The sequence below is a fragment of the Euphorbia lathyris genome, chromosome 5 (genome assembly GCF_963576675.1).
Source record: "Euphorbia lathyris chromosome 5, ddEupLath1.1, whole genome shotgun sequence".
NCBI classification, from domain to species: domain Eukaryota; kingdom Viridiplantae; phylum Streptophyta; class Magnoliopsida; order Malpighiales; family Euphorbiaceae; genus Euphorbia; species Euphorbia lathyris.
Genome location: NC_088914.1, coordinates 3460421 through 3532509, shown reverse-complemented (window position 1 = coordinate 3532509; position 72089 = coordinate 3460421). Strand labels below are relative to the sequence as shown.

Below are 72089 nucleotides of genomic sequence, written 5' to 3'. Positions count from 1 at the left end.
GATATGAAAACAATGATGATGCAGTTCATGAAACAGACGCAGGCATCGATCAAGAATCTGGAAACACAAGTCCACCAGATCGCCGCGTCCACATCAAAAGGAAAGGGGATAATGCCGAGCAATACTGAGACAAATCCTAAAGGCGACGTCATGGCAATCACCTTGAGGTCTGGTAAGGAAACTCAACCAGTTGGTTTATCTAACAAGGATGCTGAGCGTGCAGGAACATCCAAAGAGGCTGAAGGGGAACTGGAACAAGCTGTTCCTGGTAATGAAGAAACGAGGAAAGCTAACCAAGCAAGTAAGCCAGATCAAGAGGAGGAAAGAGTATGTAAACCACCACAGCCGTATGACCCACCGGTGCCATATCCAACGCGGCTAATCAACAAAAAGTTGGAGGAGCAGAATTCTAAAGTGTTGGACACTTTGAGGAAATTGCACATCAACATACCTTTTGTGGAAGCACTGGCACAGATGCCAACATACGCAAAGTTCCTCAAAGATATCCTATCGAACAAGAAGAAACTGGAGAACATTTCCATGATACAACTCAACAAAGACTGTTCTTCCATACTCCAAAACAAGCAGCAGCTTCCAAAGAAGCTAAAAGATCCAGGGAGTTTTTCGATTCCTTGTTCAATTGGAAAGCTGACTATTGAAAATGCACTTTGCGACCTAGGAGCTAGCATAAACCTAATGCCATATTCTGTATATGCACAACTCGGGTTAGGAGAACCACAACCCACTCGTATGTCTATTCAATTAGCTGATCGTTCTGTATGCTATCCTAGGGGAGTAGTAGAAGACGTGTTAGTCCAAGTAGGAAAATTCATCTTGCCCGTTGATTTCATTATAATGGACATTGATGAAGATTTGCATGTCCCTATTATCCTAGGTAGACCATTTCTAGCGACAGGAAAAGCATTGATAGATGTAGGAGAGGGAAGGTTATTCTTAAGGATAAATGGTGAGGAAGTCATATTTAAAATGAATGAAGCAATGAGGCGTGCGAATAATAATGATGACACTTGCTGTTTCTTAGATGATTTTCAGAGTCTTACTACTTTGCAGGAACAGGACACATTAGAAACTTTATTGGGGAGAGAGGTGAACATATGCGAAGGAACAGGCTGTTCCATTGAAAGCAACTTTCCGACACCTCCGTTAGACCCTGCTATTCCAACTCATCAAGAACCACCAGAGGTACCAACTGTGCATGTGTCTAAGCTAGAATTGAAGCCGTTGCCTGAACATCTTGAGTATGCTTTCCTTGAACCACCCAGCGGAAGTCCTGTCATCATATCATCAAAATTAACTCCTGACCAAAAGGCGCAACTAATGGCGGTCTTGCGAAGAAACAAGGCTGCAATCGCATGGAAAATTGATGATATAAAAGGGATTAGCCCGGCAGTCTGTGTTCATAGAATCTTGATGGAAAAGGACCACAGACCAACTGTTCAGCCGCAATGTAGGCTAAATCCCCACATGAAGGAGGTTGTGAGAAAGGAGGTGATCAAGCTTCTCGATGTCGGCATTATCTACCCAATATCTGATAGTGTGTGGACAAGCCATGTCCACGTTGTGCCGAAGAAAGGAGGAACAACCGTAGTCCTAAATGAAAAGGATGAGCTAGTACCCACAAGAACAATAACAGGGTGGAGAGTTTGCGTCGACTACAGAAAGCTTAATGAAGCCACAAGGAAGGACCATTTCCCCTTACCCTTCATTGACCAGATGTTAGAACGACTAGCGGGCTACGCATTCTATTGTTTTCTTGATGGGTATTCAGGATATAACCAAATCGCAATTCATTGCAAGGACCAAGAGAAAACCACATTCACATGTCCATATGGGACTTATGCTTACAAAAGGATGCCTTTCGGACTGTGCAACGCTCCTGCCACTTTTCAGAGATGTATGATGTCGATTTTTCATGACATGGTGGAACGGACTGTGGAAATATTTATGGATGACTTCTCGGTCTATGGAAGTTCATTCGATAGTTGTCTAATCAACCTTGAAGCGGTGCTCGCGTGGTGCAGGGAGACTAACTTAGTCTTGAATTGGGAAAAGTGCCATTTCATGGTCAATGGAGGAATTGTGCTAGGGCATAAAATTTCTGAGAAAGGGATGGAAGTGGACAAGGCAAAAGTGGAAGTAATCGAGAAGCTGGCTGTGCCTGCGAACGTCAAAGATGTGAGAAGTTTTTTGGGGCACGCAGGGTTTTGTCGCCGGTTTATAAAAGATTTTTCAAAGATTGCACTCCCATTGTCAGCCCTACTCCATAAGGAAGCCGAGTTCTCTTTCAATGCAGACTGTTTGAAGGCCTTTGAGCTCTTAGAGACTAAGCTGATCAACTCACCTATACTAGCAGGACCAGATTAGGAGCAACCTTTTGAAATAATGTGCGACGCAAGCGACACTTGTGTGGGAGCTGTTCTTGGACAGAGGATTGAGAAGAGGTTTCGACCTATCTACTATGCCAGCAAAACATTGAACGTGGCCCAGCAAAACTATACAACCACCGAGAAGGAACTTCTGGCGGTCGTGTATGCGTTCGACAAATTCAGGCCCTACTTGATTTTATCCAGGGTGATTGTTCACACAGATCATGCAGCGTTGCGATACTTGTTCGCGAAAAAAGATGCTAAGCCAAGGTTGATCCGATGGTTGCTATTACTTCAGGAGTTCGATTTGGAAATTAAGGATAAAAAGGGAATGGAGAATGTTGTTGCAGATCATTTGTCAAGGATAGATCAGAAAGGCAGGTTTGAACAAACAGAAATCGTGGAAAGGTTTCCTGACGAGCATCTGTATGCGGCACAGTCTGCGCCATGGTTCGCCGATATAGCTAATTACCTTGCAACTTCGCTCAAACCACACAACCTATCCACGAATCAAAAAAGGAAGTTTTTCTCCAAAATCAAATATTATTTTTGGGATGACCCTTACCTTTTCAGGTTGTGCGCGGACCAAATCATTCGAACATGCATATCGCAAGAAGAAGGACATGATGTTCTCAGCCACTGTCATAACCGTGAAGCCGGAGGACACCATAGTGCAAGCCGTACCGCGGCAAAGGTTCTCCAATCAGGTTTTTTCTGGCCCACTCTTTTTAAGGATGCTAATGCATTCGTTGGAACTTGCAATGAGTGCCAACGAACTGGAAACATTTCAGCTCGAAATGCTATTCCCCTAAACAACATAGTTGTGTGCAAAATTTTTGACATCTGGGGGCATAGATTTTATGGGACCATTCCCAACTTCCCAAGGGAATAAATACATCCTAGTGGCTGTGGATTATGTGAGCAAATGGGTCGAAGCAATAGCTAGTCCCACCAATGACGCCCGTGTGGTAGTCAAATTTTTGAAAAGACTGTTCGCCAGATTCGGGGTCCCGCGAGCGATCATCAGTGATCAAGGGACCCACTTCTGTAATGAGAAATTTGAAAAATTAATGGGAAAACTTGGAGTCTCACATAGGGTTGCCACACCATACCATCCACAAACCAGTGGACAGGTGGAGATCTCAAATAGAGAAATAAAAAGAATCTTAGAGAAAACCGTTGGCAACTCTCGGAAGGATTGGGCAAATAAGCTCGATGATGCTCTATGGGCATATCGTACCGCTTATAAAACACCGATTGGAATGTCTCCTTTTCGTTTGTTATACAGGAAATCTTGTCACTTGCCGGTGGAAATGGAACACCGCGCATTTTGGGCGTTAACATTTTTAAATTTGGAGACGCAGGCTGTTGGTGAACAGAGAAGTTTACAACTGAGCGAAATGGAGGAATTCAGGTTGTTCTCATACGAAAATGCGGTGAATTACAAAGCCAGGACCAAGCAGTGGCACGACAAAAAGCTCATGAACAAGGTGTTTCATGAAGGACAAAATGTCCTTCTTTACAATTCACGATTGAGGCTCTTTCCAGGAAAGCTCAAGTCAAGATGGTCAGGACCATTCATTGTGAACCGTGTATTTGCACATGGAGCTGTTGAAATTTTCAAATACGGGGGTGATCCTTTTAAGGTGAACGGACAAAGATTAAAGCCATATTTAGAGAACGATCACACAAGGAAGATCGATACTGTTCATTTCCAGGATCCCCCAAGTCAGTAAAGGCTAGAGAACAGGGTGTCCGCTACAAACACCAATTGTAGCACAAGTAACTTTGCATTTTATTGATTTTTTCTTTTTATTTTTTTTCTTGTGTAAATTGTGTTTGAATTTGATTTCATTAAGAGTAATTTCTGCCTAGGCACAATTGTAAAACCTAAAAATCCTTCCAAGGGTGAGGTAGTACAATTGTACCTGTTTTGTAGGGAAGGGAATATCGTAGAAATTAGGGCGGTAGAAATTTGTTTATTAAAAGCTAGGTAAAGTGGAACGTCCACTCCTATGCCAAATAGGCAATCATACCGCCTGTTTTTCTCCTCGATAAGATTGAACGGTTGGGGGGATATCAATGCTAAAATCAAATCTTGACCGTTCATCAACCCTCATTCTGATTCGAAAATACGCGCCTTTCTGCCAATTTGTCCAAGTGGCCGACTTTGATTCAGCCTCATAATGACAGATTGGTGAGAAGACGCCTCGTTTCCCCTGCTTAAAGATGAGTTATCTCAGTTCTGTCCGTCTATCACCATATTTCTTTCTTTTCTTTGGGACTTCTTTTCACAAAGGCAATTCATGATCTGTGCCCTATACCACTGGAAAACCCTACTTAAACTTGAAAGCGAAATGAGAACCCGAGGCTCGGGCAAAAACGTGAAAATAGAGGGTTCTTCCAAGAAAGAAAAAGCAAAGGCAAAAATGGCGGACCCTAGCACTGTGGCGTTTGTCCCAGATGAGAAGCTGGTCAAGAAACTCTCCTAGTTTAAAGACGCCTCTGTTCAGGCGTACTATGATGAGTTAGTGAAACTTCAGTTCGGACCCATCCGAACAGTTTGCTGGGAATCCCTAAAAAGGCTAAAGCTCAAGGATCGTGTACGCAACCTCATGAAGTCCGGTCATTTTGAATCTTTCTTTGAAATGACGGAACCTGCCTATCGGGAACTAACACTCGAGTTCTTGGCCACCTTTAAGCACAACGCTGAGATAACCGAACCTGACGAAGAGGGAAAATTTAGCTTCAGGCTCATAGGTCACTCCCAAAGGCCTTCGCTTAACTTGTTCAACCAGATGCTTGGTGCTGCCGACGATGACGATCTAGAATCCGAGAGCTATAAAGAGGCATTCACCACAACGCCTGATGTTTTTGACCCTGTGGCCTTTTGGGAATCACTTTCAGGACAGAAACATTATGACGGCAGTTCGACCAAGGCGTCCAATATCGATGATTACGCTGTTCGGTATTTGCACAAGTTGATCTTCGGTACAATCTTCGCTCGGGAAAACCAAGCCACCATGCCACATGCAGATCTCACCGCGTTGTGGAGTATGGCAGTTGGACTGAGAATGAATTTGGGATTCTGGTTCGGTGAGTACATCGTCGCTTTTTCCAAGAAAAACTCGTCGATCATCTGTTGTGGAAGCATTGTCACCAGAATTGCGGAGTCAATCGGGGTTTTTAAACCTGAAGACCACTCTCGTCTCACGATTGTGAATCACCCTGACCCGATTGATCTCAAGAGCCTCCAAAAGATGTTATTGGGAAAAATTGTGAACGGGAAGTGGGTCTGGATGTCTGACTTTGTTACATCTCGGCAGACTAAGAGCCGGAAAAGGAAAAGCGAGCCTACTGTATCAGTCTCGTCAGATTCCGAGCAAGTCGAGAAGCCGAAAGACTTGAACTTTTATAAGAAATGTGCAAAGATGACCTGCGAGGATGTAATGGATCGAGTCAATGCCCTGTTTGCCCAGAATCTGGCAAACCGCGAAATGATATTCGCCATGGAGCAAAAGTACGCGTCGCAACAGGGCGAGATCGATATGCTCAAGAGCCTTTGCATTGAGGAGCATGCCAAAGAAAGTCCCTCTGGTTTCTCTGTAAAAAGTCCGGTAAGACAAGTGCCCGAAACACCTGCCAGTGCCAATGTTAAGGCTAACGTTGCTGCCTCCTCAAAGGAGGAGGGTATTCCTGCCCCTGTGGAAAAAGAGGTTAACTCCTCTCTTTCCCATCACGCCTGATCTGTCCCAATATTCGTTGTCCTAGCATCTGGTAACCTCTAACACCCTTACTCTATCATGTTTTGGTCCGCCTATTTTGTAGTCACCTTATTTACAATCTGCTGCCGTGATTGATAACATTGAGGACAATGTTTTGTTTTCTTTTGGGGGTGGGGATTATGTGCACCACAATTTATGCGGAAATAACATGATAAATGTTGTTAATCGGTTTGTTTAATTTAGTGATTTGATGTAGAACAAATACCCCTTGAGAATTGTTGTGCATATCCTTGGTAATTATTGTCTGCTTCCATTGTTTTCTTTCCGCTTATGTTTGTTCCATCTAGGGAATTGCTTGGTGTTATGTAGGAATCATAGAGCAGACTGTGCATGTTATGTGGTGTTAGGTTGTGTTAATTGCTTGTTTGCACTTCGTGTTCTTTAATTTAGGAAGTTCTAAAATTTTTGAAATGTGACACTCGACCCTAAATGACCTCAATCGGCATCGGGCATGAAATAGAAAGATAATAATCAATACTTAGGAGTCTCCAATTTATCCACATATCATTATATTACAATTGCAATACCAAAGTTCTAACCATAATTCTAACAATAAGCATCCAACTTCCAAACCTCGTCTAATCGGGTGGTAACCTTCTCTATATCCTGTACTTTCTCACCTAAAAACATTAAAACATTTAAAAACGTGAGACAAAAATCTCAGTAAGAAACTATCAGCTATTAAAACCAACTTTACTTAACATAGCTACATATATACATTTATAAAAGGATTTAATCAAAACCTTATAAAATATACTCAAAACTTAAGTTCATATATAGTCAAAGTAGTAAACCAAAACCATAAAAATATATAATCTTGTATCAATTCTTGAGTTCAAAACCTTATAAAATATTGTAATCAAATAAGTGTTTTATCAAACCAACTCGTATTTAATCAAACGTAAAACCTTATATGAAAATCAATCATAACCGAAAACATAATCCAAATGAACTTAAAACATTGTATCCATCCTCGAGTTTCTCCCCTTAAGTATCAATACATAACCACATATATAGTCGAGACGTCTCTTAATATTTCCTATCCCATATGGTCTTACCCGACACTTCTTTGCCATACCCAATAGGTCTTTCACACTGTGTACACAGGCCATGTCCCTCACTGAACATGGTCTTCAAATATAAAACCACCGATCCGGATAACTCTCGATGGATATAAAATCATAAAATCATAACGTGCTCAAATATCCTTTCACAATCAAATTCCAAACTATTTAATAACCAAAAACATTTGGCTTCAATTAGCCCTTTTGTATCATAAAAATCATATTTGGACTTAAATCCAAAATAATAACAACAATAACTGCAACCGATTTCTCAATCCAAAAACAATTCGTAATAAATCATCAAATTCATTTTGTTCAATATAGATATATATTGAAACCAAAAACATATATGTATATATATAAATCAACCAAATCAAGCCTTAAATCGACATAATCAAGTAAAATCTGAAATTCATATAGAAGCATAGTCAATAGCTTCATTTGAACTATAACTTCACAATAAAAAGCAAAATCGTGAAAAACCCCAATTTACAAAATTCCTGTATAACCCTAAAATATCAATTTCTGAAAATTCTTTGATTATATATATCTCTATACATAACACTCAAAATATAGTTGATAGTTACTTACCTTGGCTATTAATTGAAAACCACAAACCCGTTCAATTCGCCTCTAAATCCTGTCTAAGCCGTTTCCCTCCAAACACTGCCAAAACTCAAAAACTCTTCGGCTAGGACTTAGATCTATGTATAGGGATGCTATGGTTTCAATTTCGAGTGATTCGGACGGTCGAATCTCCGTAAATCAAAGAAACGGTGGAGAAACGGTTTAGGAACGGCGAAGAAGACGAAGAGGCGAGGAAGATAAGAAAAAGAAAAAAATAAAACTTTGATGATGATCATCATCTCGCAGATCATTTGGAATATATATCCAAATCTGTAAAAAAATCCAGTTTGATCCTCCATCTTTATATAATCTTTTAATAATTACCCTAAACTTTTAATTTACACCTAAACACATCGAATTAACTCCAAATTTTTCCTATAACACCAAATAAAAATCACATACCTAATAATTATCATATATATTACTATCAAGGTATAAATTCTAGAAATTTAGACACGGACGTGACATGAAATCTTTAATTCCTCTGTCAAAATTAGTAATCATGGCCTTACTGCATTTTTTCCCCGAAAATAGTGAGAACTTGAGCCTTACAATGCATCTATAGTATGCATTGATTTTTATGAGTGGGCCAGCACTCACTATCTTTAGGGAGAATTTGCCTTGGTGCCCTGTTGAAACGGTGATTGGTTCTGACTTTCATAGGAGGAAAAAGGCATTTAGTTATTCCCTCCGCTACACAAAAGGCACCTGTGCTATGCACCCCAATTATTAGGATAAGCAAGTCGAGCCGTGACCTGCTCTTTCTGAATAACCACGAATGATAGCCCTCTCCCTTCACTTATAACTCTAAAAAACCCTGAGTACTGTCTTATGCCTCGAATGGCCAATTGTTTAAAATAAGAAATCATGTGCTTAAATTATGCGAATATAAGCAATTGAGCAAACATCGCTTAAGGAAAAGATTGAATGAACTAGGGAATATAATGTGGGGAGGAAGGAACCTTTATTAATAGTCAAAAGAGTACTGGGTTATGAGGGAACAGGTTGTGTAGATAAAGTGTGTGTAAACAGCAATCATTATAGGCTGCGTATGTTAAATAAAGTGCAAAAAGACAGAATTCATACACTGAAATAGCTTTTCACTGTCAAACCAGAGCCCAAGCCTAACATTACAACCTTTATAAAGTCCTTTGGACTATGTCTGGAGGAACTTTGACCCATAGATTCGGGACCAATAGGCAAACTCGCACCCTAAGGGTGTGGTGTCTGAGCTGAGGAGTGAAATCGCATTTGTTTTCCTATGGCAAGAAGATGCCATGCGAGAGTGAGTGAATTATTCCATTCCTTAGTAAGGCATGTCTGGCTGTTGGTAACTCTTTGTGAAAGAGGAACTCTAAATTTTAAGATTTGAGGAATTTCTTGAGCAAAAAGGACACAATTTTTAAAAACAAGCTTTTACTCTTCGATGAAACCTTAGCATGCATCTGTTCATCTCCTAATTGTGCCAAGCGTTCTGTGTTTCTTTACTCGTCGTTCTCATTCATTAAACTAATTTCATTCCTAAACCTTTTTCTGATTCCTTCTTACAATTTGTTGCTTGAGGACAAGCAAAGGTTCGATTTGGGGGTATTTGTTAGGCATGAGATTGACTAAGTTTAACAGATAATTTATAAGGGAATTCGGGTATTTTTATATCATTTTGTAAGTATTAAGGGCTAATTAATGTCCTTGTGCAGATAAGCAAAGAAAAATGCTAAACTCGCTGGAAACAGCTTGTTTCGCTAATGCCAATGAGGAGTGGAGCCTTACTTGTGTCCAGCGGTTAAACGCCGGATTATCCAATGACGGACATCGACAGATCGTTGGTGGCAGTGAAAGGAAAGCGGCAGGACAGCAGGTGAAAGTGTGTGGCGATGGGATTGCCCAAAGAAGCATGATGATTTGAAGTCTCACCCCCTTGAGTGTTCAAGGGTTAATCTAAAAGTTAATCATTTTAGTTTATTTTAATTGTAGTAAGTAATTGACTTTGTTTTGTAAAAGGGTACGAAAGTTGTACCGATTTTGGGTAGTCTCTGTCTTTTCCCTTTAAATAGGAAAAGCAGAGAAGGTTTAGGCATCGGAATATATTTTCTTAGTTTTAGTCTTTTTTAGACAAGTAGACTAGAAGGAAGAAGAGAGCTCTCATGGAGTCTCAAGCTGTAACAAGAAACCTCTTCTGCTCACTGCTCGATATGAGTGAGTAGACATTTTGAACGGGCACGGCCTGGCCGGCCCGGTGATGTAAGTTTTACAACGTTTTTATGAATATTTAGTATTTTGCCAATGTTGTGATCAATGAGGATGTAACTTTCTTGCGTAAGCATGTATGTATGTGTTAGATGAATGTTAGGACACTGCTTTCATCTTCACCGATATCTCTATTGATCTCCCAACTTCGAAGCTGACAAGTTAGAAGGTTGTGTCGAGGGTTTTCTCATCTAGAAATGCAGTTTTGTTCTTAATGCTAGAAAGAACGTATCTTTAGGATGCTAAAGATGTTAGTAAATCTTAGGAGTTTGAGAACACACGACAGTTGACTCAAACTCACTTCAAAACTGATACTTTGGCTTCGTTGGCATTATCTTTTATTCATGGAATGTTGTAAGATGTAGCACACCGTGTTCGGTTATGTCGAGCCTGTTCTATTCCCTAAATCTTTGAAAAGTAACCTTATTTCCTTGGTTTATCATTCTGCCTGAGTCATTAAACAACCAATATCAAACAATCAACCATAAAGGAAGACACTGTTGTAACACACACTGTTTAGCAACGATTTCCGATATTTATTTGAATCACAATCCCTGTGGAGACGATACTCACTTATCACTTTATTACTTGTATCTAGTGCACTTGCTAGAGTCTCATTTGAGGACAACAATAGCCTAGCTAAGTTTGACTCAAAAGCTGATGAAGCTATCTTTTTAGGCTAGTCAACAAACAGCAAAGCATACAGAGTTTTTAATAAATGAACTCAAGTTTTAGAAGAGTCAGTACATGTTGAGTTCGACGAAACTAACCCTACAGGAAGATATCTGCCGCTGACCGAGGATGATCCACACTCAGCACTCGCTGATCAAGATACAGCCGCTGAGTTCCCTCAAGGGCTGACCAAAGGTAAAAGTGAACCAAACATTGTTTTCACTGACCAATCTTCACCTGCAGAGATTGTTGAAACACAGACAGCACAAGACATAAATCTACCAAAAGAGATAAGGATACCAAGAGGACACTCAGAGAGTGCTATTCTTGATGCCGCTGAGAATACCCTGATGACAAGAAACCAACTCAGGAGGTACCTCAGCAATGTAGCCTTCGTCTCAGTTCAGGAACCTAAGAACTTCGCTAATGCTGAGGAAGATGAATTCTGGATGAGCGCAATGCAAGAGGAACTTGACCAATTCAGAAGAAATGATGTATGGGAGTTAGTGCCGCATCCAAGAAGTCAGAAGACCATTGGAACAAGATGGGTCTTCCGCAACAAGCTGGATGAACAAGGGAATGTAGTCAGGAACAAAGCAAGGCTTGTAGCTCAGGGCTACAGTCAGCAAGAAGGTATTGACTACGGTGAGACCTTTGCCCCAGTGGCAAGGCTAGAGGCTATTAGAATTTTATGCGCTTATGCAAGCTATATGAACTTTAAATTGTTTCAAATGGATGTTAAGAGTGCATTCCTTAATGGAGTTATAAACGAGGAAGTTTATGTTAACCAACCTCCAGGGTTTGAGGATCCTAAATTCCCAAACCACGTTTATAAACTCAAAAAGGCTCTGTACGGCCTCAAGCAAGCACCACGTGCTTGGTATGAGAGGCTGACCAGTTTCCTGCTAACTAGAAACTATGCCAGGGGCAAAGCTGATACAACCTTATTCATTAAGAGAAAGGGTAAAGATACCCTGCTGGCTCAAATATATGTTGATGATATTATTTTCGGTGCTACTAATGAGTCAATGTGCGTTAGCAAGCAAATGCAGACTGAGTTTGAAATGTCGATGATGGGAGAACTCAACTTCTTCTTTGGACTTCAAATCAAACAAGGGAAAAATGGCATCTTCATCAGTCAAACTAAATATGCCAAGGAGATATTGAAGAAATATGATCTTGAAAATTGCAAGCCAATATCCACTCCTATGGGCACTGACACTGTCCTCTGTGCTGACGAGAATGGTAAGTCGGTAGACAACAAATTATATCGAGGTATGATAGGCTCTCTACTTTACTTAACAGCAAGTAGACTGGACATTCAGTTCTCAGTATGCTACTGTGCTAGATATCAATCTAACCCTAAGGAATCTCATTACATAGCTGTAAAAAGAATCCTTAGATATTTGCAAAGCTCAGTGAACGCATGTTTATGGTATCCCAACACTCATGGCTTTACACTCGTTGGATACACTGACGCTGACTATGGACGAGATAAGCTTGAACGAAAAAGCACCTCTAGAGGATGTCACTTCTTAGGAAGATGTCTTGTATCCTGGTTCAGCAAGAAGCAGGCGTCAGTAGCCTTGTCTACCACTGAAGCTGAGTACATTGCTGCTGGACACTGTGTTGCTCAAGTCCTATGGATTAAGCAACAGCTTGAAGACTATGTTGTTTAAACAAAGACAATTGAGGTCAAATGTGACAACAAAAGTGCAATTGATCTATCAAAGAACCCAATTCAACACAGCAGGATGAAGCATGTCAGCATAAGACATCACTTCATTAGAGACCATGTACTCAAGGGTGAGATAAAGCTGACCTATGTCCCAACGGATGAGCAGCTTGCGGATATCTTCACGAAGCCACTGGCTCGTGAGCAGTTCAGCATACTGAGAGAAGCCATTGGTATGTTTAATCCTCTTCAGTAAATTCCTGTTCCAAATGTAAATTTATGCTGAGTGAATTACTACGCTGAATGATTTATGCAAATGCATGCTGAGTGATTGTTATGTTGAGTACTTAACGCAAAATATATATCAATACTGAGTAAATGTGCACACCGAGTAGTAATCTCAAACTGAGAAATCATCCTTTTATATACTACTGACCACTCAGAATATAAAACGCTTAGTATTCTAAACGCTGAGTGTTAGATCTGTTGCATTAAATGCAAAAGCACGCGAATAGCCACCTAGGATGACGTATGCGCCGAATGTGTCATAAAAGCCAAAATCTTTGTCGGTTGACAATCCCAAGGCAAAACTGACACATGGATTCGATAAGATCCACTCTTCACCGCTATAAATAATGGGTAAATCCCCATTTTTTATTTTCTTTACACTTACTGAATTCTCTGGCAAAGCACTCTCTCTCTAAAAACTCTCAAAGCTTCCCAATCTTTTTCTGAAACTATGACTAAGGTTTCTGTTAACATCTCCGGTGCCGGTCACCCTAAGACCAGTTTCGATGAACCTTCCAAGCAAGCTACTTCACCTAAAACTACAAAGGTCACTACGCCGAGCAAAGGCAAAGCTGGCCAAGCCACCTCATCTAAGGGAAAACCAACCAAGGTCAGAACCTACACCAAAGTTTTCGCAGACGTTAGAGAATGGAAGATAGACTTCTCTAGATGGGTCTCAGAAGCCTTCGTAAAAACTGAGCAACCCTTCTGCGAATGGATATCAAAGAATGGCTGGACCGAGCTGTTCTCCATTAGAGATCACACCTACCCTGACCTAGTAAGGGAATTTTACCACAACCTCCGAGTTGCCAATGATAACCAGGACTATCTGGTAACTGTGGTAAAGGAAAAGACCATTTTTATAAACCCTACCTATCTTGCTAACTTGCTGAAGTTAAAGAATGAGGGAACAAAACTGAGGCGGTCTGGGGATCACGAAGGAACTGGGTACAATACCACCTTCTGCAAGCCCGCTGGCCACTCTGGAGAAATCTCCAGCACCTCAATGGGTCAGCACCAAAAGATGGCACACTATCTGCTGACCTACTACATTTATCCCAAGATCAACTGCACCACCTCAGCAACGAATTTTGAGCAATGCTTCATATGGCATATGCTGACATACAAGCCGATCAACATGCCAGTATTTTTGATCGCTGGTTTCTTAAGGAGCACTGGAACTCTCAGGCTGGGCTCGCTCATCACCAGAATCCTCTTAGATCATCAAATTGATCTATCTGAGGAAACTAAAGTTAGAGGATCTGAGATAACCGCTGCTTCACTGAGGGCTTTAAAGTTCAATCAGCCAATTAAGAAAGGTAAAAATACTGATGAGGCTAATGAGGAGACAACTGTCCCAAAGAAGGGTAAAAGGACAAAGGCTCCAGCTGACCGAAAGAGAAAAGCTGTTGGGACTCCTTCAAAGAAGGCTGAGCCTCAGGCCAAGAAGCCTAAGTCAGCTGCTGAAAAAGGTCAGGAGAGACCTAAGTCAGCTGAGAAGAGAAGCAGGCAAGATGAGCCTGAAATAGAGGAAAGAATAGATGATGATGAGCAACCTCAAAAGAAACAGAACTCTTCTACGCTGACCCATATTGATGCTATCCCTACTGACATCGTTGTCCCTGGTGATTCTCACTACACACAATGTCAAGGAACTGAAGCTGAACATCAAGAAGATGATGTGCAACTGGATGATCAGTTCATTGCACAAGTTGAGGAAGAGTTAGATGGCAATGATGAAGAAGATGATGAACAAGGAGAAGAACACAGTGATGATACTAACTCCGAGGAGACAGCTAGTGAGGTTGAAGCTGAGCCAACCAATGCTGAGTTGGCTGCTGGAGAAGAACAAGAACCTGACCAACCCAATGTTGATCAAGAAGAAACTTCCCCCTCTCACTCAGGAGAGTCTATCCAAGCTGACACTCCTCCTCGCAGAAGAAGATTAGTTAAGGCAAGTCAGAAGTCTGTCATTGACCTTCCTGTTCAAAAACCAACTGTCCCTAACCTTGTTATCCAGAAGCCGACCAAGGATCCTTCTACACTCAAGCTGAAATTTTTCAGAAAACAAACATCTTCTACTCCATCGGCTTCTCTTGAAAAGCAATCCTCTGTTTCTTCACCAAAGGAACACGCCGACTTGAATGCTTCCACTAACTCTACAAGCCAAATGGAGCAAATTCCAGTCAATGCTGTTACTCCAAGCATTGTGCTGACTCAGAACATTCCTGCTCCAGTCAGCACAGACAGCATTCAGATTACTTCTTCTCCAATCACCACTTCTGCCGATCAATCAGCTCTACCCGAGACTCAAGTGCATATTGAAAACACACTTCCAGTCACTGACCATATCATTCCTCTGACTCCTCTTCCAATCGGTCATACTGAGGAAACTAGGCAAGTTAATGAAGGCTCTCTCAGCTACTTGCATGCCACCGAGTCTGGTAAAAGAATCATCGACTCGGTGCAAACATTAATTAAAGACCTTCATCAAACCACTCCACCTACTGCTGGGTCTTCTACTGTTGAGACAACTCAGCTCTCCCACGTAACTCAGCTTCTCAATGAAGTTAAGGGATTCAAGGATTTGCTGAGTGTCATAGTCTCCATTCAAGCACAGCAACCTAAGCAGGATTCCATCACAAAGCTGGCTAAGCTCCAGCTGACAATAGTTCAACACCTCAACACTCTTCAAGGTCAAGTTCAGACCTTGTCAGCTGCGAACACGCGATATGCAACTTCTGATGAAGTCAAAATGCTCTTTGCTCAGCTTCACACTGAGAAAATCAAGACCAATGAGCAAATGGTCTCCTATTCTCAATGCTCAGTGGAGCAAATTGGAGAGGCTGTTCGATTGCTGAACTTGAACAAACAAGAGATGGACACTGACGCCATGAAGCAAAATAAGATATTGTCTGTCACCAAACAAACCTTCAACCATGTACGTCACAGCAACATTCAGCGTCAATACTACGACTCAGCCTTACTGAAGACATTTCATCAAGTCGTTGCTGGTCTGTCAGATGCAATTACCTGGATAGGTAAAACTCAAGCTTTCATAGTAAGCATGATCAGCGCTGCTGAACTCAATATACCCACAGAGGTCTCAGATGATGGAGTTGCTATCTTTGACGGCGTCAATGAAAGCGCCGATAGACTTAAGGTGCTATCCACGGAACTGACCAGAGCCGTCTTAACCGACGCCTTTAGGATTCCTCCTCCCGATGCTGACAAAACAGGGGAGAAAGAACAAGCTAGAACACAGCATGAGCTTAGTCAGTCTAAGCAAAAGAAAAAGAAATAGATGTAGGCTAGCTCAGTATATGCTATGTGTGTAGTCAATGTGTGTAGTCTCTATGTTTTTCTTTTGTCTTTTATTGTATACGCTGACTACCTCTATTAATATCAATACTTGCATCTTTTTATCCAAAACCTGAGTTATGAGTTATTATATACGATGCTGAGTATTAAGTTATTATGTATCTTCAATTACATCAACTATGTTTAATTCTTATAAAACTTATTGATCGTACCCAATGCTGATAACATGTTTGACATTGACTTGTATGTTTATAAAACATTGTCTTATAAGACTCATTGAACAACAAATTACTCAGCGCCCTCTGAATGTTAAAACTTCCGCTTAAACACTGAGTAAAACAGAATATGTTTCATGAGTTGACCTATATCTGAAAACTGACCTTAGACTTACTCGATTAAACCTTTAAATGTTTAGAGTAAAACTAAGTCAGTAGCTCAACCCTGACGGGGGAGTTTGCTAAGTTATATTAGGTCAACTATCATGGGGGAGCTCAATACTGAGTTCTTCGCTGAATAGTTTTGCCAACATCAAAATGGGGGAGTTTGTTGAAACACCTTTCCACATAATTTTGATTTGACAAAATTGTTTAAGAGCAATTAAAAAAATATTCTAAACACACTAAGTTTAAATGCTTTGATTTATTCTACTAATGTGTTTGTTCAATGTTGAGTTAAATTGTTTATAAGACACAAAGATTAAAAGGCCCAAAGCCCAATACGGAAGTCAAAGCCCAAGTCAAATAGTTTAAAGCAACTCGGCCCGCATATGTCAAAACGTTGTCGTTATGTACAAAACGTAGCTCAGCGGAAGAAGAATCTAGAAGACCTTCGTGGAACAACTTCGGGACGAAGCTGCTGAGTTGATTCGACAAAGAGTATAAGACAGCAGCTGAGCAAGAACAACTTCCAGACAAAGTGTTTCCACTTTGGGTAAAGTTCAGAAGACACAGAATGCTGTCTAGTTGACCTTACCATAAATGGAGAGACATTCTGCCGAGCTGACCAAAAGCTGACCGAGGACAGAAGATACTCAAATCTGATTGGCTGAGAGCTCTGAGCAAAACTGGGTGACAACGATAGGAAGCCGTTTCCCTCCAACGGTTATTTCGAAATTCGAAATGACCGATGCCTCAGACGTCTCTATAAATAGAGCCCTTCAGTTGCTTCGTTCAACACAGAACTTGATCAAGCCATTACACTGACCAAAATTCTACTCAAAGTTCTGCAAGAAAAAGCAAAGCAATCTTACACTAAATTTCATATCTTTTGTTTAAAAGTCTAGAGTGATTATTCAATCATCTAAGGTGTCTTAACAATCATTGTTTAGGACAAACACTTATCATTTCTAGAGATTAGAAAGGAGAGGCTAAGTACTCGGTTATAGTACTCAGCGAGAGATTAGGATTGAGTAGAGGTATAGAGGAAGGTACTCTTGTTATACTCAGTTTCTAAGATTGTAAAAGGTTTGATGCTCTACCGTTAAAGAGCTCAGTAGAGAATTCGAAATCTCGGAACGTGTTCCGGGGACAGGACGTAGGCTTGGAGGCCGAACCTGGATAAATCTGCTGAGTAACATATTTCTAACCTTAAACTCCTTTATATATTTATTGCTTGCTTAAACAAAAACTGACCAAGTAAAGAGGTCAAGCTGAGTTGTGCGCATTGAATATCTGAGCTCAGGAATAGACTCTAAGTGCTATCTCCTGACTCAAGTAAAGAAACTAACCTAGTCACCAGTTGACTAAGCCATCATCTTGCTATTCACTCAGCGCCGCTGTTAAAATCTTTTTCTCATGAAAAAGAAGTCTGCCCTAACAAAAAAATTTAAATAGTTCCTAACCCCCCTTGGAACTATACTTGTAACGTTATAAGGGACCAACATATAGGAGCAGTACCCGGTTGTAAGTCAATTGCAAACTCTACTTCTCTTTCAGGTGGTAACCCTGGTATCTCATCTGGGAACACATCTGGATATTCATTCACAATTGGCACATCTTCTAATTTAGGAGGTTTTTCCCTGCTGTCTATCACATATGCTAAGAAAGATTCACACCCCTTCCTTAACATTTTCAAAGCTGTCATAACAGAGACTATATTTCTATGTACACCTCTCTCGCCTTGAAACACATATTTTTCCCCATTAGCTAATAACAGATTAACTTTCTTCCTACAACAGTCTACCAAGGCTTGACACTTAGATAATGAATCCATGCCTAATATCACATCAAATGTTTGAACCATTAAAGGTACCAAATCAGCATGTATACAGGACTCTCCTAATTTTACTTCACAATCAGGATAGACATGTGTACATACTAAAGATTCTCCCATAGGCATGCTAACAATTAAACATTCAGGCATCAATTTCGACTCCCACATTACATCAGACATAAATAAAGGCGATACAAAGGAATGCGTAGCACCAGGATCAATAAGCACATAAGCATCTTTTCCAAATAAAGAAATCATACTAGTGATAACTTCTGCAGATGCAACAACTTCTTGTGGAGTCATAGCAAAAACTCGAGGTTGAGTTGCAGCTCTATCCGACTGAGTACCCTGATTTCTAGCTCCCTGAGAAGTATTACCAGCTCCTTTGGCCATATTAGTACCTCTACCATTACCACGACCATTTCCTCTTCCAACTAAATTACCTCCACTTGTTCTGTCACCCTGTGATCCTCGACCTCCCCCAACAGTGTTCAATTTAGGACAATTAGTACGTACATGCCCTTCTTCACCACACTCGTAACATGAAAGTCTTCTTTTAGATTTTGTTATCCTCCCTAATGACGGGCAATCCTTTTTCAAGTGACCCCTTCCTCCACACTGAAAACATCCCAGAGATCTTTTCCTGCATTCTCCAGAATGAAATTTCCGTTTATTCAATGATGAGTATAAATATAAATGCAAAAAGAAATAAAAATTAAGACAGGACAAAGTCAGCATGAGAACACAACACAAGCTGAAGTAAACAGCAACTCAGCATAAGAGAAGATAAGTCATCTTTAGAATGAAGCTGATCAAAGAAGCTAAGTGAAACGAGGCTCAACACAAAAGAAGTCTGCCTCAAGAAATAGATCCTACAGAACGAAGCTGACCACGGAAGCTGAGTGGAAAAAGAACTCAGTATGTAACTTGGTGAAAATCAAAGACAATGATTATCGAAGTGAAGCTGAGTAATCTTCAGGACAGCATGAATGATCCGTTAAGCTAACAGACAAATTCGACAACTGTCTGCACCAATAATAGAAGTCTTGAATTACGCAAAAGCCAAATTCCAAGATGCATGGGTCAACTGTTCGATGCTATAAGACAAACTGCCGCAAGAAGACAAAGTCTGTAGGAAGAGGACAAGTCTGACGTCTGAAGAATTCAGAAGACAGGATTGGCCTGCACATCTGAAGCTGACCAGAAGTTTATCCCCCCAAAAGAGCCGTTTTGGACTCAACGGACAAATCAATTTCAAATGATTTGTTCCTTACATTTCAACTATAAAAGGGACAAAGATATCATTTGGAAGATTGCCGATTTTACAGAAAATTACAAGTGAGAAAGATACAAATTCAAAACACTCAAAAACAAGAAAGAAAACTTACACCAACCTTCTATTCTTTGTGTAAATGCTAGATTGATTGTCTGTAATCATCTAAAGTGTTCTTTATCTTAAAAGGAACAAGTCTGTGATCAATTGTAATATTGAGAGTGTGTGTGCTGAGTACTTGGTATTAAGTACTTAGTGGTAGAGAAATCTAAGTGCTGGGTTGTAGCGCTTAGTAGGAGTTGAGTAGACGAATAGAGGAAGGTACTCTTGCATATTCAACTGCCTGTAATCGGTTTGTGCTCTACCCTTAAAGAGCTCAGTATTGGATTCTAAAAGCCCGGAGGATTCTGGGGACTGGACGTAGGCGGAGAGGTCGAACCAGGATAAGTGATACTGAGTAATTTCTAACTCTCTTATATATATATATATAAGTGCTTGTGTTGCTTGTTATATTTACTCAGCATATAAACTGTTTGAAGCTGACACTGAGTAAATTGGAGTGCTGAGTTGGAAGCTGACCACATAAGCGTTAATTCCCAACTCTCAAGTGAAACAGTCTTAGCCAGCATCTGACTAAAACTGTCTTACATTAAGATCGGCTAAGCTGACCAAAGCTGAGTTAATAAACTCATCAAAATTATTAAGTCAGCAAGATTAATTTAGCGAAAAAGTTATATTAGTTCCTAACCCCCCTGGAACTAATCACACGGGACCAACAAGTGGTATCAGAGCCTAAGCTCACTACTCAAAGATATAACTATCTTGAGCGGATCCCAATAAATGGCTGAGAACAGCACTCGTTTCCTTCCCGGGAACCAAACAACACAGATACTCCCTGAGGGATTATCAATTAGTCGGCCTCCCCTATTCTTTGGATCTAACTATACATTCTGGAAGAATAGGATGAAGAACTTTATCCAAGCCACAAACATGAGTGCATGGCTTGCAATAGTTCAAGGCCCATACGTGCCATATAAAACTGTTAACAATGAGAAAGTTGTTAAGAGTGAAACTGAGTGGTCAGAAGATGACCTCAGAAAACTTCAAAACAATGCTTCGGCTATCAATATGCTTCACTGTGCTCTAGATGCTGCAGAATACAATAAAATATCAGGTTGTGAGTCAGCACATGAGATATGGAAAAAGCTCGAGGTGACCTATGAAGGCACAAGCAAGGTCAAAGAGTCAAAAGTGAACCAACACATGAGATTGTATGAGCTGTTCGAAATGAACGACAACAAGGACATCTCTGGAATGAATGCTAGAATCACTAATATTATAAATGAGCTGAAAAGACTTGGAAAGAACTTCACTGAAGAAGAACAGGTGAAGAAGATCTTGAGAAGTCTTCCCAAAAGCTGGCAGGCCAAAAAGACTGCAGTGGAGGAAGCTCAGGACCTGACTACGTATAAGTACGATGAGCTGATCGGATCATTGCTGACTCATGAGATATCAATGAACAACTTTGAAGAAAAAGAGAAGTCATAAGACAAGAAACAAAAATCACTTGTCATGAAAGCTGACTCCACCGAAACTGACTCATCAGACGATGAGGAAATGACAATGTTCACCAGGAAAATGAAGAAGCTGTTTAGGAAGAATGATAGGAACAGCAAAAGGCCATTCAGAAGAAATGACAACTACAAAGTTGAGCCCAGTGACAACAAGTATAAGAAGGACATCTCAAAGCCTGTCACCTGTTTCGAGTGCCATCAAACTGGGCACATCAAGTCAAGCTGTCCCATACTGAAGAAAGACAAGAAGGGCATCAAGAAGGCTATGGTAGCCACATGGAGTGATAGTGATGAGTCAACCTCATCAGAAGCTGATGCAAATGAAACAGCAAATATATGCTTCATGGCCGATGATGCTGAGCGCTCTTATTCTGAGCAAGCTGACCTCTCTGATGAAACTGACCAGGAGGAACAAAATAATGAGGTAACATCCTTACTCTTTCTTAGAAATGAGATGATAAACGCCCTAAGTGATTTATATGCGCTGACTAAGAAGTGCAATAAGAAAGTAAAGGCACTCAGCAGGCGATGCGATGAGATTGAAGAGGTCAAGCTGAGTGACATCCAATATCTTCTCCAAGACAACTCAACTTTGCATAGCAACATAGAACTTATGCATAAGTTTGTCTCGGAGGTCCAATCAGATTCAAAGAAACTGAAAAAGGATGTCACTACCCTATAGAGGCAAATGAGAGGCTCAAATAAAAAGTCCCATGCTGAGTACTCAAGTACTAGTCAGCATAAACAGTTCACACAGTGTGACTGTTGCGGGAAAAGGGGCACACAAGAGAAGTGTGTTGGTACAATAAGCGGACTATCCAATGTGACTTCTGCGGAAATAAAGGACATACCACTAAGGTATGTTGGCACGCTCAGCACAATAATGCTGACCACACTCAGCATCACCCTCAAAGGGAAACTCACTGTGACTTCTGTGGTAAAAGTGGCCACACCATAAAAGTATGTCGTCACAAATTAAAGTATGACTTTGCACCTGTTTATGCTAACAAACAAGGACCCAAAAAGAATTGGGTACCTAAAGATGAATAGTCAAAAATGCAGGTGAGCCTGAGATGCGTGGGGAAATCAAAACTGTGGTATATAGACAGCGCATGCTCGAGGCACATGACTGGTGATGAAACTCAGTTCATCACATTAGAGCTTAAACGAGGTGGAAGTGTAAGCTTTGGAGACAATAAGAAGGGTAAGATAGTCGGCTCAGGTACTATCGGAGGTAACCCAACTATTGAGTCAGTCTCCTTAGTTAAAGGTCTCAAATATAATCTGCTGAGTGTAGCTCAGCTTTGCAAGAGCGGCAGAAAGGTTGTATTTGATGATACTCAGTGTCAAATAATCGAGTGAAAAACAAACAAATTGATTTTAACTGCCCCTCGTATAGACAATGTGTACATACTGAGTTTGGAAAAACAGTTTTCTAAAAATATATGCTTAGTGTCTAAAGAGGATAACTCCTGGCTATGGCAGCAAGGCAAACAAACTAAGAAGTCATTTCAAAGTAAAAATATTGTCTCAACCAAGAGACCATTGGAATTACTACACTTGGATCTTTTCGGACCCGTCCAGCCACTCAGCTTGGGAGGTAAGAAATTTTCCTTAGTCATTGTAGATGATTTCTCTCGGTACACTTGGATCATCTTGCTGAGTAGCAAGGATGAAACATTTGAGATGTTCACAACATTGATTAAGAAGCTTGAAAATGACAAAGACCTAAAAGTAGCTCATATTAGAAGTGACAATGGTAGAGAATTCAAAAACCAACAGTTTGATGAATTCTGTGAAACCAGTGGTATTGACCACAATTTCTCTGCTCCTAGAACACCTCAACGAAATGGGGTTGTTGAAAGGAAGAACAGAACAATTGTCGAAATAGCTAGGACAATGCTGAGTGAAAATAGGCTTCCAAAGTACTTCTAGGGTGAAGCTGTCCACACAGCATGCTACATTCTCAATAGGGCTTTAGTTAGACCTATTCTTAAGAAAACCCCATATGAACTCTAGAAAGGACGAAAGCCCAACATTGGCTACTTTCGTGCTTTGGGTGTAAATGTTTTATACTCAACACAAAAGATAATCTTGCAAAATTTGATGCCAAAGCTGACGAAGCGATCTTTTTAGGGTACTCAACTAACAGCAAAGCATATAGGGTATATAATAAACGAACTCATGTTGTAGAAGAGTCTGTCCATATTGAGTTTGATGAAGCTGACCCTGCAGGAAAGACAACTCAGCTCAATGAAAATGAACCAAGCTCAGCTTCTGCTGATCAAAATGGAGCCTCTGAGTCATTAATACAAGGGCTGACCAAAGGTAAGCAAGAAATTGAAATAACCTTTGCTGACCAATCTATTCCTGCAGAGATTGTAGAAACACATGTTCCAAACAACTCAATATTGCCCAAAGAAATAAAAATTCCAAGAGGACATTTGGAGAAGTCCAGTCTTGATGCTGCTGATAACAAGCTGATGATAAGAGATCAGCTTAGGAAGTATCTCAGCAATGTTGCCTTCGTCTTAGTGCATGGGCCAAAGAATTTTGCTGATGCTGAGCACGATGAATATTGGATCAATGATATGCAAGAAGAGCTTGATCAATTCACAAGAAATGAGGTATGGGATTTAGTACCTAAACCTAGGAATCAAAAGACCATAGGAACTAAGTGGGTCTTTAGAAATAAATTAGATGAGCAAGGCAACGTAGTCAGAAATAAAGCCCGACTTGTAGCCCAAGGCTATAGTCAGCAAGAGGGCATTGACTACGATGAAACCTTTGCACCCGTTGCTAGGTTAGAAGCTATACGTATACTGTGTGCCTATGCAAGTTTTATGAACTTCAAGTTATATCAAATGGATGTTAAGAGTGCATTTCTTAATGGCTTTATAAACGAAGAGGTGTATGTTAGTCAGCCTCCAGGGTTTGAAGATCCGAAATTTCCAAACCACATTTATAAACTCAAAAAGGCCCTATACGGCCTAAAGCAAGCTCCAAGAGCTTGGTATGAGAGGTTGACCAACTTCCTACTGACCAGGAATTATGTCAGAGGCAAAGCTGACACAACCTTGTTTATTAAGAAAAAGGGTAAAAATACCCTACTTGCACAAATTTACATAGATGACATAATTTTTGGTGCTACTGACAATTCTATGTGCAAAGAGTTTAGCAAACTGAGTTCGAAATGTCTATGATGGGCGAACTCAACTTCTTCCTTGGACTCCAAATCAAGCAAGGTAAGAATGGAATCTTCATAAGTCAGTCTAAGTACGCCAAAGAAATGCTAAAGAAGTTTGATATGGAGGAATGTAAACCCATATCAACCCCAATGGGTACTGACATTGTCCTTTGTGCTGACGAAAAAGGTAAGTCTGTGGACAGCAGATTATATCGAGGTATGATAGGCTCTCTACTTTATCTTACTGCCAGTAGACCTGACATTCAGTACTCAGTATGTTATTGCGCAAGATATCAAGCTGACCCCAGGGAATCTCACTTAATAGCTGTAAAAAGAATTTTCAGATATTTGCAGAGCTCAATTAATGCAGGTTTATGGTATCCAAATACAAGTGACTTCACACTGATCGGATATACTGATGCTGACTATGGACGAGATAAGCTAGAACGAAAAAGCACTTCAGGAGGATGCCAATTCCTAGGAAGCTGTCTAGTTTCGTGGTTTAGTAAAAAGCAGTCATCAGTGGCCTTGTCTATAACTGAAGCTGAGTACGTTGCTGCTGGAAGCTGTGTGGCCCAATTCCTATGGATTAAGCAACAGCTTGAGGATTATGGCGTCAAAACAGAAACAATAGAAGCCAAATGTGACAACAAGAGATCATGTCAGCATAAGACACCACTTCATCAGAGATCATGTACTCAAGGGTGAGATCAAGTTGACCTACGTATCAACAAATGAACAGCTTGCGGATATCTTTACGATGCCCTTGGCTCGTGAGCAATTTAACATACTAAGGGAAGCTATCGGTATGTCTAATCCTCTTCAATAAATTCTATGTGCTAAATTGAATGTTGAATGATTACCATGCTGAGTGATTTGTGATAATTTAGTAACTGTTGCATGCTGAGTTAAGAATGACATGAAATCACCCTAAGCTGAGTAGACATACATGCTGAGTGATTTTTCCTAAACTGAGTTACTAAGTCCACAAACAACTATCCTACGTAAAACTGACTACTCAGAATCACAAACGTTTGATATTCTTAAATGCTGAGTAAAACCCATTTAAAACATTAAATGCTAGCACGCGCATTAATAGTCACCTAGGATAACATAATCAATAATGAGAAAACCCATGCGCCGAACGTGTCATAAATGCCAGAATCCCTGTCGGTTGATAATCTCGAGGTTAAACGGCTAGTTCAACGAATAGGATCAATTAGCACCTCTATAAATAGTGGAAGTATTCCCACTTATCACTCTTTACACTCAAAACCCTTGGTATTCAAATCTTTCTCTCTGAATCCCAGAATCCTCTCAAAGAATTCGTAATCATGGCGAAACCCCAAAATCCTTCCGGTGGCGGTAACAACGACGACCACACCGATGAAAACCCTAAGTCTCCTCCTCAACAAGGTCAGCATGACCTAACTCCAAATAAAAACCCCAAAACCGACCTAGCAACCTCTTCAAAGAAGAAGAAGAAGGACAAGCAGTCAAGTGAGAAATTCTTCGTTAAGGTGTACCCAAGCGTCAAGAATCATGAGGTTCTCAGATGTAGATGGTTCTCCCCAAGCTTCATAACACATGAGCAACCATTTTGTGAATGGATTGCGAAAAACGAATGGGCTGGACTCTTTTCACTTGCTGGAAGAACCTACCCTAGGTTAGTACGAGAATTCTACTCCAACCTCTATGTTGATGGAAGTGATGCTGACCATCTAGTCACTCACGTTAAAGGTAAGAAGCTCACCATTACCCCTTCATATCTCGCAACCTTGCTAAACCTTCCAAACACCGGAAAGGAATTCAGGACCGCTAAGGAAAAGCTTGACCACACAGTCACTTTCTGTAAACCTGCTGGACACAAAGGGGAATACCCAGCACGTGCATGGGGCAAAACCAAAAGATGGCGCACTATATACTAACCAACTTTATCTTCCCAAAATTCAACGCAGCATCATCCGCTTCAAACTTCGAGCAGTGCTTCATTTGGCACATGCTGACCTACAACCCCCTTAACATGCCTGTATTTCTAGTAAGAGCACTCCAACGGAGTACTATCAAGCTCAGGCTGGGTTCTCTTATTACCAAAATCCTTGAAGATCACCAAATTGACTTGATAAATGAAACAGAAACCTTGGGAACTGAAATTACTGTTGGGTTGTTGTTTGGGTTAGTATACAACCAACCTATTAAGCCCAAGAAGGGAAAAGGAGTCATCAAAGAGGCTCAAAGGGAAGCTCAGGGGGAAGCTCAGGGGGAAGCTCATGGGGAAGCTCAGGAGGAAGATGATGCTGAGCTACCTCAGGACGAGAATATCGATGTAGCCGAAGCTGCTGTCCAAACCAAGCGAGAAAAGAAACGCAAGGCAATCCAAACCAGCTCAAAGGATGTTGATGTTGTCCCCAAGAAAATTCAGGTTGTCTCTAAGGGGAAGAAAATTGATGCTGACCAAGGTAAGTCAGCAGAGAAAAGAAAGAGGCAAGATGAGCCTGAGGAGCTAGAAGGTGAGGAAACCCCTCTGAAGAAGAAGAAGAAAACTGCTGAGCTGAGCCCAGTTGAAGCTGTTCCTCTTGGATTTGTAGTTCCTGATGATTCTCACTTTATCAGAAGCCAAGAGATTGACTTTGAGCAAATTCCTGCTGATCAAGAAGCGGAAGAACTAAGCAGTGATGAAGATCAGCATGATACTGATGAGAATATTGAGCAATATCAAGAAGCTTATACTGAGCACGAACAAACAGGGAATATTGAGCAAGTTGACAGTCCTGCCGTACAGGATGAGACAGGTGAAGCTGAGCTCCCAGAGCAAGAAATGGTCAGGGAAGGGCTCAACACTGATCTTGGAATAGAATCGTCTCCTGATTCCATTCATGCTGACCCATCTCCTCCAAAGACCAGAAAGTTAAGAAGGCTTAAGAAAAAGGCCTGCAAATCTCCAGCTATTGACCTCATGGATGATTCGCCTCCGAGGGATGAAATCACGGACCTTACAACTACTCACTTTAGGTTCTTCTCATCACATCCTGAGCCCTCCATACAGGAAAACCAAGCCTCTGTTACTCATACCGAGCAACACGCCAAGACTCCAGAAAATCCAAACCAAGCCGAGCAAGAACTCGAAGTCCTAGATGCTCAAGGAGACAAGCAAGCTAAGGAAAATCCTGCTCAACCTGAGGTGCCTCTTCCTGCACCAACTCAAGTCCATGTTGAGCAGGTAATTATCTCTGCAGATCCACCTCCTTCCCATCCTATTTCACAGAACATTGAGCAGTCAGTTCCTGCTGCTCATCAACATCAAAGTCCAGCTGCTGACCTTACTGGCACTTCTACTCAAGGACAGCACCAAACACCTCCTCAATCAGGTGCCACTGGAATTCCGGCCACTGAGTTAAATCCGGAGGCACAATTTGCCTATCTTCATGCAACTGAGTCCGGACGTCGCATCATTGACTCGGCTCAACATCTTCTCCAGGACTTAAACAATTCTCATGCCGATGCTGCTGGGTCCGCAAATGCTGAATCACAAGAGTTTTCGTCTGTCACTCAGCTTCTCAATGAGATCAAGAATCTCAAAGACTTAGTAAGTGTCATGACCTCAGTCCAAACCCAGCAACCCAAGCAAGAATCCTTTGTCAAGCTGACTGAGCTGATATTGATGATGGTGAATCATATGAATTCACTTCAAGGACAGATCAATGCTTTACCTACAGTCAACATGGGCTACGCTACCTCTGCTGAGATAGACCATTGTTTTACCAAGTTGTCTTCTGAGCTGACTAATACTCGTGACCTTCTCTCTTCATCTTCTCAATGTACAATGGATGAAATTAGTGAAGCTGTCCGTCTTCTAAATCTGAGTAAAGAGGAGATGGAAACTGACATGGTCAAAACCAATACCATCCTCTAAACCACTCAAAGCCTATTTCACCATGTGCGTCATACAAACGCCCAGCGTGACATTTACGACAAGGCTGTGCTTAAAATGTACCATCAATTGTATGCTCAGCTAGCAGAAGCAATATATTGGCTAGATAAGTCACAAGAATACATGCTCAGCATGATCGGCTCAACTATTCGCGTCCCTGGTGCAGTTCTGGATGATGGAGTCCCAGTACTTGATGGGTTATTTGAAAGCACAAAGCGCCTCAAAGCCTATTCAGTCAAGCTGACTCGTGCTGCTCTCAATGATACCTTCATCCCTCCTCCGCCTGATGGTGGCAAAACGGGGGAGAAAAGACAAGATGCTGGAACTCAACAAACCCCAGGTGAAGCTTCAGGCAGTAAGCAGCAAAAAGAAAAAGGCAAAGGAAAACTGTATCAGGCTGCTCATCAAGCACAAGTTAATAGGAAGCAATAGCTTAGTCAACTTAGGACTTAGCTTATTCTGTATTTATGCTTGATGACTCGAATATATATTAAGTATATTTTCATTCAAATTGACTTTGTCGCGCCCGTGCCCGCGGATCGCGAACTGTTATTTTCGTTATGGCTCCCGCTCTACTGGTTTGTTAACGGTGCTGGATAGTCCCTCCAAAGAGACTGGTTCAATGGGTTTTCGAGTCGCCACCAATCAGTTTGACGGTCTGATTGGACACCGATTTGATTTCGAATTGACCCATCCAGGTAAAGTTCGGATAAGGTAATGGTCTTCGGTTTCCGGTTACGTGTAGGGAAGAGACATAATCTCACCCTACCCCGCCCGATAAATCGGTACTGTTGTACTTCCAAATGCTTGCTCTATGCGCTTGTGTCTATGATTGCTTTAAAGATATCAATTGTATCAATTCAAGCCTTTGACGATACTCGTAAGGTTGTGGTCATACGACCATGATAGAATCGTTATCCAACAATCAAGATTGACAGAGGAACCCGTAAATTATTTTTATTTGTTGATTAAATATAGTTTTAAAAGAATGTGTACATATTTAAAGAAAATATAATAATACACGATTTATCAATTGTTTATCGTTTATTTATCCGGATCACTATTCAGTAGTCGAGATAAACTTATCGCATTATAATTGCTATACAACAATTTAAATACAATGAATAAGATTGTGGTGAAGCTCTTAGCCTAGTGGTTGAGAGCTTACCTATGCCTTGGGAGGTCATGGGTTCGAATCACATCCGGGTCTGGTGGGGATTTTTCTTTCTTCTTTAATGTATGCGTATTGCACAAATTTTTTTTAAAAAAAATACAATATAATGTAGATTTGATTAAACTAATACTTAATATAAACCAAGGCTTTCTTCAAAAAAAAAAAACATATAAACCAAGGCCCATTTTAATTTATAAGCGGATCCAGAATTAGTTTGAGTGACAAGGGGGTATATATATTGTATTATATTATGAATTTTAGATTTGGATATTAGGGTTTGACCACACAGCAGCCACCCTTCATCCACTTGCTTTCCTCTCTCTCCTCCTAAATCTTCTTCCGTGAAAGAAAGGAGCAGCAGCCATCCGGCCAGCCTCTTCTTCCGACTCGCCATTCATCTCTGTCTTCCCCATCCTGCCGTCGTTCTTCGCTTTGCTCGCCTTCCGGTCGTCACGGTTTCATCGGCGGTTATGGCTTCTGTTCCTTGCTCCGCCGCCTAGCGTCCGCCTGAGTTTCAGTCGAGTCCGTTGTTCGTCGTCTCCGCCTTGGTTCATGTCCGACCGTCGACGTCCTTCATCATTTGCCTGCCGTCCACGAGCTTCTGCCGCCTATTACTCGTTTTGGCCTGGCGCCTGCCGTCGCCGTAGTTGCTCCGGCCGGCATTGAGGTAAGACCTTTTTTATTTCTATTTAGTCTTTACGTTTTTCTTTTGGATATGAGGAATGAAATCTGAAGTGCTGAGATCAGTGAATATTTTCTTGCTCTTGTTTTTTGTTTAGATCTGGAATCTCAGACGAATGACGGTAATGATTCGGATCCGGTGAGGTGGAGAAGGGAGATAAAGAGTTCTGTTTGACTAGATTAGATTTTTTTTAGTTTTTCTTTTGGTTTTTCAGATCATCTTCTAATGATTTTTATTTTCGGAAATGATTTTTATTTTCTGAAACTTGTAACAGCAAAACAAAATATAGTGGAAAGCTTATTTTATGTAGATCGGTGAAATCAGATTGAATCTGTTTTAAGGGTAAATAAAAAAAATAATTTACAAAATGAACTGATTTCAAACTTTAATTAGTCTTTTGCAAAATGTAAACTCACATGATTTATTTAGAAGATTAGAACCAATAAATGATTAGAATAAATGGTTAGTACATATAATAAAATAGAGGGTCAGTGCAAATGGAATGTACATAATAATAATAATTATAACAGTGTTAGTAAGATAATATTAGCATAGTAGAGATTTCATGTTTGTGATTAGTAAAGAATTTCGTAAATGTTAGTGGTTAGTGAATGATGAATATAAACAGTTATATACAAATAAAGATATAAAGTTAGTATGATAAGTAAATGTTAGTAGCAGAAATTCAAAATGTATTAGATAATAACATGTATTTAAAAGTAGCTGAAAACTAATAGTTTTTTATTCAAAGTTTACAAAATTAGTTCATTTTAAAAGTAGCTGAAAACTAATAGTTTTTTATTCAAAGTTTACAAAATTAGTTCATTTTAAAAGCAAAAATGTATGTTTTTAATCACTGTTTTTATAAACTAAGAATAAAAACCTTTAGCTCAAAGCTTTGGAGATCAAATGGAAGAAGAATTGATTTATATTGAACTTTGGTGAATACAAGATTTCACTCTTTGGATATTTTCAAATTTGAAACTATTATAAGAATTTCTTCATGCCTAAAAACAACTCTAAAAGATGCTCTCTCTAAACTTGGGCTCCTGAAACTTTTTTTTTTTCAAAATTAGCCTCCCCCCAATAAGCAAAAAAAGCTCCTTTTATAACTAGATTTCAGCATAACTTCTTTTTCCTAATGCATTTTGTTTTATTAGCTTTGGAATTGAGATTTTTGCATAGTTTTGTCTCTAGTTTTCAGATTTTCTCATGTGATTTTGTCTTCTTAGTCTTGAGAGTAGGTTTTGTCTTTTTCTTTCTTGGAAGTGGAGAACCAACTCATGGTGATGCTGCCTATTTTTAGATTTGCTTGGAAATTTCAAATTTGAATTTTGGAATCTTGCTTAGAAATTATTTTTAGGACTTGAGGCTTGATTTGAGCTGTTGAGGGATGGATTTAATTGCATGTTTATCTGCAAAAGACAAAGATGTAAATTAATACAAATTTATTTCTTCATAATGCATTCTATTTTTTTATGTTTTATTATTTTTTTAATAGTGAGAATTTATTTTCTGAATATTTATTCATTCCTAACCAATTAGTTCTAAGAATAAATTATGCTTCAAATATGACTTAGATAAAACTTTATCAAAAATCATATCTCAAACTATATTTATTTCTTGAGAATAATTTTAAATGAATGAGCTAAATTCAAAATATTAACTTAACTATTTAAATAAAAATTGAGTTTAACTAATAATTTGAAATATAACTATTTCAAAATTATATTTACAAGCAACATATTATGTCTCACATATAATTTAGCAAGATGGAAGATACTTTTGTTCCAAAGAATTATATCTTGAATGTGACTTGATAATTATATTGGGGTATAACAAATTGGTATACAAAAAGCCTCACTTCTCGGATAAATCATACGTGGGAATGCAATGTTTTATTTACGATATAATTTATTAACTTGTCAAAATTTCAAATATTATCAGTTAAAGCATAAAAATGTTCCGGACAAAAATGGGTATCTACAGACTTAACTATATGCGATGCTTATTAATATGTTGATCTGTCTAAAAAATTGAACAAACAAATAACCTCAAATCAAAAATATTCAGTACACACTAACTCTGATACCAAAACTATTCATGTATCAAACTGAGTAAACATTGAACTCTTCTGAAAAGTAACCTAGGTTCATCTGAAATGAATCTTAGAAAGACTAGGATCGAACTAAGTCAGTATAAACATGTATTCTCTAATTACTCAGAAGGCTTAGAGTTAAGTTAAGACAATATATGCAACCCTTACAGGGGAGTAATTTCAGAAGAATAAAATGTAATTCAATCATGGGGAACTTCAATACTGAGTCCCATAAATTAAATATTTTGCCAACATCAAAATGGGGGAGTTTGTTGAAACACCTTTCCACAAGATTTTGATTTAACAAAATCATTTAAGTTTAATCCATGATTAAGAGACAATTAAATTTAAGTGCTTTGATTTAATTGTACTAACCCGTTTGTTCAATGATGAGTATAAATATAAATGCAAAAAGAAATAAAGATTAAGACAGGACAAAGTCAGCATGAGAACACAACACAAGCTGAAGTAAAGAGCAACTCAGCATAAGAGAAGATAAGTCATCTTCAGAATGAAGCTGATCAAAGAAGCTGAGTGAAACGAAGCTCAACACAAAAGAAGTCTGCCTCAAGAAATAGATCCTACAGAACGAAGCTGACCACGGAAGCTGAGTGGAAAAAGAACTCAGTATGTAACTTGGTGAAAATCAAAGACAATGATTATCGAAGTGAAGCTGAGTGATCTTCAGAACAGCATGAATGATCCGTTAAGCTAACAGACAAATTCGACAACTGTCTGCACCAATAATAGAAGTCTTGAATTACGCAAAAGCCAAATTCCAAGATGCATGGGTCAACTGTTCGATGCTATAAGACAAACTACCGCAAGAAGACAAAGTCTGTAGGAAGAGGACAAGTCTGTAGAGAAATCTAAGTGCTGGGTTGTAGCGCTTAGTAGGAGTTGAGTAGACGAATAGAGGAAGGTACTCTTGCATATTCAACTGTCTGTAATCGGTTTGTGCTCTACCCTTAAAGAGCTCAGTATTGGATTCTAAAAGCCCGGAGGATTCTGGGGACTGGACGTAGGCGGAGAGGTCGAACCAGGATAAGTGATACTGAGTAATTTCTAACTCTCATATATATATATATATATATAAGTGCTTGTGTTGCTTGTTATATTTACTCAACATATAAACTGTTTGGAGCTGACACTGAGTAAATTGGAGTGTTGAGTTGGAAGCTGACCACATAAGCGTCAATTCCCAACTCTCAAGTGAAACAGTCTTAGCTAGCATCTGACTAAAACTGTCTTACATTAAGATCGGCCAAGCTGACCAAAGCTGAATTAATAAACTCATCAAAATTATTAAGTCAGCAAGATTAATTTAGCGAAAAAGTTATATTAGTTCCTAACCCCCCCCCCCCCTTGGAACTAATCACACGGGACCAACATAAGTTAGATTATGAGACTTAAAATAAAAATCCCTCACTAATTAAAAGTTAAGTAAATAAGCAAGTTATTAAATCGGTTGCCCCTCCCTAATATTATAATTCAGCCGGCAGTACTGGGGGCCTTTGGGTTGTTGAGCAAACTCAAGCTCGGGGTCTTATGGTAACACCTGAATTATCGAAAATCATTTTTTCATGAATATGGGGTAATACTTAAATTAGATTATGATAATTGGATGAGTAAACTCATGTTGTCATAAACTAATGGGCAATATGGTTGGAATTAATATGAATATTGATAGGGGTCAAAAACCCCTATCTTTTAGTACGGTTTTAGGGACTATTTTGTATCTTTTATTTTCTTTTTATTTACTTTAATAGCAAGTTATTATTGTTTTGTCAATTTTATGTTTTTAAATTACTTTTTAGTTTTTTATTAAATATTCCTAACTTTTGTCAAGTATTTTGTCACTTTTAATAAATTAATCTCTATTTATTATTTTGAGCTTTATCCGTACCCAAAATTAAGAAATTAACCTACCAAAAATAAATCAAATTTGACTTAGTAATTAAAAAGGATTTTTGGTAGGGTAATTAATTAATTTCGGGTGAATTATCTAAATAATATTTTATGAGATTATGTGTAGATTTTTAGAGATAAATGTGGAGATTTTTAAGGATCAGAATCAAGGACCCACTCGGCGCATCAAATTCAAATAAAAGTCATGCAGAATATCTTGGTAGATTTTTAGGGATTATCTTTGGGCTTTTTGTATTTAAATAATTATATTTTATCCCCAAAGATAAATTAGTTTTTATTAGATAATAATTGGAGAGTTATTTTTCCATTAGAATAGTTTTTTATTAATTAATCTTTCATTAGGAAAGCTTTTTATTAATTAGTCTTTCATTAGAAAAACCTTTTATTAATTAGTCTTTCGGGTAAATTACATACGTGGTGTACAACCTTTACCTGTTTTCACACTTTGGTGTACAATTTTTAATTTTGCACACTAAAGTGTACAAACTTCAGGTGACCTCCCACTAAAGTGTACAGCCGGTAATTATGACTGGTCAACCCAAAGTCAACGTGCCACATCATCATTTTCATCCTACTCATTATAAAAAATGGGACCCACTCCTTATGAATTTATAAAAATACCCTTTACCTTTATATAATTACTAAAATGCCATTGTCTTCTTCATTCCTCTAATTTTTCTCCATCTTTATCTTTCCCTTTCTCTCTCTAAATCTTCTCTCTCTAACTCCTCTCTATTCTCTCTCTCCTCGCACCATTTTCTGCAAAGAATCAAACACCCAAATCAGTAAAATAATTATTATAACATTAACAAATAACAGCTAAAGAAATGTTTTAGACAAAGTATAGTTGAAGGTTGAATTGTGAAATTCTTCGACTTATGTCTGAAGTATGTTGGTCTCTGCACGACTCGATGAACGGGGATCAAGGCGAAGCCTTCCATTTGCACAGAGTGCTTAACAACAGCAACAAGGCTAATTGCTAACTAATACCTTTGCTGTGACTTCCTGAAATGCAATTGAAGCGATTCGGAAGCCGCATATGCTTTTGATTTGGACCCTCTAATCCTAATGCCTACCAGTGAAGGGAATGAGGGTCTCAAAGGCTTGTAAACTTACAAAAAGGAGTGGCCTCGGCCATTCTTAGACGCCTGAATATTCTTAATTTCAGTTTCTGTATATATTTGTCTAAAACATTTCTTTAGCTGTTATTTGTTAATTGTAATTATTGGGTAATGTTATAATTATTATTTTACTGATTTGGGTGTTTGATTCTTTGCATAAAATGGTGAGGGGAGAGAGAGAGGAGAGAGAAGTTAGAGAGAGAAGATTTAGAGAGAGAAAGGAAAAGAGAAATATGGAGAAAAATTGGAGGAATGAAGAAGACAATGACATTTTAGTAATTATATAAAAGTAAAGGGTATTTTTATAAATTCATAAGGAGTGGGTCCCATTTTTTATAATGAGTAGGATGAAAATGATGATGTGGCACGTTGACTTTGGGTTGACCGGTCATAATTACCGGTTGTACACTTTAGTGGGAGGTCACCTGAAGTTTGTACACTTTAGTGTGCAAAATTAAAAGTTGTACACCAAAGTGTGAAAACAGGTAAAGGTTGTACACCACGTATGTAATTTACCCTTAGTCTTTCATTAGGAAAACTTTTTATTAATTAGTTTTTCATTAGGAATAGGTTTTAGTTTTTCATTATAAATAGTTCCATTTGTTAGGAATTATTTTACATCTTTCATTATTGTAATTTACTTTAGCCTTCACCCTTGAAGATTTCTCTCCACCTCCTCCATCTCCTTCAACCTCCATTGAAGCACCTTCGAAGCTCCGCTCACCGAGGAATATTCAAGGTTCGTCCTTAAGACCTAGGAAGCCGGCTGCAGAGTAGATAGGTTCCCTGAAAGGGATTTTCGTATCACCGTTTATCTTTCCTTGTTTGTACTCTTTGATACAGTCTATGAATCCTAGGCTAATTGTATCCCGTGACAATATTCTTCGCCTTTAATGATATTTTAGCTCTTGTTTTGCTCTATGATTATTTGTTTAATCTTTGTCTTACGCTTTATTCAATTGGTTTAACTCATTCAAAAACCCCAAAATCTAGTAGGCACATATTACGAGCTGAATCTGACCTAGTTAAAGCCTAGGAGATTGACGACCTCTTAGTTGATTAAGCCCAAATTGCTGAGCCTTAGACCTAGTTTCGGCCTTACAAGGGAATCACGCACTAGGGACTTCAGGAGGGTAAGTAGGGTTAATCGCCGTGAATACAAGTGACTTAGATTAGGTTTTTAATCTATTGACCTAATAATCTATCTTCATCATTATCGTTCATACCATGTTCCTTCGGGTAATTGCATTAGTGAAAGATCACCTAGGAGTAGTTTAACTTAATTAGGAGTAGAATAACTTAGTTAGGAGTAGAATAACTTAGTTTGAATTAGTATAACTTAGCTAGGAGTAGCATAATTCAACTTGGAGTAGATTAACTTAAACAAAACCAACTGAAAACTCACACAGCCTAGATAACACCTGAAACCAAGTAGCTCGATACTTGTGGTAAATAAGTCATGTGGATTCGATACCTGGACTTTCCAGATTTATTACTTGATAACGACGGGGTACATTTATCCCTTAGTGAGCCTTCTCAACGGAGGCGCATCAAATAGCATATTAGTTACTAATGTGGTTAGTAACCCAATAACCTAGGAATCACATCAAAGATGCGATTGATTACATGAATCTACCTAACAAATGAGACTAGCTTGTTGAGCAAACTCAAGGCGAAATCTCAGGAGTTAGGATCCTAGCTCACTAAAGGATTTGTGAAATTCTTCGAATTAATATGGAGGGCTATTAATTTGGCAAAATAGTGGGAGCAATCTAAAATAAACAAAAGGCCTATAATTTTAGATTGATGTATTTTAAAGCAAATGAATAACGTACGTTTACTCTTTCTCACTCTCAAGTTATATTAAAACACTTTTAAAATCATGACTAACACCAATCTGCAAAATATACTTACCGATAACAAGTTGAACAGTTCAAACTTCACCGACTGGTATCGCAACCTCAAAATCGTTTTGAAGTTCAAGAAGAAAGGGTATCTACTTGATACACCGATACCCCCTTACCCTGCGGATGGTGCTCCCTACCAAGAATTTTATGCTTATTTGAAGCATAAGGCTGATGACGATCATGCGGGAGACATCATACTTGCATCAATGACACCGGAATTGAAAAGGCAACATGTAGAAATGGATGCCTATTCCATGGTCGCGCACCTGAAAGAGTTGTTTGTGAATCAAACTCGGTGCGAATGCTACGAGATAACAAAGCAGTTATATAGATGCAAGATGCAGGTGGGCACATCTGTAATGGCACATTGTGTCAAGATGATTAGCTTTATCACCAAGTTTTCTAGTATTGGAGATGCGATGGATCATGAACTAAGTGTAAACTTACTTCTTTAGTCCCTCCCCGAGAGTTACTCACAGTTCATCATGAACTACCAAGTGAGTGGCTTGCAAACCTCTCTTGAAGAGCTTGCAAATATGCTCGAGACAGTCGAGCCCAATATGAAAGAAAACGAGGGGATACCGGCCCTTGCTATTGAAGGATCAAAGAAGAGGAAATGGAACTCTCCCAATCCAAACCATCCTAATAAGGGCAAGGGGGCCATGCTCACCGAAACAAAGGGAAAGGAAGTGAAGAAGCCCAAAGGAGAGTGCCACTTTTGTGGTGAAGAAGGGCATTGGAAAAGAAACTGTTTGGTGTACCTAGCTACCCTCAAGAAGGGAAAAGCCGGGACTCCAACATCTGGTATGTTCTATATTTCGATAAAGAACAAACATTGTGATTTTTATAGAGATGGGAATTTCTATTTTTCAGGAATATCACAAAATGGGATTTATGTGCTAGATGACAAAATTTCTGTTTTCGCAATTGATACCAAAAGACATAAGCTAGATAATTCAACTTACTTGTGGCATTGTCGTTTAGGCCATATAAACAAAAGACGCATGCTTAAGCTACATCAAGATGGGCTTATAAATTCAATTGATCCTGAATCATTGGAAACATGCGAAGCATGTTTAAAAGGTAAAATGACAAAGACACCCTTTAGCAATAAAGGTGAGCGTGTATCAGACACTCTAGGATTAATACATTCTGATGTATGCGGTCCTATGTCAGTCCAAGCAAGAGGAGGATTCAGATACTTCATAAGCTTCATAGACGACCATACCCGATATGGTTATATCTACTTGATGAAGCACAAGTCCGAAGCTTTTGAGAAATTCAAATGCTTCAAAAATGAAGTAGAAAATCAATTAGATACTTTGATCCGATCGAGGTGGCGAATATCTTTCAGATGATTTTCTGAATTATCTAACTGAATGTGGGATATGCTCATAATGGACACCTCCCTATACACCACAACACAATGGTGTATCCGAGAGGAGGAACCGTACCTTGCTAGATATGGTACGATCCATGATGAGCATATCATTACTTCCAAAGACATTCTGGGGCTATGCCTTAGAAACTGCCCTCTTCACCCTAACTCGAGTACCAACTAAATCCGCTAGTTCCACACCATATGAATTGTTCGTTGGTAGGAAAGCCACATTCTCATTCATGAGAGTATGGGGTTGTTCAGCATTTGTCAAACGCATAGCGTCAGACAAACTAGATTCTAAATCTGATAAGTGTTTCTTCATTGGATACCCTAAGAAAACTGTGGGGTATTACTTCTATCACCCAGATGATCAGAAAGTAATAGTATCCAAACACGCAACCTTCTTGGAGAAAGAGTTTCTCGAAGAAACAGAAAAGGGAAGCATAATTGAACTTGATGAAGTTCAAGAACAAGAAACACCGACTGAAACAACAGAGGCGATTGAGGAACCCGAAGCAGTCCCATTAGATGAGACTCAAGTGCCACCCATTCGTAGATCACAAAGAATTCGTGAACTCCCAATTAGATATGGTTTTCTAGTGGGAGATGATGATGAGGTTCCCGTGTTAGACGACGAACCCGAAAACTACGAAGAGGCTCTTAACAGTCCAGATTCTAAAGCATGGCTTGAAGCCATGGATTCTGAGATGGATTCCATGCACACCAACCAAGTGTGGACTTTGGTTGATCCACCCGAAGGGATAAAACCCATTGGGTGCAGGTGGATCTTCAAAAAGAAGACTGACATGGATGGAAAGATTAGCACCTACAAAGCTAGGTTAGTAGCGAAGGGATATCGTCAGAAACAAGGAATTGATTATGACAAAACTTTCTCTCCTGCGGCTATGTCCAAATCAATCAGAATAATGCTCGCTATTACCGCTCACTGCGATTACGAGATTTGGCAAATGGATGTGAAAATAGCTTTCTTAAACGGAAACCTGCTTGAGGATGTATATATGATGCAACCTGAAGGTTTCATATCAAATGATGCAAACAAGGTTTGCAAACTTCAAAGATCCATTTATGGACTCAAGCAAGCATCAAGAAGCTGGAACAAGCGTTTTGACGAAACCATAAAACAATTTGGTTTCGAACAAAATTGCGAAGAAGCTTGCATTTACAAGAAAGCAAGTGGGAGCTCAGTTGCATTTCTGATATTATATGTGGACGATATATTATTAATGGGAAATGACATAGCTCTACTACAGTCGGTAAAGGTATGGTTATCAGGTAACTTCTCCATGAAAGACCTTGGTGAAGCAGCTTATATACTTGGTATAAAGATCTACAGAGATAGATCAAGAAGACTGCTTGGTCTTTCACAGGCTACATACATCGAAAAGGTGCTAAAGCAGTTTAGCATGCTTGAATCGAAACGAGGTAACTTACCCATGATACATGGAGTAAAGTTAAACAATCATCAATGTCCTAAAACCGAAGATGATAAGAAGCGCATGGCTGTAGTCCCGTACGCCAGCGCAATCGGTTCGATTATGTATGCTATGTTTTGCACTAGACCTGACGTAGCGTTCATGTTAAGTATAACGAGTCGTTACCAAGGTAATCCGGGAGACGAGCACTGGAATGCCGTCAAGAACATTCTTAAGTACTTGAGAAGGACTAAAGACATGTTCCTAGTGTACGGAGAAGGGGATCTGAAAATAGAAGGATTTTCAGATGCCAGTCATCTCACAGATGAGAACGATTTTAAATCCCAATCAGGATACCTGTTTATCTTGAATGGGGGTGCGGTCAGCTGGAAGAGTTCCAAGCAAGGAAGCGTAGCTTTCTCTACGACCGAGTCAGAGTATATCGTTGCTGCTAAAGCAGCAAAGGAAGCGGTTTGGATTAGGAAGTTCATTACTGAACTTGGTGTGGTGCCTGACATTGTAAATCCCATTACACTGTACTGTTATAACAATGGAGCCATTGCACAAGCAAAGGAACCACGGTCTCATAATGCATCCAAGCATTACCTGAAGTGATACCACATTGTAAGAGAAATTGTGGCAAGAGGAGATGTGAGAATAGAAAGAGTACCTATTGAGGACAACGTTGCAGATCCGTTGACAAAGCCCTTAACCCAGAAAGTACATGATCGTCATCTAACTTCTATTGGGATAAGTTGTAGAAACAATTGGCTTTAGTCCAAGTGGGAGTATGTTGGGGTTTAGTGTCCTATAGACAATTGTGCTAGGATACAAACTTAATGTAAATGAAGTGTTCTTTATATCATTTGTTTTAATGAGATATATGTTTTCATAACTATATAAAGGCAATCCCTTTTAAGAACTAAATAAAGTCTAATAAAAGGAAATCTATAAGTTTGTTTAAAGTGATTATAAAGTGTTCATACAAGCATGAAGTGAGACGAAACTTTATAATAAACTAATAAACTTAAAACCACCCCAAGTCAAGTAATATGTTTAGGATTGACATATCACTGCTGAGACTTGCATGTAACAATGTCTTCTGTCGAGACAGAAAGCTGATCTCACAAGCTTCATATATACAGATATCTGGACACTTACGTGGATCCAATGAAAAGGAGTTCATTAGGATTGGGGACCCGACTTGAGATAACAGGATGGGTAGATTCATCCTTGTCACCTGTTCATCTCATTGGTATTAATAGGTATAAGTAATCCTTAGACTCAAAGGAATGTTAATTAGTAATTCTGGATTACGGAATGTGACGCTTTGATCCTATTGTAACACGATCCATAACAGAGATGACTCTGGGGTGTGAACGGCAGACGTTGGGTATCACAGGAAGTAATTGAAGGATAGTTATACATTGGATTGAGCATTTATCACTCCCGATAAATGGGAGATACATCCATGGATCGCTTGTGGAAGACTTGACTCTAAATCCTTGCAAGGTGATAACTTAAGACTTGAAATACAAATTTCACTTAACCTATCTAATTGGAGTTGACTCGGCCTATACAAGTAAAACGAACGTCTCGCTATATGTGACTTGACATTATCCATAGTTATAAGATTCAGTTCAAGGATGTAGTTGATAAAGGAACGAATTATACTGTAACTAATACGGAAAGGTCAACGGCAGAATCAACCTGTCTTCTTATAGCTCTGGGGGAATGTTTCGGATTTGCCAATCACATTTTGCGTACTCATTCTGTTATGCAAAGATTAAATATAATTCTGTGAAAATTAATTTAATAGTTGCATACGGCTAGAAGCAATAAGAACCTAATGGGTCACACATAAGACTTGGAACCCAAAAGAGAAACGGATGTTAATTAATTGATGGAAGCCCAACTGAGCCCGCTAAGGCCCAGTACATGGGGTGGGGCAATTTTCATGTATGAAAATACATGAATAATTTAATTTGATTTTAACAATTCTAATTAGATTATGATTGTGAATTAAATTAATTAAAGGATAAATAAGTTAGGAGTTTTAATTAGATTAAACTGCTCCTATTATTATCCTATAAGGATTACTATTATTATCTTTATATTTAAGATATAATTACAGATAATAAATAAGAATTATATTCCGAATTAAATTCTTATTCAGTAACCTAATTCTATCTAACTAGGGTTTAGATACAAGAGAATATAAATACCCCCTACATGTGCAATTTTCGAAATACACATAGCAAACCGGGAGAGAGAATTTCGACCCACACCATAAGGACGAGATTATCCACCGTTTCCTTCCGTTTAATTGATTACATCTCTTTTCTCTTTATCCTTGATCTTGTGTTGATTAATTAGAGACAATCTATTTTGGTTGTTATATAAGGTTGATTCTAACTTGATCTTCAATTGTTTTGTTTTGTGCTTAGGAACTCGAAGTAAGAGTTGTGGGCACTTCGTTTGCAACGGTAGATAGAACTTCTAAAAGGTATTTCTTTCTATCCCTCTTTATATGAAATAATGATTAACGGATCTTGGGTTAATGGAAAAAGGTTAAAATTTTTATATTTCCGTTGCCATACGTTAGCCTATTTTCCTTCAACTAAATGGTCATCGTTGTCTTCTGCAACGCAGAAGTTCGCGTAGAACTCTTTTACTAACTCTGGGTAGGTAGTTCCGGGTAGAGAGAATAGCTCGGTCCAGCCATTCTTCGAAATCCATTCACAGAATGGTTGCTCAGCTTGCACGAACCCAGGGGAGAACCATCGGCACCTAACTACGTCAAGCCCTTTCACACTGCTGTATACTTGAAGGAAAACTTTTTCTTTAGGCTTCTTTGCCTTTTTCCCTTTCGTATGTTTGGATGGTGTTGCTTGGTCAGCAAGGGGATTTTTGCTAGAGGTGCTGACCTTTTGGTCATGCTGACCGACGTTTTGCTCTTGAGACTCAGTGGAAGTCTCTACGTATTCTTCCTCGGCAGGCGACGGAGAGTTTTCATCAGAGCGATTGTTATCGTAATCGGCACCGGAGATATTTTGAGAATCAGACATGATTTTCGAGAGGTTTTGAAGATTAGGGATTTGAGAGAGAGATAGAAATCAATTGCCAAGGATTTCGAATGTAAAGAGCAGTTAGTGGGAAATCATCCACTATTTATAGGGGTGTCAAGTTGATCTGATACGTCGGAATGGCGGTTTGACCTCGAGATGATCAATCGACAGTTATACTTGGCATTTATGACACGTTCGGCGCATGTGTTTTCTAATTATTATGCTTACGTCATCCTAGGTGGCTATTTAATACGTGTGCTAGCATTTAATGTGCAAGTGGATTTACTCAGTATATAGAATTCTAAACGCTTGAGATACTGAGGGCTCAGTTTTACGTAGAAGAAATTTCGTATGCATGGTAACTCAGCCTATAGTAATCACTCAACATATATGTGATTCTATGTTATTTTAATTAGCTCAGTTTGTGAAAGTTACTTAGCATGCAATGAATACTCAGCATGTAGATAATCACTCAATATTGATTTAGCAAATATTATTGAGGAGGATTACACATATCGATAGCTTCCCTTAGTATGCTGAATTGCTCACGAGCCAGAGGCTTTGTGAAGATATCCGCAAGCTGTTCATCTGTTGGAACGTAGGTCAACTTGATCTCACCCTTGAGTACATGGTCTTTGATGAAGTGATGCCTTATGCTGACATGCTTCATCCTGCTGTGTTGGATTGGATTTTTGGACAGATCAATTGCGCTTTTATTATCGCATTTTACTTCGATTGTTTCAGTTTGTACTCCATAATCCTCTAGCTGTTGCTTAATCAATAGGACTTGAGCCACACAGCTTCCAGTAGCAATGTACTCATCTTCAGTTGTAGACAGGGCAACTGATGACTGCTTCTTACTGAACCAAGACACTAGACAGCTTCCAAGGAAGTGGCATCCTCCAGAAGTACTCTTACTCTCTAGCTTGTCCCGTCCATAGTCAGCATCAGTGTATCCAATTAGTGTGAAGTCATTTGAGTTTGGATACCACAAACCTGTATTAACTGAGCTCTGTAAATATCTAAAAATTCTTTTTACAGCTATAAGGTGTGATTCTCTGGGGTCAGCTTGGTATCTTACGCAATAGCATACTGAGTACTGAATATCAGGTCTACTAGCAGTAAGATAAAGTAGAGAGCCAATCATACCTCGATATAACTTGCTATCTACTGACTTACCTTTCTCGTCAGCACAAAGGACAGTGTCAGTACCCATTGGGGTAGATATGGGCTTACAATCATCCATATCGAATTTCTTCAATATCTCTTTGGCGTACTTAGACTGACTACTGAAGATGTCATTTTTACCTTGTTTGATTTGAAGTCCAAGGAAGAAGTTGAGCTCTCCCATCATCGACATTTCAAACTCATTCTGCATCTGTTTGCTAAATTCCTTGCACATAGTTTCATTAGTAGCACTAAAGATAATATCATCTACGTATATTTGTGCCAGCAGGGTATCTTTACCCTTTTTCTTAATGAACAAGGTTGTGTCAGCTTTACCTCTGACATAGTTTCTGGTCAGCAGGAAACTAGTCAACCTTTCGTACCAAGCACGTGGTGCTTGTTTCAGGCCGTACATGGCCTTCTTGAGTTTATAAACGTGGTTTGGAAATTTTGGATCTTCAAACCCATGAGGCTGAGTAACATAGACCTCTTCGTTTATAACTCCATTAAGAAATGCACTTTTAACATCCATTTGAAATAATTTAAAGTTCATATAGCTAGCTGATGCGTCCTCGGTGAAGACTCACTAAGGGATAAGTGTACCCCGTCGTTATCAAGTAATAAATTTCTGGTCTAAGTCCAGGTTATCGTCCACAGAATTTATTTCTGTAAGTACCAAGCTACTCGATCTCGGATGTTATTTAGGCTTAGGGGGTTTTGAGTTGGTTTGTTTAAACTAATCTACTCCTAGGTTGAATTATACTAATCCTAGCTAAGTTATCTAATTCTAACTAAGTTATCTAATTCTAACTAAGTTATTCTACGCCTAACTAAGTTACTCTACCCCTAATTGATCTTTCATTAATGAAATTATCCGAAGGAACATGGTATGAACGATAATAATGAAGATAGATTATCAAGTCTATTGAATAAAAACCTAATCTGAGTCACTTGTATTCAAGGCGATTAACCCTACTTACCCTCCTGAGGTTCCTAGCGCGTGATTCCCTAAGGCCGAAATTAGGTCTAAGGCTCAGTAAATTGGCGCTTAATCAACTAAGAGGTCGTCAATCTCCTAGGCTCTGACTAGGTCAGATTCAGCTCGCAATATGTGCCTACTAGATTTTGGGGCTTTTGAATGAGTTAAACCAATTGAATAAAGCGTAAGACAGAGATTAAACAAATAATCATAGAACAAAACAAGAGCTAAATTATTATTAAAGGTGAAGATGATTGTCACAAGATACAATAAGTCAAGTTCGGCAACTGTATCAAAGAGTACAAACAAGGAAAGATAAAAGGAGATACAAAAATCCCTTTCAGGGAACCTGTTTACTTTGCAGCCGGCGACTTAATCTTAAGGACGGACCTTGATAATTCCTCGAGGAAAAGCTTTGAAGGAGCTTCAATGGAGGTTGAAGAAGATATGGAGAAGATGGAGAGGAATTACAAGGGGAAAGCTAAAATAATTTACAAAAACGAAAGATCTCTCTAATTTACATTGGAAAAACTCTATTTATAGACGCGGTTCGGGCCCTTTTTTTGACCTAATTCGTGTCCTTATTGATGTAGGAAGTTGTGGGGTCCATCGTGGCTTCGTGGGGGCGGAATTGGTCTTTTTGAACAATTCCCGCAGGTCTGCTCGCCGAGCAGGGCGAGCTGCTCGGCGAGCAGGGCTACTCGCGATGAGCAGCGCCCTGCTCGGCGAGCAGGCGCCTGGCGGCCTGCTCGGCGAGCAGGCACAGTGCCTGGGCTGCTCGCCGAGCAGCGCCCGGGCTGCGTGCCGATGCTCAATTCGCCGAGCGACTGTCGGGGGTCCCCGAGACTCGATTTTTGCCTGAAATTTGATCATGTTTTAACCTGCACACGCACATAAACTCCAAACAACATTAGTCCAAGGGCTAAATTGACCCGCCAATCGCTTATTTGAGTAAACGCTTCGTTTGGTGCGACTTTTGACGGATCAATTAGCTTCAAAAGATAACGGAATTATAATATGCATGCCATTTTGGCCGTATTTGCCTAAATTGATCATAAAACGAGCCTAAACAATGAAAAGTAAATAAAACGTTTCCAATTTCTAACTAACTCACACAAAAGCATTTAAATGCGAGAATTGATCGCTTATTAACTAAATAACGCTAAAACCCGTCCTAAAACCGTACCCAAAGATAGGGGTTTTTGACCCCTATCACTAGCATATGCACACAATATTCGTATAGCCTCTAACTTAGCAACGAGAGCAAAGGTCTCATAGTCAATGCCTTCTTGCTGACTATAGCCTTGAGCTACAAGTCGGGCTTTGTTCCTGACTACATTGCCTTGCTCATCTAGTTTATTTCTAAAGACCCACTTAGTTCCTATGGTCTTTTGATTTCTAGGTTTTGGTACTAAATCCCATACCTCCTTTCTTTTGAACTGATCAAGCTCCTCTTGCATAGTATTGATCCAGTGTTCGTCGTGCTCAGCTTCCGAGAAGTTCTTTGGCTCATGAACTGAGACGAATGCAACATTGCTGAGATATTTTCTAAGCTGGTCTCTCGTCATCAGCCTGTTTTCAGCAGCATCAAGAATGGACTTTTCCGAATGTCCTCTTGGAATTTTGATTTCTTTGGGTAATGTTGAGTTTTCTGGAATAGGTGTTTCTATAATATCTGCAGGAGTAGATTGGTCAGCAAAGGTAATTTCGGGTTCGTGTTTACCTTTGGTCAGCCCTTGTACTGATGACTCAGTGGCTCCATTTTGGTCAGCGGAAGCTGAGCTTGGGTCATCTTCTGCGGACTGAGTTGTCTTTCCTGCAGGGTCAGTTTCATCAAACTCAACATGTACAGACTCTTCTACAACCTGAGTTCGTTTATTATATACCCTATATGCTTTACTGTTAGTTGAGTACCCTAGAAAGATCGCTTCATCAGCTTTAGCATCAAACTTAGCAAGGTTTTCTTTTGTATTGAGTATAAAACATTTACACCCAAAGGCACGAAAGTAACCAATGTTGGGCTTTCGTCCTTTCCAAAGTTCATAGGGTTTTTTTTTAAGAATAGGTCTAACTAAAGCCCTATTGAGTATATAGCATGCTGTATGGACAGCTTCACCCCAAAAATACTTTGGAAGCCTATTTTCGCTCAGCATTGTCCTAGCAATTTCAACTATTGTTCTGTTCTTCCTTTCAACAACCCCATTTTGTTGAGGAGTTCTAGGAGCAGAAAAATTATGGTCAATGCCACTGACTTCACAGAATTCGTCAAACTGTTGGTTCTTGAATTCTCCGCCATTATCACTTCTAATATGAGCTACTTTTAGGTCTTTGTCAGTTTCAAGCCTTTTGACTAATATGGAAAACATCTCAAATGTTTCATCCTTGCTACTCAGCAAGATGATCCAAGTATACCGAGAGAAATCGTCTACAATGACTAAGGAAAATTTCTTACCTCCCAAGCTGAGTGGCTGGACAGGTCCGAAAAGATCCAAATGTAGTAATTCCAATGGACGCTTGGTTGAGACAATATTTTTACTTTGAAAAGACTTTTTTGTTTGTTTACCTTGCTGACAAGCATTACATGATTGATCTTTTTCAAATCTCAGTTTTGGCAATCCCTCAACTAATTGCTTTCTTGCTAGTTTGGCAATGAGGTCCATGCTTACATGAGCAAGTCTCCTATGCCATAGCCAGGAATTGTCTTCCTTTGACACTAAGCATATGTTTTTCAAAAAAAAAAATTCTAAACTCAACATGTATACATTGTCAACACGAGGGGCAGTTAAAATCAAATCATTTGTTTTTCCCTCGAGTATCCGACACTCAGTGGCATCAAATACAACCTTTCTACCGCTGTCACACAGCTGAGCTACGCTCAATAGGTTATATTTGAGACCCCTGACTAAGGAGACTGACTCAATAATAGGGTTACCTCCGATAGTACCTGATCCTACTATCTTACCCTTTTTATTATCTCCAAAGCTCACGTTTCCACCTCGTTTATGCTCAAGTGTGATGAACTGAGTTTCACCACCAGTCATATGCCTCGAGCATGCGTTGTCAATATACCACAACTTAGATTTCTCCGTGCATCTCAGGCCCACCTGCAATTTGAACTATTCATCTTTAGGTACCCAATTCTTTTTGGGTCCTCATTGGTTAGCATAAACAGGTGAAACATCATATTTTGCTTTGTGACGACATGCATTTATAGTGTGGCCATTTTTACCACAGAAGTCACAATAAGTTACCCTTTGAGGGTGATGTTGTTTTTTATCAGCACGATTATGCTGAGCATGCCAGCATAGCTTAGTGGTATGGCTTTCTTTCCGCAGAAGTCACATTGGACATTCTGTCAATATACCAACACACATCTATGGTGTGTCCCCTTTTCCTACAATAGTCACACTGACTGTTCTGCTAAGTGTACCGTCTATGCTGACCAGTACCTTGATACTCAGCATTGGGATAGAACCCTTTCTTAGCCGATTTACTCACTTGGTTCTGTATAGTTGTGATGTCCTTTCTTAGTTTCTTTGACTCAGCTTGGACTTCCGAGACAAAACCATGCATGACTTTTAGATTTTCATCTTGCCTAGTGTTGTCTTGGAGAAGATATCAGAGGTCACTTAGTTTGACCTCTTCAATCTCATCACACCGCCTGCTGAGTGCACGTATTTTCTTATTACACTTCTTGGTCAGTGTATAGAGATCACTTAGGGCGTTAACCATTTCATTTCTAAGCAAGAGAAGAGATGTTACCTCATTGGAGTGTTCCTCCTGTTCAGATTCTTCTGAGAGGTCAGCTTGCTCAGATCGAGTGTGGTCAGCAGCGTCATCGGCCATGAAGCAAATATTTGCTGACTCGGTGGCATCAGCTTCTGATGATGTTGACTCATCGCTGTCACTCCATATGGCCACCGTTGCCTTTTTGCTTCCCTTCTTTTCTTTCTTTAAGTTAGGGCAGCTTGACTTAATGTGCCCAGTTTGATGGCACTCGAAGCATGTGACAGGTTTTGAGCTGTCCTTCTTATATCTGCTGTCACTAGACTCAGCTTTGTACCTATTTCCTCTTTTGTATGGCCTCTTGCTGTTCTTGTCATTCTTTCTGAACAGCTTCTTCATCTTTCTTGTGAACATGGCCATCTCCTCATCATCTGATGAGTCAGCTTTGGTCGAGTCAGCTTTCATGACAAGGGATTTTTGCTTCTTGTCTTCTGACTTTTCTTTTGCTTTGAAGTTTTTCATGGAGATATCATGGGTCAGCAGAGATCTGATCAGCTCATCATATTTATACGTGGTCAAGTCTTGAGCTTCCTCCACAGCTGTCTTCTTAGCTTGCTAGCTCTTGGGTAGACTCCTCAAGATTTTCTTCACATGTTCCTCTTCGGTGAAATTCTTCCCAAGTCTCTTAAGCTCATTTATGATATTAGTGAATCTTGAGTTCATCTCCGAGATGTCTTCGTTTTCGTTCATCTCGAACAGCTCATATAGTCTCATGTGTTGGTTCACTTTAGACTCCTTGACCTTCCTTGTGCCTTCATAGGTTACCTCCAGCTTTTTCCATATCTCCTGTGCTGACTCACAACCTGAAATTTTGTTGTACTCTGCAGCATCTAGAGTACAGTGAAGCATATTGATAGCCGAAGCATTATTTTGTAATTTCTTAAGGTCATCTTCTGACCACTCAGTTTCACTCTTAACAACTTTCTCATTGTTAACAGTTTTGTAAGGCACGAATGGGCCTTGGACTATTGCAAGCCATGCACTCATGTTTGTAGCTTGAATAAAGTTTTTCATCATGTTCTTCCAGAATGTATAATTAGATCCAAAGAACAAGGGAGGCCGACTAATAGACAATCCCTCAGGGAGTATCTGTGTTGATTGATTTCCGGGAAGGAAACAAGTGCTGTTCTCAACCATTTATCGGGATCAGCTCAAGATAGTTTTATCTTTGAGTAGTGAGCTATTGTGCTCTGATACCACTTATTAGTCCCGTGTAATTAGTTCCAAGGGGGGGTTAGGAACTAATGTAAACTTTTTCTTTAATTATGCTGACTTGATGAAATTCTTTGAATTACTTTACTTAGTTTTAGTCAGCACGGCCGAGTGAGATGTAAGACAGCTTTAGTCAGAAGCTGACTAGAACTGTTTTACTTGTGAGTTGGGAATTGACATGTTTGTGGTCAACTTCCCACTCAGCACTCTGATTTACTCAGTGTCAGCTTATACAATTTATATCCTGAGTAAATATAGCAAGCATCACATACATATATATATTAAGAGAAAGGGTTAGAAATAACTCAGCAGACTTATCCTGGTTCAGCCTCTCCGCCTACGTCCAGTCCCCAGAATCCTTCCGGGCTTTTTCAATCCACTACTGAGCTCTTTAAAGGTAGAGCACAAACTATTTACAAGGCAGTTGAATATGCAAGAGTACCGTCCTCTATTCGTCTACTCAACTCCACTAAGCGCTACAACCCAGCACTTAGATTTTCTCTACCGCTGAGTACTAAAACCGACTACTCAGCACCACTTTCTCAAACTTTACAAATGATACAAATCTGTTCTTTTTAGACGAAGAACACTTTAGATGATTACAAAATCAATCTAGACTTTTACACAGAGATATGAATTTGGTGTAAGATTTTCTTTTCTTGTTTGAATGTGCTTTGTATGTATGCTCTTTCTCTTTTTTTATTTCGGCCAAGGATCCAAGTGATGAACTTGTCCTTTTATAGTTGAAATCTGAATCTCTAATCATTTGAATCTGGAAGTATCCGTTGGATTCAAACGGCTCTTCTTGTGTCATTAGTCTGGTCAGCATTCAGATTTGCAGGCCAATCACGTCGTCTGAAATTAGCAGGCGTCAGGGTTGTCTTCTTCCGCCAGGTTCGTCTTCTAGTGCCAGTTTTGTCTTTTAGCTAGAAGACAGTTGACCCATGCGTCTCGAAACTGTATCCTTGCATAATCCCAAAGCTTCTGAATTAGCGCAGATCTCTGTCGGATCTTGTCTTTTAGCAAACGGATCATTGGCGCTGTCCTGGTGAACACTCAGCTTGACTTTGATAGCCGTTGTCCTTGATCTTTGTTATTGACGATACTGAGTTGCGTTCTACTCATCTTCCATGGTCAGCTTCGTCTGCAAGCTTTGGTTCCGAAGAAGACTTTTCTTCTTTTATGCTGAGTTGTGTTTTACTTAGCTTATGTGGCTCATGCTGACTTCATTATGTCGTACTTTTTATTTCTGTTCTTACTTATAATTATACTCAACATTGAACAAACACATTAGCACAATTAAATCAAAGCACATAAATTTAATTGTCTTAATCATGGATTAACTTAAATAATTTTGTCAAATCAAAATCATGTGGAAAGGTGTTTCAACACCATTCAATAAAACAAGACCTATTACACGGAACATAAGTGTTCCACCTTGATTATAGTAAATTTATCGACCTTCCACCCCTTACTCGCCAACATGGCCCATCAACAATTACCTCCCTTACCGGAAGCAATATACGCCACACAAAACTTGCACAAAAACCACCCTTAGCTTGCATGAGGTTGAATTGAAGAAATTTTTTATTTTTAAAGACCATAACACACAATGAATATGGCTTATCCAACATCCTCCATACCTATTTCGCAAGTAAAACAATATCCAAAGCATAAAATATGGTATTTGTGATCGGAAAACACAAGCTCGGAGAAAAATTCCAAACAATGACATATATATCAAACTCTATAATGTATTTTATTCCTTATCAAGAAAGAAATGGTGTGAAAGAAGAATGAATGGAGGGGTAAAATAGGGAGAGTCAAAAGTCAAAAAAGTGTCTCAACGGTAATAATGGTCATGAATATACTCTCTACATTTCCTTATATAGGTCATTCTAACAAATTGATTTTTCCCTAAATATAAATCATTCTAGTATTTCAAGAACTTTTAGTTAGTTTTTTTGGTCCAAACATTAATTTTTCTTATCTTGGTCCATGTGTTTTTTAACATCCCAAGACTTATTCCTCAACCATGACATGAGAGAAAAAAAAAATTAATTAACTAATGTAAATTTATAAATTTGACTCTATATTAATTGTATTTCTTAATTTATGTGAAATAGCCTAAAATGACTTATATAAAGGGATGGAGGAAGTAATTTAGTGTAAATTCAGTGGTTTTTATGTTTTATTTTGAAGTTTAATCATCATAAAAGAAAAGGTTAAGGTGCAAAAATATCTCCGAATTTGTGTAAATTTTACCCCTAACGTTGATAAATTTGGTCAATTTCAGATACTATTATAAAGCACAGATATTTTTGTTCATTATTCTGCACCAATTGCATAAGAATTCGTTCAAAAAAAAGATTTCATGTTTTTTATAATTTAATAATAGAATTTGAGATTAATATTTATAAATTCGGTGGATTTTTTGCATTTTTTTGTCTAATCCGTACAAAAAGACAGTATATTTTTTTTATTTTTTTTTCACATCCCAACGAATGTTTGTGATTTGTTACTGATAAAATGACACACGTATGAAGTGTAGATAACAAGATTCATGATCGAGAAGACAGTTTGATAAATTATTTCTGAAATTGACCCAATTTATTAATGTTAAGGGTAAAATTGCACCATTTTAGACGTTAAGGGTAAAATTGCTCCTGACTCATAACGTTAGGGGTATTTTTGCACCTTAACCCAAAAAAACGTAAAATCTTAATAGCAACCTATAGTAAAGCTCTCCGAATTCTCCGCTTGTCATGCACCTCGTGACTGCGACGGCGAACTGGAGGTGAGAGTGTCTCTTCATCGCTTCTGGTGTAAGAGGGTGTGATTTCGACGGCCGCTCCTTCCTCCCTTGGACGGCGGCGTCATCGTCTGTGTCCTGATATCGATCGGTTAGTTTGTCGTCTCATTGCTCTGTTCTTTCGAATCTTTGGTGAGTTTTGCTCGCTGGTTTTTCTTTGTGTGTTATTGTTGGAATTGGAATTGCTGTTCTGCCTTGGGGTCTGTTTGCTCTAGGTTCGATTTCGATTCTTAGGGATCGATGTTAGGGTTCAGGTGGAAAAGCTTGATTTCGGTCAGTTAGTTTTTCGTCTCATTGACAGCTAACATTATAAATATTTGAAATTTATAAATATTTGAAATTTTCTATTTTGAGTTTTTCATATTTCTCAAACTGGTCCAATTTAATAATGTTATGGGTAAATTTGTTCTTGACAGCAAATTTTAGGAGTAAAATTGCATCATTTTAGACGTTAGGGGCAAAAATGCTCATTGGTGTAAACTTTAGGGGCATTTTTACACATTATCCCTTAATTTTTTAACATGAAAGAAATGGTGTGAAAGAAGAATGAATGGAGGGGTAAAATAGGGAGAGTCAAAAGTCAAAAAAGTGCCTCAACGGTAATAATGGTCATGAATATACTCTCTACATTTTCTTATATAGGTCATTCTAACAAATTGGTTTTTTCCTTAAATATAAATCATTCTAGTATTTCAAGAACTTTTAGTTAGTTTTTTTGGTCCAAACATTATTTTTTTTTTATCTTGGTCCATGTGTTTTTTAACATCCCAAGACTTATTCCTTAACCATGACATGAGAGAAAAAAAATTAATTAACTAATGTAAATTCATAAATTTGACTCTGTATTAATTGTATTTTTTAATTTATGTTATATAAAAGAATGGAGGAAGTAATTTAGTGTAAATTCAGTGGTTTTTATGTTTTATTTTGAAGTTTAATCATCATAAAATAAAAAAGGGTAAAATCTTAATAGCAACCTATAGTAAAGCTCTCCGAATTCTCCGCTTATCATGCACCTCGTGACTGCGACGGCGAACTGGAGGTGAGAGTCTCTTCATCGCTTCTAGTGTAAGAGGGTGTGATTTCGACGGCCGCTCCTTCCTCCCTTGGACGGCGGCGTCATCGTCTGTGTCCTGATATCGATCGGTTAGTTTTTCGTCTTATTGCTCTGTTCTTTTGAGTCTTTGGTGCGTTTTGCTCGCTGGTTTTTCTTTGTGTGTTATTGTTGGAATTGGAATTGTTGTTCTGCCTTGGGGTCTGTTTGCTCTGGGTTCGATTTCGATTCTTAGGGATCGGTGTTAGGGTTCAGGTGGAAAAGCTTGATTTCGAGTGATTTCGGTCAGTTTCGCGTGAAGTGCTTTGGTGAAGTTCTCATTGATCCTCATTCTTGATTACCCTCATGCTGATTTTACTTAATTTTGTCTAGTGTTGATTCTGTGGTGTGTTGTTGGATTTGTTTGTGTGGTTGAGAAATTCTCTTGTGATGGAAACAAATTTTATTGATGGTGTTGTGCCTTTTCTGTGATATATTACAATGTTTTATGCCTTCTGGTTGTTTCTGTATCTAAAAATGTATATCCAAAACCAAACTTGCTGAATCTAACCTAAGTGATCTTATTTTGGTCCGGTTTCCAATATATAGCTACACTGCATTTTGTTCTTTTTTCATTTTATTTTGATTGTGAATACTAACAGATGCTCAGCCATATAACTAATGTTTCATATCTCTGATTGGCAGTCATTTTGGTTGAAGATATTATCTAACCTTTCAACTTAAGAAACATAGAATGGGGATGAATTTGTTCGACAATGACGATGAGACTGAGAATGTCAATATTTCCAATATTGAAATTAATACGGAATTTGCCTGTCGATATGAGCACAACAAGAAGCGTGAGGACCTTCAGAGATATGCCAAGTGCGTGAGGAATGATCAAATCACCCAATCTGATGCTGAAGCAGACTCGGAATCATCAGATGAGGAGGATATTGGATTTGACAAATTTAGCAAGAAGAAAGATATCAAATATTTTGGGAACCTGATTAAGATAAGGAAGCATGACCCTTCTGTTTATAAATCTGTCAAGTTTTTTGAGTCTGAAAGCGATAGTGATATTGATATGAAAGACGAAAATAAGGATATGAGAAAGAAACCTAAGTACTTAAAGGATGTAGTGGCCCAACATTTAATTGAGGAGGGACCTGAATTTGAGATGTGGAATCAAGTAAGATGAAGAAGACCTGTTTTAAAGAGCAAGACGAGCTAAAGAAAGCATTTCTTGATAAGGTGAAGAATTTGGAGGAGGATGGTGATGGAGGGGCTTTATTGAAAGAGAAAGAGAATAAGGAGCAGAATGAGGGTGATGGTGATGACGATGAGTTTCAGAAGAAGGTGGGGGAGTATTTTGGTCCAGATGATGCATTGGATGAGAATAGCAAGTTTTTGAAGAATTTTTTTGAGAAGCAAATGTGGATTGATAGGGAAAACAAGAGTCCTCTCATGGAGGATGATGAAGTTGATGATTTATTGAGAGATGACGAAGAGGTTTGGGACCAAGAAGACTACGAGGCGAGTTTTAATTATAGATATGAAGAAAATGTTGGGGATAGAGTGATGGGTCACTCAAGGTTTGTTGAGGGGTCAGTGAGGAAGGAGAAGAATTCCAGAAAAGAGCAGAGGAAGAATAAGTTAGAGCGGATGACGATTTCTGAGATGGAGAGGAAGGAGGAATTGAAGTATTTGAAGAATTTGAAAAAGAAGGAAATGAAGGAGAAGTTGATGAAGGTGATGGAAGTCGCAGGGGTTAACCATGAGAATGATTTTGGATTGGATTTGAATGACTTGGAGGAAGATTTCGATCCAGCTGAGTACTATAAAAAAATGAAGAAGGCTTTTGGCGACGAGTATTATACTACAAATGATGCGGATCCAGAATTTGGTAGTGATGATGATGGGGAAATTGAGAAACCAGATTTTGATAAAGAAGATGAGTTACTTGGATTACCTAAAGGGTGGGACGCAGTTGAGAAAGATGATGGTTTTTTAGCTGCAAGAAAAAGGGCTTTAGAGAAGATTGATGAGAATGATGGTCACAGTGAAGAAGATGATGATGATGACGAAGAAGAAAAAGAAGGAAGTGATAGCACAGATACAGAGGATAGTAGTGATGATGAGGACAAAGAAGAAAAGGAAGAAGATGAGGAGGAGGCCGACGAAGAAGAAGAAGAAAAAGAAGAAAGTGATAGCACATATATGGAGGATAGTAATGATGATGAGGACAAAGAAGAAAAGGAAGAAAGATGCACTGCAATTGAAAAGAACGAAGAAATCCTAAAGAAAAGGAAGCGCAAGGAAAAGATCTCGTTGGTGCAGAGAGCGAAAGAGGCAATGTTGGAAGAGTACTATAAATTGGATTATGAGGATACAGTTGGAGACTTGAAAACAAGGTTTAAGTATGCTAAAGTGACGCCTAATAGGTTCGGATTGAAGACAGAAGAGGTACTAATATTGGATGATAAGGACTTAAATCAATATGTACCTGTTAAAAAGATTGCTGCTTATAGGGAAAGTGAGTGGAAGGTGCCTAATAACAAGAGAAAGGAGTACAAGGAGAAAGCTAAGGAGATTCGCTGGGGCAAATCGAAAAATCATAGGAAGACCGGTAAAACGAACTCATCAAGGGACAATGGTGATAAAACAAAACCAACTTCTGATCAAGAAAGGAAATCAGAATTGGAGGAAACAAATAGAGAAATGGCTAATTTATCCAGTCGAAAAAAGAGGAAGCTTCGCCTTAAAGAACTCAAGCTTTCACAAAATCGAATGGCAGCATACCAAAATGTACAAATGAAAGCTAACAGTAAAAGGAAGCGCTGAGTAGTCGCAACACTAATTTCGACGAAAGAAAATGTACTTTTTGCACAAAGATAACCTAACACTTGCAATGAATCTTTCTTGGTGCTTTGCAGTATGAGTTTTCTTTCTTTAGTTTTTCCTTAAACTTTTAGTTACTACATTCTGGCAAAATCTATTATATATATAAAGTGTGGAACAAAAATAACACTTGTCACAATTATAGAGTATTTGCATGTGTCAAGAGAAGAGAGTTTTTGCTAATATGTAATTAGTATTAATTATTTTTTAATCTTCTCCACGAATTTAAATCTTTTTGAACTCTAACCACATTCTAAGTTTACTCAATTACTAATTAGCAAGAAGATAATTGTATAGAGTCGTCCTTCTTGGTTCAAACTTCTCTCCCCGATCCTATCGCTTTCAACTACCTCTCTATTCCGGAGCAGCAGTCGTCCTCTCCATCGAGAAGCTGAAGTCGGCCTCTCTATCATTACTCTCTTTTCAGCTTCTCTGATGTTTCTAGGGGTCGTCGTAATCTTATAATCAAAATTATCGATTCTATCTCTTAGTTGGCTTGTCTTTCTTTCTTTTGTGATCATCTTTAAATTTTGATGATCTCCTTTTGGGTTGTAGGATTTGGCATAAGATCCAGAGTTCTTGTGACTATTTCTGCTTTCAAGGAACTTTACTTAATTGTATTTGTAAGTATTGCTGTTTTATGTGCTTGAATTTTATCATTTTATTTCTGATTATTTTGGTTCTGATATTTTATGTTTTTCAAGTGGATTTCTTTTGTTACTTGATTCTACATTATAATCAATGTTCTGTGGATGATATCCAATTTGATTTTCAAAATTATTGGTATGAGTAAAAGCAATTGCTGATTTGTTTTGGATTCGATTTTTTGTTTCTGATATTTATATTTTTTAATAGAATCCATGTTTTTAGTAATAGATTTATAATACATTTGTAATAGGTTCTTTCGATTTGTTTCGTCTGAAATTTTATAATAGATTTGTAATAGGTTGTTTCGATTTGTTTTGTTCTTCTTGCAATTTATGTGTAGCTTAGTGCTTTTAAATCTTTTGCATTTTGTTTTCTTTTCCCTGGGGTTGCAATTTGCGTTCATTAAATTTCTATTTGAGCTGTTTTATTGTTATCCAATTTTATGCTGTTCAGTTTATTTTTTTCCCGTTTCTTTTAACGATAACTGATTTGTATTCTTAAGTGGGTAGATTTGGAGAACTGAACTGAATGTTCTAACGGAGTTGAAAGGTGGGGAAAAGATTTCAACCATCGAGTTTATTCATGAAATGCATACATAGGGTTGAATTTTATGATCAACTAAATGAACTTCTTATTTCATTTTTTTTTAGTACAAATTTCTCCTGCTAGCATACTAGCATACTAGCATAAGCTGCTTGCTTCAAGTAAATTTCCAACTCTGAATTATCTTCCCGACTACTCCTTCTCTCATCAGGAACATCATCAATGGTGCTTTTTACAAGTATTCCTATTATTGTTTAGAGGATTTTTTTTCTTCCAATATAAAGCTAGCATTCCAAGGTGCACTTTTGCTTCTGCAGATTTAGTTTTCCTTACATAAACAATTTCTGAAGCAATCAAAATCTCTTAATTAATAGAAACTCACATGGATCTGACCAAATCTGACTGAATCTGACCGAACTTTGATCAAATCTGACCGAACTTTGACCGAGCCGAGCTTTTATCGAGCTTCTAACGAGCTTTAATCAAATTCATTATACATGCACAGGATAAGTAACGTAAAAAATATAAAAGTCTTATAACATACTTCATATGAGTTTAAAATATTTATAAAAAAACAATCATGTTATTGTCGAGATTCCAGAATAGTATATGGTATTTGTGATCGGAAAACACAAGCTTGGAGAAAAATTTCAAACAATGACATATATATTAAACTCTATAATGTATTTTATTCCTTATCAAAACCTAATTGTCTCGCTAAAGTCTCAAATGTCTGAGGGTTTTTTTTTGTGTAATTTTTTATAAGAGTTAATTCTTAGCTGAGTTGTGAATTGTGATGAAAACTAATAGTAACCAATGAAATATATATAGTAATTAAAAATAATCGAGCTTGCTCGCGAGCTTTCGAGCCGAACCTGAAGAAGCTCGGACTCAGCTTTCGAGTAATTTCTAACCATTTCTCTCAATATATATATATATATATGTATGTGTTACTTGCTTAAATTACTCAGGATATAAATTGTATAAGCTGACACTGAGTAATCAGAGTGCTGAGTTGGAAGCTGACCTCAAGTGTTATTTCCCAATTCACAAGTAAAACAGTTCTAGTCAGCTTCTGACTAAAGCTGACTTACATCTCGCTCGGCCTTGCTGACCAAAACTGAGTAAAGTAATTTAAAGAATTAAATCAAGTCAGCATATTTAAGTGAAAAAGTTACATTAGTTCCTAACCCCCCCTTGGAGCTAATCACACGGGACCAACAGTAACCTCCTCAACTTTGAAAAGAAATGGAGAAAAACTATCACTTATGGATTTCTTGATTGTAGTTTGATCATTTGAAGAGCTTATGTTAATGATTTTTATCTTTATTGTTACGGATATAGTGTAGTATATTATTTTGAAGAATGAAGACTATTTATAGCGAAATAAAAACCCTTTCAAATTCTATTCCAAATCAATCCTTGCATTGGAAGCCAAAATATCATTATAGCTAAACCATCTTGAAAATAGAACAACTATTAAACCAAAGTAAGAAACGGGTTGGTTTATTATTTTTTTCTACTTTTTTTAATGACCTTTGCATATGAAATTACCAGATTAATATTTTTTTCCATATCAGAAATATTCGAGTTATAATGAACCATCTTGAAAAATAAAAATAATAAAAAAATGAATAAAAACTAATTTAATGCAAAAAGAAAACGAGTTCTTCAAGGACATTTAAAAAAATGGAAACTGGAGAGTCACTTCTAATACCACTTAGCTAATTGTTAGCCGTTTTTGTGATTTTTTTTTTAGATTTAAGGCATCATTTGATGTGTTCAATTTTTTTTTCATTTGGAAAATGAATATTTTTGGATTACAATATAGCGCTTTCGTTATGTTTTCAAAACGTATCGTAATTTATTTTCGGATAATTACATTGAACTTTTAGGAAAATGTTTGTTGTAATCGAAACGGTATAATGTAACGTAATTCGTTAACCTACCGTGACTTAATATTTACAATCTCGAGATAATCAATGTTTAGTTGCTTCGGAGTCAGAGTAAGCCTCTTTTATTAACTCGATAACAGTGGGAACCGAATAATCGACGCAAGCTTGTAATACGTAACGTAAAGTAATTCGTTAACTAACTGTGACGTAATATTTAGAATCTCGAATTAAGCAATGTATTTGTTAAAATGCTTACTGAATCAATGTTTAGTTGCTTCGAACACAAGCAGGGTCTTGTCCGAGTCAGAGTAAGTCTCTTTTATTAGATTCTCCAATCGTATTGTAATTTATTTGCGGAAAAATACGTTAGACTTTTACGGAAGTAGGTCATTGTGATTCAAACGGAATCCCTACGAGATGTGAAGCTCGACAACAGTGGGAACCGAATAATCGACGCGAGCTTGTAATACGTAACGTAAAGTAATTCGTTAACTAACAGTGATGTAATATTTAGAATCTCAAATTAAGTAATGTATTTGTTAGAATGCTTACTAAATCAATGTTTAGTTGCTTCGAACACAAGCAGGGTTTTGTCCGAGTCAGAGTGAGTCTCTTTTATTAGATTCTCAAATCGTATTGTAATTTATTTGTGGAAAAACACGTTGGACTTTAACGGAAGTAGGTCATTGTGATTCAAATGGAATCCTTGCGAGATGTGAAGCTCGACAACAGTGGGAACCGAATAATCGACGCGAGCTTGTAATACGTCACGTACAGTAATTCGTTAACTAACTGTGATGTAATATTTAGAATCTCGAACTAAGCAATGTATTTGTTAGAATGCTTAATGAATCAATGTTTAGTTGCTTCGAACACAAGCAGGGTCTTGTCCGAGTCAGAGTAAGTCTCTTTTATTAGATTCTCAAATCGTATTGTAATTTATTTGCGGAAACATACATTGGACTTTAACGGAAGTAGGTCATTGTGATTCAAACGGAATCCCTGCGAGATGTGAAGCTCGTAAACATACATGCGCGGCTTATCATAATTCCAGCTATAAAAATAGAATACTATTATGATTTCGTTAGAAATTGATTTAGTAGTGAAGTATCAACAAAACAGAATTTGTTTTTATAGCAAAAAAAAAAAAACATTCACAAAAGTAGTAGTAATTTGGATGAAGTACTTATTTTAATTCCCTTTAAAAGCTTTAGGACAATTGTGGATCCCAACATGCATCAAATTTTGTGAAGAGAGAATAAAGAAAGTAAGTAATTTATTAGCTGCAATAAATGCATGTGTTGGTATAAAAAAAAGGGTGAGGAAGATAAAATTCGGATATATAGCTTGCAATCCGCACTCTTTATGTGGGAGGGAGGGTTTCGTTTCGTAGTAAATAATCTATACGATTGAGAAAAGGAGCAGAAGATGCTTGTAGCTGAACGGTTAGGTATGACATTCCTTGACTAAACCAGACCAGGTTCGATTCGCAGATTCTGCACTTAGTAAATGTTTTCATAGTTGGAATTCAATTATTTTTTATTTTATTTTTTTTGGCACATCCCTAATGTAATTTATTTTCGAATAAATACATTAGACTATTTTGGAGATTAATTCATTTTCTATTTATAGAATAGAATTATAATCAAGTAGTATAAATTCATTGACAATCATGAAAAATATAAATAATATAAATCGAATACAAATGAAGCAGTATAAAATCCTTGCGATATGTGAAGCTCGACAACAGTGGGAACCGAATAATCGACGTGAGCTTGTAATACGTAACGTAAAGTAATTCGTTAACTAACTGTGACGTAATATTTAGAATCTCGAATTAAGCAATGTATTTGTTAGAATGCTTAACAAATCAATGTTTAGTTGCTTCGAACACAAGCAGGGTCTTGTCCGAGTCAGAGTAAGTCTCTTTTATTAGATTATCAAATCGTATTGTAATTTATTTGCGAAAAAATACGTTGGACTTTAACGGAAGTAGGTCATTGTGATTCAAACGGAATCCCTGCGAGATGTGAAGCTCGACAACAGTGGGAACCGAATAATCGACGCGAGCTTGTAATATGTAACGTAAAGTAATTCGTTAACTAACTGTGATGTAATATTTAGAATCTCGAATTAAGCAACATATTTTTTAGAATGCTTAATGAATCAATGTTTAGTTGCTTCGAACACAAGCAGGGTCTTGTCCGAGTCAGAGTAAGTCTCTTTTATTAGATTCTCAAATCGTATTGTAATTTATTGGGTTAAGTACAAAAAAATGCCTGTGGTATACCGGATTTGCGAACTCGGCCATGTGGTATTTTTTTTTTGCAAACAGAGGTCTGTGTTACAAACCGTTAGCAAACAGAGGCTAAATTGACTAACGGTGTTAAAATTCAAAGAGAAAAGAGTTAATTTGGTTCTTATATTTATTTATTTTAAAAATTAACCCCCCTAATTATCTAATTATCACAAATAAACCTCAAAATCAAAAATAAAAATAAAAAATACCTTCTTCTTCTTCCATTAATTTCTTCTTCTTTTCTTCTTCTTCTTCTTCCATTAATAAGGAGAATAAAATATTTTTCTCTCTCTCTCTTCCTTCTCTCTCATTCTTCCATGGTTCTTCTTCTTCTTCTTCTTCTTCCTCTTTCTCTTCTCTTCTTCTATTTTTTTTTTCGATTCCAGATTTCCGAAATCGGAAATCTGAAAATTCCAGATTTCCAAAATCGAAAATCTAGAAATTTTCAGATTCCTGGAAATTTCCAGGAATCTGGAATTTCTAGATTTCCTTCCTGGAAATTCCAGATTTCTGGAAATTTCCAGAAATCTGGAATTTCCAGATTTTGGAACTTAAAAAAATAGAAGAAAGAGAGGAAGAAGAAGAGAAGAAGAAGAAATTAATGGAAGAAGAAGAAGAAGAATGTATTTTTTATTTTTATTTTTGATTTTGAGGTTTATTTGTGATAGTTAGATAATTAGGGGGGTTAATTTATAAAATAAATAAATATAAGGATCAAATTAACTCTTTTCTCTTTGAATTTTAACACCGTTAGTCAATTTAGCCTCTGTTTGCTAACGGTTTGTAACACAGACCTCTGTTTGCAAAAAAAAATACCATAGGGCCGAGTTCGCAAATCCGGTATACCACAAACATTTTTTTTGTACTTATCCCTAATTTATTTGCGGAAAAATACGTTGGACTTTAACGGAAGTAGGTCATTGTGATTCAAACGGAATCCTTGCGAGATGTGAAGCTCGTAAACATACATGCGCGACTTATCATAATTTCAGCTATAAAAATAGAATACTAGTATGATTTCGTTAGAAATTGATTTAGTAGTGAAGTAAGGATAGAATAATCAACAAAGCAGAATTTGTTTTTATAGCAAAAAAAAAAAACATTCACAAAAGTAGTAGTAATTTGGATGAAGTACTTATTTTTAATTCCCTTTAAAAGCTTTAGGACAATTGTAGATCCCAACATGCATCAAATTTTGTGAAGAGGGAATAAAGGAAATAAGTAGTTTATTAGCTGCAATAAATGAATATGTTGGTATAAAAAAAGGGGGTGAGGAAGATAAAATTCGGATATATGGCTTGCAATCCGCACTCTTTGTATGGGAGGGAGGGTTTCATTTCGTAGTAAATAATCTATACGATTGAGAAAAGGAGTAGAAGATGCTTACAGTTGAACGGTTAGGTATGGCGTTCCCTGACTAAACCGGACCAGGTTCAATCCGCAGATTCTGCACGTAGTAAATGTTTTCATAGTTGGAATTCATTTTTTTTTTTTTGCACATCCCTAATGTAATTTATTTTCGAATAAATCCATTGGACTATTTTGGAGATTAATTCATTTTCTATCTATAGAATAGAATTATAATCAAGTAGTATAAATTCATTAACAATCATGAAAAATAGAAATAATATAAATGGAATACAAATGAAGCAGTATAACATCATTGAACCATCTTCAAAAATAAAAAGAATTTAAATGGAATAAAAGTATAATAAATATAAGCATAGTTGGAATTCATTTTTGTTTGGCACATCCCTCATGTAATTTATTTTCGAATAAATTTATTGGACTATTTTGAAGATTAATTCATTTTCTATCTATAGAATATAATTATAATCAAGTAGTATAAATTCATTAACAATCATGGAAAATATAAATAATATAAATGGAATACAAATGAAGCAGTATAACATCCTTGAACCATCTTCAAAAATAAAAAGAATTTAAATGGAATAAAAGTATAATAAATATAAGCAGAAAACAGTTTATTCAGTGTAAAAATATAAAGAAACTTAAGAGTCAAATTAATATATATGCACATATTGACTTTACTTTCATTTATTAACTCTCAAAACCAATGTCTAATATCGCTCTATCACGATCTATGATATTGAAGATGTAGATTCAAACTCATCTAATTTACTTTTAAATTGTAATTTTTTAATTATTTATATCGAGATATATTATATTTTCTATCAACGAAACATTTGTTTCTTAAAAAAAACTCTCAAAATAAACCCACGTCCATGTAGTAGACAAGATTTGATTGTTCCTAGACGTGCCAACATTTTTAATATTTTTGAGGGCATAATTCTATTCATGTAGCTTAAAAGTATTTTTACCATTATATATGAACATTTCGGGCCTTAAACATTTTCTGATCATTTTTTCACCGGTATTGATTATGTAGCATATAATCACATGTCTCAATACCATGTGATATAATAAAAGAAATTTAGCCCTTATTCGTAGGTGATCTGTAAATTCTACTGTAAACCTTCCGTTGTTTACTCTGACCTTAGAAGTGGATAAACATATCCTTACCTAAACTTTTTGTAACAAAAAAAGGAAATTTAACCATAAACTAATCCAAGTAAATAAAAAATTGTTAATTAAAATTTTCTCCATTGCCAATTAAAATATTTTAGTTACATTTTTAGCATGATAGTTTGCGTTGACCGTGATGTTGAGATAAGTAATTTACTCTAGTGAAAAAAAATGATTGGATAACCTTGGAAGTAGACCTGGGCATGGGCCGGCAAGCCCGGCCCGAGCCCATTTAGTCGGGCCTGGACACATAAAAATATATGGGTTGGTTACATAAAACTCACAATTGATCAAAATAAATACATATCTCTCACATCATTGAGTTTAATTCTTATTATATCAAATAGCTTAAATATATATTGAAAATGTCAAGTGCATCTTGAAAATAAGGGTGTAAATGAAAACAAAACTGCATCACTCCCACTCACTTACACATCGGAATTTTTTTTTTCTTTTTCTAATATCCATAATTTAAATAGCAATCACAATACTTTTTGAACTTGTGGTTTTGCATACTAAAAAAAAATCATGAAACTCCATAACTCTTCTGAATTTCCATTTCATATTGTAAATTCTGATGAAAAATATAATTTTCGGGCATATTATCATGTTATTTTTCTCAGAACGACAACAAAAACAATAGTAATTGTTCACTTCAACATTATTTTTTTCTAAATATCAATTTATATCCGCATTCTTTTGTCCTTCTATTCCAAATTCTAGTATTTCTACCAAATTAAATATTATTGTTCAGATATATAGAATCATGACTTGCCATTTTTTTTTTATGTTAAGGCTTTGAGTTCCAGATTCCATAATTGGGTGGGAGAAAAAAATAACTAAAGAAGACAAAGACAAAGTTAATACTGTGTGAATAAAACTGAAATAGACACTGAAGGGTATATTTATTATGGAAGAGTTATGACTGTTAATTGACAACAGGAAGAAGAAAGAAGAATGGAGAGTAGTCTTTAGTCCAAACTATCTTATGGCTTGTTTCTTTCTTTTCGTTGTTTCCGGAATGTAAGGAAAGAGATGAAAGAAAGCAGTTGTTGAACCCTATAATATAGGCTTAACTGCTAGATTTGACAAAAACAAAATAAACTAAGAGTGATTTGATAGAAATAAGAATGAGATTTGAATTAATTGTAAATTTTTATTAATACTTGATGTCTAATGTAATTTCCTCAAAATATATTCAGGCCCGGCCCGGCCCAAACCCGTATAAACCCGTTAAAAATGGACGGGCTTGGGCTTTGCATATATTACATCGGCCCGGCCCAGCCCAGCCCGGCCCGATACAATATATACTGTTTTTATATTATTATTAATTATATAAATATTATTATTATTATTAATGATTTATTATAATATAATTATATAAACAAAAAATCAAAATCTTTGTCTAAACCTAATCTTCCGTCCTTCACGCCTCTTCTTCACGCAGCAGAGAAGAGAAGAGTCTCATCTTCACGAATCACGCCGCAGCCTGCAGGTCCTTCACACCGCCGTCCTTCACCGCCGCCGCAGGGAGCCGTCCGTTGCCCGCCGCAGGGAGCCCTCCTTCACGCCGCAGGTTTGTTTTCTCTCTTTCTTCTCACTCCCGTTTTCTCTCTCTAATCCTCGGCCCTGTTAAATTCCCGTAATTTCACTGTGTTTTTATCATGATTTTGGTTTGTTTGTTGAATTGTTTAGGTCAGAGAGATCTATTGATCTTTGATTTGATACTGTTTCGTTTTTTTGAACAGATGTTGAGGTTATCTGAAGTGTGGCCATATTGTATGAAATGCTATTTTTGATACTGTGTTTTTGTCATGATTTTGGTTTGTTTAATTTCTGATATAATATCAAAATGCTTTCTTTGTTTTTGATTTTGTGTTTTTGTGTCTTATGTTATGTTCCACCATGATACAAATTTGATCAGAATAACCTCGTTGAGGTTCGTTGATCTTAATGGAAGAAAATGAAGTTCATTTATTTTTATGAAACTGACCCCAAGCTTAGTGACATTTGATGTATATTACCCCTATAAATGATTATATTTATTGATAGTGCTGTGCCTTTTCTGTGATACATTACAATGTTTTATGCTGTTTCTTGTATCTAAAAATGTATATCCAAAACCAAACCTCCTAAATCTAACCTCCTAAATCTAACCTAACTGATCTTATTTTGGTCCGGTTTCCAATATTTAGCTACACTGCATTTTGTTTTTTTTTTTTTTTTTTTATTTTGATTGTGAATACTGACATATGCTCAGCCATATAACTAATGTTTCTTATCTCTGATTGGCAGTCATTTTGGTTGAAGATATTATCTAACCTTTCAACTTAAGAAACATAGAATGGGGATGAATTTGTTCGACAATGACGATGACACTGAGAATGTCAATATTTCCAATATTGAAATTAATACGGAATTTGCCCGTCGATATGAGCACAACAAGAAGCGTGAGGACCTTCAGAGATATGGCGAATGTGTGAGGAATGGTCAAATCGTCCAATCTGATGCTGAAGCAGACTCGGAATCATCAGATGAGGAGGAGGATATTGAATTTAACAAGAAGAAAGATATCAAATATTTTGAAAACCTGATCAAGATAAGGAAGCATGACCCTTCTGTTTATGAATCTGTCAAGCTTTTCGAGTCTGAAAGCGATAGTGATATTGATATGAAAGACGAAAATAAGGATATTAGAAAGAAACCTAAGTACTTGAAGGATGTAGTGGCCCAACATTTAATTGAGGAGGGACCTGAATTTGAAGATGTGGAATCAAGTAAGATGAAGAAGACCTATTTTGAAGAGCAAGACGAGCTAAAGAAAGCATTTCTTGATGAGGTGAAGAATTTGGAGGAGGATGGTGATGGAGGGGCTTTATTGAAAGAGAAAGAGAATAAGGGGCAGAATGAGGGTGATGGTGATGATGGTGAGTTTCAGAAGAAGGTGGGGGAGTATTTTGGTCCAGATGATGCATTGGATGAGAATAGCAAGTTTTTGAAGAATTTTTTTGAGAAGCAAATGTGGATTGATAGGGAAAACAAGAGTCCTCTCATGGAGGATGATGAAGTTGATGATTTATTGAGAGATGACGAAGAGGTTTGGGACCAAGAAGACTATGAGGCGAGTTTCAATTATAGATATGAAGAAAATGTTGGGGATAGAGTGATGGGTCACTCAAGGTTTGTTGAGGGGTCAGTGAGGAAAGAGAAGAATTCCAGGAAAGAGCAGAGGAAGAATAAGTTAGAGCGGATGAAGATTTCTGAGATGGAGAGGAAGGAGGAATTGAAGTATTTGAAGAATTTGAAAAAGAAGGAAATGAAGGAGAAGTTGATGAAGGTGATGGAAGTCGCAGGGGTTAACGATGAGAATGATTTTGGATTGGATTTGGATGACTTGGAGGAGGATTTTGATCCAGCTGAGTACGATAAAAAAATGAAGAAAGCTTTTGGTGACGAGTATTATACTACAAATGACGCTGATCCAGAATTTGGTAGTGATGATGATGGGGAAATTAAGAAACCAGATTTTGATAAAGAAGATGAGTTACTTGGATTGCCTAAAGGGTGGGACGCAGTTGAGAAAGATGATGGTTTTTCAGCTGCAAGAAAAAGGGCTTTGGAGAAGATTGCTGAGAATGATGAAGAAGATGATGATGACGACGAAGAAGAAAAAGAAGGAAGTGATAGCACAGACACAGAGGATAGTAGTGATGATGAGGACAAAGAAGAAAAGGAAGAAGATGACGAGGACGACGAAGAAGAAGAAAATGAAGGAAGTGATAGCACAGATACAGACGATAGTAATGATGATGAGGACAAAGAAGAAAAGGAAGAAAGAGGCACTGCAGTTGAAAAGAACGAAGAAATCCTAAAGAAAAGGAAGCGCAAGGAAAAGATCTCGTTGGTGCAGAGAGCGAAAGAGGCAATGTTGGAAGAGTACTATAAATTGGATTATGAGGATACAGTTGGAGACTTGAAAACAAGGTTTAAGTATGCTAAAGTGACGCCTAATAGGTTCGGATTGAAGACAGAAGAGGTACTGATATTGGATGATAAGGACTTAAATCAATATGTACCTGTTAAAAAGATTTCTGCTTATAGGGAAAGTGAGTGGAAGGTGCCTAATAACAAGAGAAAGGAGTACAAGGAGAAAGCTAAGGAGATTCGCCGGGGAAAATCGAAAAGTCACAGGAAGACCGGTAAAAAGAACTCATCATGGGACAATGGTGATAAAACAAAAGCGTCTGATCAAGAAAGGAAATCAGAATTGGAGGAAACAAACACGGAAGTGGCTAATTTATCTAGTCGAAAAAAGAGGAAGCTTCGCCTAAAAGAACTCAAGCTTTCACAAAATCGAATGGCAGCATACCAAAATGTACAAATGAAAGCTAATGGTAAAAGGAAGCGCTGAGTAGTCGCAAAACTAAGTTCGAGGAAAGAAAAGGTACGCAATGAATCTTTTATGGTACTTTTGCATAAATAACCTTTGTAGTATGAGTTTCCTTTCCTTAGTTTCCTTAAAATTTTAGTTAATACATTCTGGCAAATAACATGTAATACATCCCTGCTTATGTTCAAGCATAATCCTCCTGGTTAAACTAAGGTTGACATAGGGTGTCAAAATGAGTTGTCATGTCATAATCGCTCTATATGTTTTATATATTTGACATGAATACGTGATATGAATGCAGCAAAAGTGATAATTGTGTGTTTTATATATGTGATATGAATGCAGCTAAAGTGATAATTGTGTCAAAGTGGTGGGATTTTATATTAAGAGCCGGGTGTTCCAACGCAGAAAAAATACCTCCCATACATTATTTGACATCTGTCCACTTCTATTTTTTTATTATTTACAAAAAGATGTTTTAATAGCAGTGGACTTTACTTCTTCCCCTTTGTTCCTGTCTATTCTACGCAAAACTCAGAGCCACCGATCACCACCGTCGTTCTAGCGCCACTCCGGTCTCCACCACGGCTCGTCCATACTGTTCACATACTCTATACTGGTTCACAGGGGGATTTATTTATTTATTTTAAGAAAGATTCTTGCTTGAATTCACATAGCAAGACCTTGTTGATGGGAGCAGTTTATGTTGAGAGAATCCATGTTTGAGTAACCACAATCTAGGTGTTTTCATAATTGAATAAAAAATTGAACAAGGTCTGCAAATGCTAGAAGCCTTCTCCCAATAGATGAAAATCACAACGTTAATGGAAAACTCAGGAGCTCTTAAGTTTTTTGTGCTCTTTTACCCCCATTGTTATGAAATATGGATTTGAAATTTCATATTTTAAAGATTTTATTTTAGTTCTGCACATAACTCTCAAGAGAAGATCTGAGATTTGAATTTGATGTTTTAGGGTTGGGTTTTGAATGTTTGTTGCCATGTTTCCTCAACTTCCCATCCAACTTCATAGGAATTTTTTTTTTCCTTCCCCTTTCCAGTGATTTCCGGTGGTGGCACTGTAGAGGCAATTCCCTCTTTCCGATGATTCCCTCTTTCTGTCTTTTTTTTTCAGTTGAAAAAACATTATATCATTAACGATTAAAAGGAAAATTTAAAAAAAAGATAGAAGTGGACAGATGTCAAATAATGTATGGGAGGTATTTTTTATGAGTTGGAACACCCGGCTCTTAATATAAAATCCCCAAAGTGGTCGTGTCAGATCGGCTGTCTTTGTAAATTGTGTTGCCATGTTACAAAATTTACAGCTCTAGGTTCACATTCTGACCATTGCAGAACATATATTTTTGGCATACTACATCTGTTCTGTTGCCCTTGTACTTTGCCCAAAACTTTAACAACCGCTGAACTTTCAAAGGTTCAATTGAATTCAATAACCCCTATTGTCCAATTGCATTCAGTAATCTCCTCTTCTTGTCCAATTGCATTCAATAACCCTAAAACTTTAAATGTCACATGAATTTTCAAAAGTTCCTAATTATTTGTCTATTTGGCATTTTCTTTTTGACACGTGGCACATGTTTCCAATTTTCTCCATACAACAAATCCTATTGAGAAATAGGGGGTTATTGAATGCAATTGTGCAAGAACACGGGGTCATTTGGAACTTTTGAAAGTGCAGGGGCCTATACTTTTGTTGTTTAAAGTCATGCATGTCACCCTCTTATAGCAACATCATTTTAGCACCAAATCTGTGTTAACCCTTTATTGAAGGGTAAAATACATCCATGTCCCTTGAAGTATACCGCCGTTAACATTTTGGTCCCTAAACTTCTTTTCGTGACATAAAAACTCTTGAACCTTGTGTTATTTAACATACGTCCAAACCAAAGAAATCCGTTAAGAAAATGAACGAAATGATGACCTAAACAAGTTCGATTATACATCTTTTCCATAAATTATGGTCAAATACTTATTTCCAGGTCATCATTCATTAATTTTTTTAATGGGTTTTTCTTTATTTGGACTTTAATGTTAAAATGATGTAAAATCTAAATATTTTGGCTAACCAATACTCTGATGCTGAACAGGTTGTGATCTGATATTCGTTTTGCTCGAGTCTGCTTCTCCCGGTAGAAAGGAGAATTCTATTATAATCTCGGTACATTGGATCTTACTACAATTTTGTTTACTTCCCTTGTGAAATGCATCTCCTTTTTCATTGGGAGACTAGTACATCCGGTCTGCTGTAGAACTACTCAGTAGGGTTTAAAGTTATTCCTAGATTTTTCGAAAATTTTGACGCAAATGCGAATTATTCAAGTTCGTTTTTGGAGGAACAGTTAGATTTGATATTTTGGTTTAATGTAATTTAGCAAGAAATGGAAGATTTGTCTGAAGGAACAGTAACTTAAATTTTTTAAGTTAAATTCAATACTTATTCTATCTAAATCTGCCTCTTTTGTGTCTCAATGAGGAATGGACTAATATATATAAAAAGGTAAAATAATAAAAAAAAAGTTCTATGAACTCATGTTTTATGTTATATGCTTGTGAAGCAGCATTCAATATTCAGTACATAGGGTGATTAAGTTTGTGTTCATCTCATGGTGATTTGCTTCAGTTCTTCAAGTTTCTATGTAATTGTCTGTCAGCATTTCATGTATCATTGGTGTCAGTATTTTCAAAACTAAGTCATCTTCATTATGTTCTTCAAGCCCCTTTTTCTTTAATGGAGTTCTTTGGATACCATTTGGTTCTCTGAAGTCATCTTCAGTATAGTGTGATCTTTCATGAAAAACGAAGAACTATTCTATATATTCA

At 37.8% G+C, this 72089-nt stretch overlaps 1 protein-coding gene, 1 long non-coding RNA gene and 1 pseudogene across 2 annotated transcripts; all 3 read left to right on the top strand.

Moving 5' to 3' along the window:
* The first annotated feature begins 29636 nt into the window (after window positions 1-29636).
* On the top strand, window positions 29637-30486 carry LOC136230203 (uncharacterized). Its single transcript, XR_010689301.1, has 2 exons — window positions 29637-30083; window positions 30196-30486. It is a non-coding gene; the product is annotated as an uncharacterized lncRNA (long non-coding RNA).
* Window positions 30487-54732: 24246 nt separating this feature from the next.
* LOC136228902 (uncharacterized) lies at window positions 54733-56894 on the top strand (annotated as a pseudogene).
* Window positions 56895-66257: 9363 nt separating this feature from the next.
* On the top strand, window positions 66258-71717 carry LOC136228954 (uncharacterized). Its single transcript, XM_066017458.1, has 3 exons — window positions 66258-66433; window positions 67153-69301; window positions 71357-71717. Exon 2 carries the CDS (start codon window positions 67202-67204, stop codon window positions 69266-69268), a length of 2067 nt encoding a protein of 688 aa, XP_065873530.1. The 5' UTR covers window positions 66258-66433; window positions 67153-67201; the 3' UTR covers window positions 69269-69301; window positions 71357-71717.
* Window positions 71718-72089: the final 372 nt, after the last annotated feature.

Excerpts from the sequence above, each read along its gene's own strand:
- LOC136228954 (XM_066017458.1), top strand. The coding sequence starts at position 67,202 with ATGGGGATGAATTTGTTCGACAATGACGATGACACTGAGAATGTCAAT.